Raw genomic sequence first — 72,089 nt, forward strand, 5'->3', positions numbered from 1 at the left:
GCGGGGAGGCACAGGGGTGCGGGAACAGTTCTTTGCAGGGGCAAGGGCTCCCGCCATAGAGTTAACAGAGTAGAATCTCATTGATATGATCCCGTTATGTACAATTTCCCGGCGCCAACGTTCGCAATCGGGAGCACAAAAAAATTACCCAAGTGAGCTACGCTTATTCTTTACCTGTTCATACATGCCAGGAACATTCGGCACCATTCGGCACCAACATTCAGTACATCTTGAAAATGCGATCTTATGATACGTTTTCCGGACGTTAGATCCCATATAAACATGAAAATGCACAAGGCGCGCGTTCGAGAACACCAGCCACCCACAGCAGCAGCTTCACCACAATACTTGCCCACCCGTCCCACAAGAAAACACCCGCGCACACTCCGTTTCTTATTCCGGTACCAGGAAATCTACTCACGGGTCGTCGCATGCCGCGTTCACAGCTATCGCCACCACCGCTATTGTGATAAGCATCTTCACTTATCTGTTTTACAGCACGTGGAGTGTAGTGCTGTCAGAAGCGTACTGCACGCTTTCAGTAGGCGATAACCCAAGCATGCCGCCATTCCCCTCTGCACGATATGAGCGTCACGTTTTGCTCCTGCGGCATCCGGTGTAGCCCACCCGCTCAATTTTATTTAGGTTTCCTGTGGCCATCTTAAGGCATATAAATAGGAAAACGACAAAACGCGCGCCTCAGGCCGCCATCGCCCCAACAGCTTGATGCGCGTTGGCGTCTCATGTCTCATGCAGGAATGATTTGCGCGACGCTTTGCATTACGTAGATGTCAATAACTCTTGAGTCTGTCAAATGTTTTCGTTACTTCGGATCGTATGTTTTCCCATTTAGTGAGTTTTTTTCTCAAATTTTTTCCCCCAATACGTGTGAATAAGGTTATATACTGTATAATGAACTCAAAAGAAAAATCTCCCCAAAGCACCCATGCATTGAAATTGGTAACCGCAAGAGCACTGCAGTGTAATATGCTGTGAAGGTTGCCAGCTTCTGAGACGCTTGTTAGACTTGGCGATAATATTGAGATTTAACCTGACAACTTAGGGCAGCTTGTAATATGGCTTGTAGCGTGCACTGTGTGGAGCTTTGTTTGTGAAGTGAAGCACATGCAGCTGGCAGCTATGCAACCGTAGATCATGTAAATATTTCCGACCATATGTGGCTTGCAGCGGTCGTAGCTTCTATGTTGGCGGTCCCAAGTGTCACACGATGGAGTTATTAGCTCAAAGCCAAGAGCATTGGCCTTGGTGGCAGTGTCTCAATTCACGAGGTCGAGATCTCTTAAGGGCAATTGCCCCTCGAGTGCCTCGATCGGGCAGTCGCGCGACAATTTTGCATGTATTTGCAGAGTTCTTTCACGCTCGGAAAAAACACTTTTACGTATCACGTATTGAGCAATACAAAGCTGCATTGGGAGTATTTCGTGTTGGTCTACTATTTTTCCCATTTGACACTTTGATAATTAGCGCAGTATTTCTCGAATTATATAATTAATTTTAATTGCCTAATAAATATCAGTAACAAAATTATTACTGGCAGCTGTACTGGAAACAATATGTGCTAGGTCATCGTCCAGTAAAGCAATTGCGCCTTTTTAAAGTCTTGGTGCACGATAGTTTGGACACACTGTATACCGGGTGTTTCAGCAAACACTTTCAAGACTTTTTAAAGGTTGCTAGTGGCAGATAGCACAATTCTAGTTCATGAGTTGGTCTACTCGTAGAGGCGGACATTCCTTACAGAAGAAATTGAATTGCATAATCGAATAATTAACAAAAGTTTGCTAATTAAGTTTTGAACTAATTATCAATAAAGCACGTGTCGCGAGAGAGCAGAGCCGGCGAAAGGAAACGCCTGCTGCCCCGCTAGCGCGCCAGGTGTTGTGTCAGGAGAGAGGGCATCACCACGACGCAAAGGCACCCTCACTCTTGGAAACCCATGTTACCGCACGTTCCTTGTCCGCGCGAGCTCTCGCCTGCATTCTAACTTCGCCTCAGTAACCGCTATAAGGAAATATATTTTAAAAAAGAGAATTCAAATGCAAAAACATTGGCAGTAGCGAGTTTTGAACAAATGATCTTGTGCTCAGAAACCGAGTGTCTTATCCATTGGGCTAAACCAGTGCCTGCTGGATTGCAGGACAGTGCACTCTGCTTCATGACATCATGCTACTTGGACCAAAATTTCCATTGCCAAGCCTCGTGTGACGAAAACACTAATGTCTAAATCACCACGGCTTTCTCGGAAGTGTCCCCATTAGAATGGGCATGTGGCAGTTGGGCAGAGTAGCAGGACGTCACGGATAGAAGGGCGCCGGCCTTTTATTATCTAGGAGGTGTTGGCAAAGTGTCTCAACGCGCCCGCTTGCCCGCGAGGACTGGACCGCTCAGCGGCGTTCAATTGGACCTTAATGCTTTCGCATTCACAACTCATAATAAGTGCTTAGGTGTCCTCGGATTTTCTATGCCTACCCAACAGCTAAATGGGTCCGACCGTCCGTCAAGTAAGACGATCGCTTTCAAGATAGGGCCCGTACGTCTCCATTCGATGTGAACCAAGCGGCAAGAACACAGCGCGCACGAAGCTATCAGCACTCCCCACACTCTGTCCCTACCGAAGATCACTTTGAAGTTTGGTCCGCGTGCTGCGCCATACGCAGCAGCCGCCGGAGTATGGTTGATCACGGTTTATAATGGTTCGACGCGGATGGATAAGGCGCTAAAGAGCGATAATGGCTTTATTAATCGGAACGTCTTCAACGTACCTGGCACTGCCGCCTGCAGCTGTTTTCTTGCGTCATCAATTAACCTTGCGCCTTTGTCCGCAGCAGTTCGTGTCGCAGCAGCGCTGTTGTTTATACTGGTAAGGTCAAGTTTCATAACATTGATAATGACACCGGGCTGCATGGAGATCAGCACGTGGCACAATGCTTACGCATACTTAGACAACTCCCAGAAGGGTTTCTTCGTGTTTTTTCTTTTATGTACTGCTTCATAAATTACTCCGTAGCCGCAAGTGGCGCTATGCCTTGGGTTGTCGTTTCCCACGCCACCAAGAGACAGCCTGCCCAGAGACTTTGACGTCACGAATATTGATCCTACCTCCACCGCTTCAAGGTGTCCTGAACCACCACTCGGGCTTGGTGAAAAAACGCAGTCCGCAGGTAGCATACGTTGCCATGAACATCTCTGCCAAATTTTTCTGTCGTGCGCAGCGCATATTGAGCTCGCAAGCGGAGCGAGAAGTCACTTTTTTCTCAAACACCATCTTTTTAACAGAATCCTCCCTCCTCAGTCATTTCGGCCACTATATTTCGTCACATAGCATATTCCCATACGCGGCTGCCATCAATCTGCAAGAAGGATGCTTGGGTCAATGCATTTCCTCATACTGTTACTGTGTATTTTTACTGACGCAGTTTAATAAACAGGCTGAAGTAAACAAAAATCTGCTATCGAATTTCGACGAGAATTACGTGCCTCCGGAAGTTCCTTACGTGCTCAGCCCCGGCCGCACGCGTAAGGACGAAACTTTGGCCAGATTGCTAATTATTGTCGTAGCTGTTGTGTCTCACTAATTTTGATTAGTTATGAACATTCAACTAACATGGAACTACGCGCAACTTCAGGTCAGACCGCACGCTATCTCTCCTGTGCGCGCTCACTCCTGACCGCTCCTGGTTGGTTGCCTTGGCAAACTTAGGCTTCGTATTCAGCTATTGACAGCGCTTCAAAATTCACAACTTGGCGAGGAATACTATCTGGCAGTCAAGCTGGTGCCGGAAAAAGCCGGTCCGCACCACGTAGCATGGCCAGACAGGAGCATATGAGCACGAGCGCATTCTCAAGCCATATGTCGTGTACAAACCAAATGCTGCGCATGCGCACTACAGTTGCGTGTAAATTGCAGTCTGCTTTGTAGCGTTGATACCGCAGGCACCACGAGGTGCCGTGATGAGTCGGCTTGCTGATCACACATCAGCTCGTTGAGGATAGCCGCATTTCGCGCCTTGCAGACGCCAAAATGAGAAATAGTGATGCTTAGGTGAGCATCCAAAATCTAATTACAACTGCACACGACGGGGAAGTTCAATAGGCGGAGTGTTGTGATCTTGCCCCCCTGCACCGTAACCATCGCAGTGCAAGACATTGAAGGTGGGGATCATAGGCGACCTTTGATTGCAAGTAACTGCGCTTCTGCTGAATGCATTGAAGTCGTTTTTATGGCAACGTATTTCAGAAATAGTGCATTTTAACTTCAAATAATTTCTCGATTTCGATAAAAAGGGCTTCAGGGCTCATCTAAACATAATTTTTCGAAAAAAGAATTAAGCAAGTACTAATCATTTGCAGTATTTAAGGGCACATTGTTATCCGCTCTGTCCAGTAGAACACACGCATGCAACGTCATTATCGCTCAAGGGAAGGATATTGATGATTGATTTTTATTCTTGTCTTCATTTATAGACAAAACTTGCAAATCACTGATCGAACATGTAGCCCTAGGCTAGCTAGGGTCCAAGAATTGAAATTATAAGTAGGCATGCATTAGAAAACCATTCAAAATGTAGCATCAAAACCTGTGTATACTACAAGCTCCATTTTTCATTGCATGTCACATTTGCGGCTCATAGTACATGCAAAACGAAAATATATTCAGCGCAAATCTTCAGTTCCATTTTTTTTATAAACGATGTCATCATATGTTATCCCAAGGAGAGCGGACGTTAACGATATCACGTCATTTGCAGCGCGCTTACTTTGCAGGAAAGCGCAGATGGACGATGCTCTTGCTCTTGGATAAAGTGTTTGTGGTGCCAGCAGACCGGAGCATCGATGCGGTTTCCATCAGTGCTTTTCGGTGTTAACTGAACGACTGCTGCGTGAATCTGCCACCGAACTCTTCGTCATCAGCAGAAGCACGACGTCCCAGTTACAACCGCTTGAGGTCTGTATAAACCAGCCATTCGAGGACGGCGTCAAGCGCTGCAACATACACTGGATGAGATCAGCAGAGGCTCAAGTGCCTACCGCCGGACAGCCTTAGCGGGCATCTCCAGCCACGCTCCATAAATGTATTGAGGACTTTTGAGCCAGCATTCCTGAAGAGCTCATCGCTCGCGGGTTCAAGAAGTGCAGTATTTCAAACGCTATCGAAGGCACCGAAGACGAGTTTCTCTGGGAGGAGATTTCTAGACAAGGTATCGACTCTCTTCCTACATTGCAAGCGGCTAGGACTACTAAGGTGCGAGTCATCATCAAATAAAATGTTTTCACCAAATGTTTTCTGGCACTTCTTGTGACGTCACCTTTCTTGTGTTTCGTCTTTCATTTGAGGTGTAGTTTTTTTGTGTAGCATCATTAATTCCTCAGTTCGTCATTTTATGACGATGATTGGTCAAATTAGCGTGACGAATATACCTCCCAGGTTCCTTCAAGCGAAGTTGTGAACTGCACGGGCGGAACCTACCGAACCAGGTGGTGCCCGGAAAGTCAGGGCTCTCGACCATGAGCACCGCCTTCATCATCATCATCAGCCTATATTTTATGTCCACTGCAGGACAAAGGCCTCTCCCTGCGATCTCCAATTACCCCCTGTCTTGCACTAGCATATTGCGCCTGCAAATTTCCTAACTTCATCACCCCATCTGGTTTGCTGCCGACCTCGACTGCGCTTCCCTTCTCTTGGTATCCATTCTGCAACCCTAATGGTCCACCGGTTATCCATCCTACGCATTACATGGGCTGCCAAGCTCCATTTCTTCTGCTTAATGTCCACTAGAATATCGGCTATCCCCGTTTCTTCTCTGATCCACAAACGGGGATAGCCGATATTCTAGCTGACATTCTAGTTGTTCTTTGAGCACCGCCTTACGGAAACTTAAAATGAATGTACAGCGTCCGATTTTCTGGTTCTTGTGCGTCATAAGCTGATAAATGCTGGGAGTTCTTAATGAATGCGCACTGATGCACGCTATAGAGTAATTCTCGCTCTGCTGAAAAACGTTTGCGAAAACAACTGTCAGCACCTCCACTGGGGTGGAGATGAAAGACCAGTGAAGCTGTACTATGGTGGGAATTATGTATTTCCAATTATGACTATTAAGATGTGATGGTGTAATTGGTTATTCGAACTAATAAAGAATCAGAAATATATATCATCCGGTGGTTTTCATTTACTTAGTGACCACGGGGACCGAGGCCTTATGGTCGCCACGGTACACCGCTATAGGGTGTACCTCAAAGGTTGGCACGTTCTTCATAAACATGTCACCAATGCTGCGCGCGTGAGATGCGAACGCGGGCAAAATGCCGCCGCCGCCATCGACAACATTTCTGCGCGTTGCTGGTGCTGCTGCATGTCCAAGTTTATATAACTCCTCAGAATTTTGAGAATGACAGCCCATAAACAAATGTCATGAAACAAAACACCGGCAGCGCATGTCTTTTATGCTAAATCTTCTCACACTGAAATATTAAAAGTGCGAAACAAAATACGCTCGAGCCAATGAAAGTTTTTTTCTACACGCGGACACGACCATCGGAGACTGAGCCCTTAACAGCTTCACTGTAAAAAAAAGTATTTCGGACTGCATTCTTTAAAATCTTAGTAAAAGCGACGGGGAAAACAGACGTGCAGCAGCGCGAAGAGGAGGCAAAATGCATAGGCAATGTAAGAATGGCAACGCTGGATACATGCACTTGTTAAATGCCATGTTCATTTCTGTGCTGCTACATAGACATGCGTCTTGCAAAATAATGCCTATATAATTGTTACACTTTGCCCAAGCAAGCAATACATCTTATATTTCTTTTCGAGGATCGCTAGCCAACGAGTTGCAGCAGCCAGACATATTCCACATGGGAGAAGGCGTATTTGGTATCGGGCAGAAGCCGTCGGGCGATACGCAGCACATTGCTTGGCCTTCCTGTATGTTTATAACAAAGTTCTATCGATGGCATTGCCACAGTGCCAGTGGTAGACGAAAATATAATGTTAATCAACCAGGCAACTATCAAAAGCAAGAACCCAACAACAGCAGAGGAGGTAGCTATCGCTCTAGCGGCGACCCATCGCGCTTCACAATTCATCCTAACAGACTCCCAAACCCCGTTCAGGAATTACATCAAGGCTATAATCGTGCAATAAGTGCCTAAGATTCTCGAAAGCTCGAAAGCACAAGCCGACATCAAGCATGTTATTTGGGTACCAGGGTATCAAGGTATAGTGGGGAATCAGGGTGCACACACTGCTGCCCCACTTTTCGTCCCCGGGATCTTCCCTCCCCCTCCAACACCCCAGTGTCATGGCCATAACATACGTGGAACTCCTTCAGCATCACAGACTGGAGCGACAATTGACTGCCCCCCCCCCCCCCACCTCGGCAAAGGAATCTGATCAAGTCGCAAGAAATACAACTTGGGAAGTTACAGATGTTCTCTTATAGCAACCAGCGCAAATTACACACATTGGATCCAGTATCTTTAAACAAGGAATGTAGGTTTTGTGGGGAGAATTGGGCAGACCTAGTATGGACCTGCCAAGAAAATCGGACGCTAGATACCATAAATCAGTCAACAACTGAGGAGTGGGCGGCAGCTCTGCCCAGCACAGACCTCGAGAGCAAACAAGAGCTCACCGAGCAAGAGAGCACGGGCATCAGCCTTCGCCAACAGAGTCCCGGACTAAGGGGTTCCGACCGAGTCAACTCTTTAATTGCGATAGCAATTATATAGATACTCCAAGCGGATTTCTGCTGTCGTCGTCGCCGCGAGGTTCCGCATAAAGTTCAAGGGCAATAATATCGTCGCCGCGCACCGTATGCTGTATGTGCAATGGACGCACACATACAGCGTGCGAGGGATGCGCGCTTTCATGGAGAGCAAATGCACGGCCCTCGCGCGAAAGGCCGTGGGCGGATGGAAGCCGTGGGCGGATGGGTATCCCTTTGCGCTCCGCAACCAACTGTGCATTTAGTGACCGCGCGCAAGGACCCCAACTATGCTCTATATTGCGCATGCGCCCAAAAATAAAAAAAGAAACTAACATAGGGACTTCTGTTCCTTAAAGATTCGCCTGGGTCTAGGTACTACGGAGGAGTTGTCGAAGTTTTCCACTGCAAGTACAACTTCGTTATATTGAGGTTTGACTGTAATTTCAACTACCTGGAGCTCTTAACGCACACCCAAAGCTCGGCACATAAAGGTTGCCAAGTTGTCGCAAGTTACCCTGGCCATCAGAATGAAACTAACATTCTGCCGGATGAAGCTGTGAACAGAAAGTTTGGTAAAACAAAAGGCCATGGTTGAACTCACCCTTGCAAGCTGCTCTTGCTCCTTTTGCAAGCTATTGGCTTCATTCTGTGCAGTGATACGGCCAAAGAACTTGTCTCCCCAACAGTTGAAGACCTCCTGCTTGCTGCCACGGTAGTTTTTTAAGTGGGAGTGCATTTCCTGCTCAAGCTGAGGAGAAAACATATCACAAGCTCAAATCACACAAATGATGTGCAACGAACTGACAAAACATGCTGCACAGGAGCATCGAAATGCTTTTAGAGCTATGCTGCAGCTTAAACAAAACTTAAAAATGGAAAAGGCGCAAAGACCTCTTGCATGTCATGTTGAGTGCGCCATAGCTCTTATTTATTGCAAAAGTAGTAGTTTCACTGCTATTTTTCTGGAACACGCCAAAAATCAGATTCCGAAGCTTTATCTCTAAAAACTCGAAAGAGTTAGTATGATAACTCAGTAGTACGGGGTGTGCGAAAGTAAATTTTGAGACCAAATTGAACACGAATCGTACCAGAAGCGAATGCAATTTTGAATAGTTTTTGAATAATGAACTTTCGTTCTCACCACCCATGTTTATGTCCTCCTATAATCACAAAATATCAAGTTTGTCATTACACTGCTTGTTATGAAATGTACTTTAAAAGCACTAACAGAGCATTAGGAGCAAACAAGCAATTTATTTGCATACACTGGACTCGTCAGCGAGCTCGAATGATGACAGTTGAAATGAAAATCTTGCTCCCTGAGCCAACATATAGCATGTTCCACTACGCAACCACTCTTGTTTCAAGTCTACTTAGCCGCCGGTATGAAACATTTTGTAGAGTTGCCAGCTTGAAGAAATCTAAGCTTAAAAATATTTGCATTTATGAATAGCAAATTCTCGATTCGAAGACCAAATATTCGCACAGATTTTGCAAGACTGCTGCTGAAGCTTAGTTTGTGTAATGCTAGCATGTTCACATAATATGTTTCCTGGCTAGTAGGTGTTATTCCAACAATCCTACGTCAGCATCAATCCAGTGGCATTGTTATTTGCATCTATCTCTGCTCTGCTGGGATGCCAAGAAGCTTGAAGTGACCTCCCAGACTGAGTACTTCAAACTAAGCCGCATCAAAATGCACTGAAAATGTAGCAATTCCTGTCAAAGGTCAGTGATTTGTTTGAATTGTCCAGAAATTTGTGCTAAGCAACTTTGAATCCACACGAGGCCAGTGTGTTGCTTTCTGTAGTCCTCATCACATTACTCAAGAGCTGCAGACAGAACTCGGGCTTGTTGAAGGCCTTGTGCTAACACAGGCATATAGTGAAGACATACATACTTTGGGCAGTTCTGCTTGCAGTCTGCTGCGTTCCTTTGCTGCATTCCTGTTGTTAAAGCGAGACGGGTCATTTGATTTTTTTTAAGCTCCAGGAACTTGGCCCACAGAGCTTCACGGCGATCAACCTTGGTGAAGATGGTTCTATTTTCAGCATTGAGATGTTTGATAACCTTCACTTCATCTTCCATTTTCTCTAGATGCTCTTCTGAGACATCTGGAAAAACGATAAGACAGCGAAGGTTTGTATCCATGAACCATGATATACACTACCAGGCGTGCTGCTGTTGCAATCTGGAATTATCTGCTTTTACTCTGGAGCTCAAATAATTTTTTTGCACGTTTTGGCATGAAGCCACATGACTTGTATGAAAAATTTGGAGGACACTTAAGCTTCGCCTTTAAGAGTGGAACGCGATAGCATTCAAAGATTCCTGACTGCTTCTCACGCTTCCCGGCAACTGCAGCTTATGTAACCATAATGTTTACCGGGAAACGCTGGTTGCTAGCTTTCTGGTAGAAATGCGGCCTCTTGCGTTGGCCAATCCCGGAGGTAATGGTGCACAGCCGCGCCAAAAAAATTACATATTTTCAGATTTCTGTTATTATTTGCACATTTAATATTTCAATCTGAGAAGATTTAACATAAAAGGCATGCACTGTCAGCATTTTGGTTCATGACATTTCTTTGTGGGCCGAAGCTTGTGCTTTCCATTTCATGCTTTGCGCCCCAACGGCAGCAGTGTGGCGTCGTGGATTTTATCATGTTTGTACTCCAGGCCGCCTCGACTGATGCAGCAGCGGACTGTCACTGCGAGTGCTCCTCGACGATGGCGCGACACAGGGATGGCACACACAGCGCCCGAATGTGGCAATTCGCAGAACGGCACCGCGTCGGCCAGGGACACTTCTGTCAGAACAGGGTTCACCAGAGACCGATCGAAATGATAAGGCACCGCGGACAGAGGGAACGTCAACAAAATCAGCGCTTATTTTGTAAAGTGCGAAAGCATGAGAGTTCCGGATCAAATTTGACCAACTAGAGTTCTTTAATGTGCACCCTAAGCAGGGTGGACAACCACCTTTGCATTACACCCCTACCGGAATGTGGCCGCCAAAGCCGTGAACTGAACCTCCACTCTCACCATAGCCGCTGAATGAACACAGTGGCTAAAAGTGCAAACAGGTTCACAACAGGTTCAACATCATGTCGCAAAAGATGTGTGGGCCAAGGGCATACAGTGTGTGCGAGTGGAACTTACTGTGTCAATTACTTCCGCAGCGAGGCCAGTGGGATGCCTGAGCTGTTGTTCTTCGGGCACGTCAAGCCGATCCCAGAAAATGTTAAGCTCTTTCATAAGGGCAGTAATCTCTTCACGGCGTGCATTCGCCAGCTCCTTCAACTGTGAACACAGTTGAAAAGACAGAAACAGTGAGGCTGCTTAAAAACAGGGGACTGGTTATTGCAACTAGAAACAAATGTCACCTCTGACCATAGGAAGCAAGATTATCCAATTATGAGGGCTGCTCAGAAACCGTTAAGTGACGTGCTTACCATTCAAATTTAAATTCTTTTTTTATTATGTCCATTGCTTTCGTACAATACACGGGCATCACTGTCTCGATTCTTAGCCAAAGGCTAGTATGGTTCCATGCACTAATAGCACAACCCTTTTGAGGACAGATGTTTACATACTGAACATTACCGAAAATATTACAAGCATACAAATGACATACAAAATTGAGAAACCGAAGTAATACCATATTATAACAAATTACACAAGTACACACAATGCAGTCCATTCGTGAAATACAATGTATTACATACAACACATTTCATTATGTTCCTTGTAAATCATTTACGATAGAAAACGCAAACATTTTCTTTGCTACACTTGGCTAATTTATAAAGAATTTTAACAAATTATATGCCGTGTAGAACAGAGCTATGGAAAGTTAGAGAACAAATGCGATTGAGAAACACTGCTGAATAGATTGCCAGGACTGAAACAGTTTAAAAGACAAATATACACAAATAGAAAACTCAATATTCTGGGTACTGTACCTTGTTTGCAATTATTTATTGTTACTAACTCAGCACACTTAAATGCGTTGTATTTTTCTGGCAACTTGCCAGGCAAAATTTCTTATACCAATAAATGAATAATTGAGGAAGAAAGGAAGAGTAAAGATTAAGAGGCACTGACATCGTTCCAAAGCCAACCAGGGCTGCGATCGTGTAGCGATCGCCTTGCACTCACTTCGATGCCACTGTTATCATCCACTCTTCTCAGCCAGCTCATTTTATTGATAACACAGGGTGAGCATTCGAACTTCGAGGAGTTATTTCCATGGGTACTGCGTCGACCTCAGGTTCCCAAATTGCCACGTGGTTGCATCGTATACAGGGGCAGTCGCACAACATTGGCGGCGGAATGGTGCGACGTCATGGGTGGGATTTTGCGAAAGTTACAATGATTGTGACTGGCCGAGACAATGTCGTCAGATTCTCTGATCTGGTCGAAGGAAGGCGACTGTTCTATAAGCGGACACCTTCGGTGCAGTGTTCCTGATGTGTCCCAACATGTGCTTATGTGAGCTCAGACATTCAAAGCGTTCTTACATGGAGTGGACTTCCATATCGGGAGCCAGTGTGAATAATGTAAAACAAACATTTTTTCTCTCGCTCCTACTCCAGGACGTACTCATCCATATGGCTGGGGGATTCCTGGCCTAAACGTTACCCGAGCCACAACAACGCTAACTATTGCTACCGCTTAAAAGGACGTGCAGAAGGCTTATTTGGCGCATACTTGATATAATAATTAAACGGAAAAAAAAGGTGGGCAGCTCGCACTAGTGGTGCAAGGCTGCAGCTTCTTCCAGCTTTTACTAGGCATGGCCAAGTTCTGCTAGGAAATGCTAAGTGCTGCTAGGCACGGTATTCCGAATCGGCTCGCCGCAGACACGCAGGTTCTCGGTTGGTCGCGCGACGTGCATCAAGATGAGCGGCTTCTTCGTCGGCTCCTGGACCTTCTTTGTTTGTCCCATGTCAAGGCTACATGTACTCGCCACAGAGTCAACGAGAGTTCTACCGCCGTCGCGGCGGCTCCGAGCTTTATTTTGCCGGTGATGTCACGGCCAAGCTGCGCCTCCACACTTGTAACACTGCGTTGTGGGAGCGTTTTTTATTTGCAATAGAAGGCTGGAAAGGAGGGTGAGGGTGGTCGCACAGAAAGCCAAGGGGGATGCTTCGAAAGATTTTGTCTAGCATTCACAGTATCAGCGTACTACTAAATGAACTGTTGGGCTTCTCTAGCCGCCAACAGGCTCCAGCGTGGCGACGGCGCCACCCGGACCTCCCCTCCCTCCTCCCCTCACCCGTTCCCCAACCCTAGAACCGAGCTCCCTAGAACAGAGCGAACATAGGTTTTGTTCGGTGCGAATCGTCACGTCGGGGCTCGGGGAAGCGCCGCCGTGGCCACAGTTAAGTGGGCTCTCCTTCTTCGACTGGCTTGCCGAAACAATGCTTTAAAAAGTTTATTCTCTCTGTCTCTGTATGTAGCGAGAGTGCGCACAGTTTATCGTGTACGCTTGTGTGCTACGCTGACCTAGGGACCTTTGTTGACAGACCTTTGTCTAGACAGGGGGAACAGTATTGCAAAAGGGATGGGGGGGCCGCCGCTGCAGTTCCACAAGATGGATGCCAACGGCATAGAGCCGCGGTTACGTGAAGAATCGAGAAAAACTTCGGAGAAACTATAGTCAGTCTATAAAGACAGAATTAAAGACAGAATTGTGGAAGGCGCGTTGCTTCTAAATGTACCGTACTTGGAATCAGCCAAGCCATTTAAAAAATACGGCTTTATTGTTGAATTCGAGGCTCTCACTAATGTTTGAACGGGGGCTGGTTGGTTCTTCGGCGTATTTTGACAAAAAACAGCACGTAGACGAATAAGCATTCTATTTTCGGAAAAATCCAATTCCTTTCCCATTCTATTCCTGGCAAAAGGTGCTTAATTTCATTCCCATTCCATTCTTCGAACCATTGCCATTCCATTCCGGTGTCGCGAAAATGTGGAATGATTCAATTCCGGAGTTGTAAGTTCGCAACACTAGTTGGTATGCAACGCAGGTGACGTCATCGCTCAGCAGGGTTTTGTTTGTGACACACGGACTGACGGTCGGCTTAAACAGCCCAGCTGTTAAAAACACAGCACGAAAGAAAAGTACTTGTCCCATGTGTCCCCTTTACTTTCATGTCAAGTGATCCACTGCTATTGTCTTGCTTTGGGAACTTCGTTGTATCACTGTATTTTACCTCATTGTAAAATTACGCACCATTACGTTGCATTGTATACAGTGTGTGGATAGATGTGGCTTTGTAAAGCTGCCATTTCCAACGGCTTTTACTGCTTGTCGCCAGCTTCATGTGCACAGTTATGCGATGCAATCAACATTGTTACATATCCACTGCTTCACAAAAACAAGAGCACCAGAGGCCACGAAATCTAATGATGCATTTCATTTTCTATTTTTTCCACCTTTTTGTCATTGACGTAGACGCTGCCATGCCACCATTGTTACTGGCGTGATTTGGTATGGCACATGAATAATTGAAAATGAAATGGAAGTGCCACCTTCATTTCAGTCAGAAAGTAACGACAGCAAAGGGAGAGAGCCCCTAAGTATCTGTGCATCTAAACCGGTAAATGAACTCACCTTCTGAAGATAGGCGGCAGCATTTTCAAGGTTTTGCAAGGACAACATGAAGGTCTCCAATTTCTCGCTCGAACTGCATATCAGGCACAGCTCCAACCAAGTGTAGCTGAGCAACTACCTCCCTTTGAAGGGCCTGAAATTTGCAAGTTCTCAGAGCCTGGAACAAACGGCCACAGGTCAGCATGAAAAAGATGGGTGTCTCTCAGAGCATACTGGCTGCTGCGAACATGCTGCAGCTTTTTGCTGCATTGGTGATATTTAGCCAATCTTCTGGTAAGAGAAAAAGTGCACACGTTTAGAGAAATTTGCTGAATGATCTGGAGCATACTCATGTGAAGCCGAATGCTGCCATAGCAACAGATAATTAGGTGTGCGCGAGTACCTAAGATTTGAATGTAAATAGAAAAGCTTATTAAATGCCTATACAATTCAATCATTCGATAGCAAAATTTGAAGTATTTATCGGAGCAGCTCACAGAAATTCACCAGCCTGTTCAAAGTGCTCAGCCACTCTGCAGCCATGACACCGAAGAAGCTATGGTTCAGGAAGAATTATTGCGCGATATCTTGGAGTACTAAGGATGCTTTCTTCTAAGGCTGCCTGTGAATTCTCCACCTCAATTTAAGTGACATGCTGCTTTGTTTTATTGGCCTTTGTGTGGAAGAAGGCAGGGACGCTATTCAGGGCAAAGGAAGAGAGCTCTGGTAGTGAAGTTCACCCTCCCGGCCAGCAATGCAATTCAAAATTCCAATTTCTCCCACAAACATGAACCAATTCGAAACCTTCTGGCATGAGCTTAACTTGCAGTGTAGAAGCAAAATTTCCGACAGGGCCTGATGAAGAGCCCTTTAACTTTAGCAATCATTCCATTCCTGCAGTAACCCAATGTTCATTTCTCCGAGTTACATTGTATTCCAACTTTAAGTACAAGGGCCACACTGCTTTTCTAAGACAGAAGTCTGTCTGTGGCATAAGAATATCAGTCGAATCTCCGCATTACTTCTCCGAGTCAACATTGATGAAATTATATTTTGCTTTCATTCACAGTCATTTCAATTATTGCATCTTGACTGAGGAAACAAATATCCAACTCACCTAATGCCACTACGACACATTCCAAATCAAGCTATTCGAACACTTACCCTCAGTCCTTACTGTGACAATGCGCCACAACTTTTCACTCGCAACTTACTATCAATGCAAAAACTGGTAAATCTAGTGGTTTATTTCTTTGTAACTGTAAATAATCTAATTCCATCTAACATCGTAGGGAAAACTTCTCCGGTAAAGAAAACTCCAACTAGATTCTCTTGTATTAACAATGTCTGGTGCGTAAATGCGTAAACAAAACCACTTTCACGGTGTGCGGACACGTTTATATAGTACCCGTCAGTAAGGAAAAAAAATTAACGTCCATTTTAATTTTATAGCTGTAGACTGATGTGAAAGCTGTACATTGGGCTATGTGTTATATATATAACATTGACGGTGCGAGACGCGAGCCTTGTCCTAACTGCAGGTAGAAAACGCGCTTAGATGTTCTGGTTACTGAGCTGTCTTTTCGCCGATCTTTACCCCTTTTTATTGAATTGGAAGGATAAAGAACGCCCATACATATCATTCAGTAGTCCCAACAGATTGCTTATGAGCGTTACGTAATTTGTTGCGTAATTCGGGCCCACTGTCACGGGAAACACAGTACGTCGCAATCGTACCCACCGTCCTGTGTCATAGTGGCAGCGAGAGGGCTCATCGCAGCAACCAGTGGTGCATAGGCGGAAAATTTTCATTTTTCCAAGGGGGGGGGGGCTGACCAGCTTTCCGAACCCCACCCATGTATGCATATATATATATCATACCTTTAAGAACAGTTACACTGGGAACCCTGTGTGACCTCAAAAGATTGTTCACTGAAGTGACGAGCTTACATGAGTATTTGCAAGACCTCAGAGTAGGAGACAATTCAGTTTTACAGCCCGAGTCCCCTCGCACCACCAAGAGACTGGCGTCTCTTGGTGAAGCCATGCGACAAGCGGATTCCGTTACACACGTTACGGATATACATGTGCCTTGTGCGGATTAAGTCGTACAAGTATCAAGTCACACAAGAGCACCCCCCCCCCCGGAAGATTCCGGAGGGGGCTCGAGCCCCAGAGCCCCCCCCCCCCCCCCCCGTAGTCGGCGCCTATGCTGTGGTGGCTGCAGTAGATTTGCAACGCAGCACGCTGCTTCTATCTTAAAGGCCCCACTTGGCAGATGCCGCCACGAGCAACTGTCGCACGTAGAATGGCTATGCAAAGAACAAAAGTTAGCCACAGACATATATACTTCTCGTTTCATCATCATCAGCCTATTAATGCCCACAGCAGGACGAAGGCCTCTCCCTGTGATCTCCACTTACCCCTGTCTTGCGCTAGATGATACCAACTAGCGCCTGCAAATTTCCTAACTTCATCACCCCACCTAGTTTTCCGTCGTCCTCGACTGGGTTTCCCTTCTCTTCGTATCCATTCTGTGAGTCTAATCGTCCATCGGTTGGTTGTCCATCCTACACATTACATGGCCTGCCCAGCTCTATTTCTTCCGCTTAATGTCATCTAGAATATCGGCTATCCTCGTTTGTTCTCTCATCCACACCGCTCTCTTCCTGTCTCTTGACGTTAGGCCTAACATTTTCCATTCCATCGCTCTTTGTGCGGTCCTTAACTTGTTCTAGAGCTTCTTTGTTAACCTTCAAGTTTCAGCCCCATATGTTAGCACCGGTAGAATGCAATGATTGTAGACTTTCCTTTTCAATGACAGTCGTAAGCTCCCATTCATGATTTGGCCATGCCTGCCGTATGCACTCCAACCAAATTTTATTCTCCTGTAAATCTCTGTAAACGTCAGTCAGCCTCTAGAGTCTGCATAGGAGTACGTTTATCTAGGTCAATTACTCACAGGGGACCCTGATCACGAGAAAGAAATTTACAGAAGAATAAAATTGGGTTGGAGTGCATACGGCAGGCATTGCCAAATCCTGACTGGGAGCTTACCACTGTCACTGAAAAAAAATGTGTACAATCATTGCATTCTACCTGTGCTAACATATGGGGCAGAAACTTGGAGGTTAACAAAGAAGCTTGAGAACAAGTTAAGGACCGCATAAACAGCGATGGAACGAAAAATGTTAGGCGTAACGTTAAGAGACAGGAAGAGAGCGGTGTGGATCAGAGAACAAACGGGGATAGCTGATATTCTAGTTGACTTAAGCGGGAGAAATGGAGCTGGGCAGGCCATGTAATGCGTAGGATGGATAACCGGTGGACCATTAGGGTTACAGAATGGATACCAAGAGAAGGGAAGCGCAGTCGAGGTCGGCTGAAAACCAGATGGGTTGACGAAGTTAGGAAATTTGCAGGCGCAAGTTGGAATACGCTAGCGCAAGACAGGGGTAATTGGAGATCGCAGGGAGAGACCTTCGTCCTGCAGTGGACATAAAATATAGGCTGATGATGATGAAATTTCTTTCTCGTGATCAGGGTCCCCTGCGAGTAATTGACCTAGATAAACGTACTCCTTTACAGACTCTAGAGTCTGACTGGCAATCCTGAATTATTGTTCCCTTGCGAGGCTTTCGAACATTATTTTTGTCTTCTGCATATTAATCTTCAACCCCACTCTTACACTTTCTTGGTTAAGGTCCTCAATCATTTGCTGTAATTCGTCCCCATTATTGCCGACTAGGACAATGTCATCTGCAAATCGGAGGCTGCTGAGGTATTCGCCATTGATCCTCACTCCTAAGCCTTCCCAGTCTAAGAGCTTGAATACTTCTTCTAAGCATGCAGTGAATAGCATTGGAGAGATTGTGTCTCCTTCCCTGACCTCTTTCTTGATAGGCATCTTTCTACTTATCTTGTAGAGAACCAAAGTTGCTGTGCAATCCTTGTAGATATTTGCCAAAATATTCACGTATGCCTCCTGTACTCCTTGATTACGCAATGCCTCGATGACTGCTGGTATCTCTACTGAATGAAATTCTTTTTCATAATCCATGAAAGCCATATAGAAAAGTTGGTTGCACTCCGCAGATTTCTCTATTACCTGATTTATGACATGGATATGATCCATTGTAGAAATATCCCCTCCTGAAGCCAGCCTGTTTTCTTAGTTGGCTGAAATGTTGCCCTGATTCCATTGGAAATTATCTTGGTGAATATTTTATACAATACCGAAAGCAAGCTAACGCGCCTTTATTCTTCAATTCTTTAATGTCTCCCTTCTTATAAATGAGTATAATGTTAGCGTTCTGTCAGCTTTCTGGTCCAATTGAAGGCGTGAGGCATTGCGTATAAAAGACCGCAAGCATTTCAAGCATGATATCTTCTCCATCTTTTATTAAATCGACTGTTATTCCATCTTCTCCAGCAACTTTTCCCCTGGTCATGTCTTGCAAGGCCCTTCTAACTTCATCGCTAGTTATAGAAGGAGCCTCTGTATCCTGTTCATCACTACTTCGGATGAAAATAGCTTGGCTGCTCTGGGTACTGTATAGGTCAATAAAGAATTCTTCTGCTGTTTAGTTTACTCAAAATAAACAATAGTAGCATTACCCCCCCCCCCCTTTAACCCCATGCACTTAGGAGTACAATCACCTTGACCAGTCTCTTCATGCACATCTTCACACTTCATCGACCCTAAACACACACTTCAGGCAAGCATCAACAAAGCATTTGTTGCTTTGCATGACAGTTTCAATCATTGTTGTGGAATGGGCACCCCCATTCCATTCCAATTCCATTATGGGGAATTAAAATTTGCCATAATTCCGTTCCTTTCAATTGGTCGGAATGAAAAAACTTGACCCATTCCCACTCCGGGAATGGACGGGCAGTTTAATTCCATTCCTGTTTTCCTCAACGTACGAAAGCATCTTGATAGTAGTTTTATCGAGTTACCGATGAACGTGCCGTAAAGCTTATTTCATCAGACCGTGCTAAGAACAGCAAAAATACGCAAAACATATTACCAAGGTCGAGGGATAGTAGCTCGGCAACGCATTTCTTGCAATACAACCATTACTAATTCCAATAGAGGCAGTTCTCCCGCTACCTATAGTATGCATGGTCAGCATGTTTTAACGGCTTGTGATGTTTCAGTATTGTTTAAGCTTAAATGTGTTTATGCTAAAATGACGACATAGCGTATTTTTATGCTGGCAAAAGTGGTTTTCCAGAAGACCTTATATTCACTAAGCAGTTTTGTCACGTGTCTGCAGCAATCGCGAATATGGAGAAAACTAAGATTTGGCCTAATAAGGGGAACACACCCCTCAAGATCTGCTGGCAATAGTTGGAACAGTGCACCCCTCGGGCACCTCGTCGTTCTTTTGCATCGGATACGGAACACTGGACCGCACTGCTCGTCACCACTCACGCATGTCAAGCAAGTACGATGTGAGACGATGCGCAAGCTGGTACGCGAAAGCTTGCAGTGAACACAAGGATCGAACCAGCATCAATACGCATCACAACTTAGAGAAGCGCTTTTTCAATTATGTGTAAAACTGCAACACAGAACGTGGGAAAGCCAGCTTACAAAGACTAAGCTTACACAGATCGGCTTCTTTTTAAACACAAATGCATTGCTGGGAAGTCATTTTTCCAGGGGCAATATAAGTTGTGTTATATTAAAATGTGAAGGCCCTAGAAGCTTTTTTTATTATTTTATTATTTGTTTGCTATTGCCCCAACGCACCCGCGTGTCCAAAACGCAAAAGCAGGCGAAATCCCAATTTGACTTGCCGAGGATGCAAGTGCCATCTGGATGGCATTTTTGCAAGCACCCTACCCGAGCGCGCCGATGTTGGTATGGTAGAAATGCTGGTAAGGGGGTTTGTGTTTGAGTTTCCTCGTAACAGAATTATGTTGTTTCTCGTACATTCAAATTACAATCTGATGCCACCAGGTGTGTAGGTTGTGGCAAAGACGTACTTTACCATTTTTCTGATGAATTTCACTCTGAGAAGTTCAATTTTTGTTCACCAAAACCTTGCACGACGTGGAGGGCCTGCTTTGGTAAAGCAAAAGGCCATGGTTGACCCCATCCTTTCCTGCCACTCTTGCTCCTTTTGCAAGCTATAGGCTTCATTCTGTGCAGTGATATGGCCCAAGAACTTGTCGCCCCACCTGTTGAAGACCTCCTGCTCGCTGCTACGGTAATTTCTAATGTCGGAGCGTATTTCCTGCTCCAGCTGAGGACCAAACATATCACTAGCTCAAATCACACAGACGGTGTGCAACAAACAGACAAAACATGCAGCACAGGAGCATCGAAATGCTTTAGGAGCTATGCTGCAGCTTACACTAAACCTAAAAATGGAAAAGGCGCAAATACCTCTTGCATGTTGAGTGCGCCACAGCTCTTATTTATTGAAAAAGTAGTAGTTTCACTGCTATTTTTCTGGAACACGCCAAAAATCAGATTCCGAAGCTTTATCTCTAAAAACTAGAAAGAATCAGTATGATAAATCAGTAGTACAGGGTGTGCGAAAGTAAATTTTGAGACCAAATTGAACACGAATCGTACCAGAAGCGAATCCAATTTCAAATAGTTTTTGAATAATGAACTTTCGTTCTCACCACCCATGTTTATGTCCTCGTATAATCACAAAATATCAAGTTTATCATTACACTGCTTGTTATGAAATGTACTTTAAAAGCACTAACAGAGCATTAGGAGCAAACAAGCAATTTATTTGCATACTCTGGACTCGTCAGCGAGCTCGAATGATGACAGTTGAAATAAAAATGTCTTGCTCCCTGAGCCAACATATAGCATGTTCCACTACGCAACCACTCTTCTTTCAAGTCTACTTAGCCGCCGGTATGAAACATTTTGTAGAGTTGCCAGCTTGAAGAAATCTAAGCTAAAAAATATTTGCATTTATTAATAGCAACTTCTCGATTCGAAGACCGAATATTCGCACAGATTTTGCAAGACTGCTGCTGAAGCTTAGTTTGTGTAATGCTAGCATGTTCACATGTTTCCTGGCTAGTAGGTGTTATTCCAACAATCCTACGTCAGCATCAATCCAGTGGCATTGTTATTTGCATCTATCTCTGCTCTGCTGGGATGCCAAGAAGCTTGAAGTGACCTCCTAGACTGAGTACTTCAACCTAATCCGCATCGAAATGCACTGAAAATGTAGCAATTCCTGTCAAAGTTCAGTGATTTTTTTGAATTGTCCAGAAATTTGTGCTAAGCAACTTTGAATCCACACGAGGCCAGTGTGTTGCTTTTTGTAGTCCTCATCACATTACTCAAGAGCTGCAGACTCTGGCTTGTTGAAGGCCTTGTGCTAACACAGGCATATAGTGAAGACATACATACTTTGGGCAGTTCTGCTTGCAGTCTGCTGCATTCCTGTTGTTAAAGCGAGACAGGTCATTTGATTTTTTTAAGCTCCAGGAACTTGGCCCACAGAGCTTCACGGCGATCAACCTTGGTGAAGATGGTTCTATTTTCAGCATTGAGATGTCTGATAATCTTCACTTCATCTTCCATTTTCTCTAGATGCTCTTCCGAGACATCTGGAAAAACGATAAGACAGCGAAGGTTTGTATCCATGAACCATGATATACACTACCAGGCGTGCTGCTGTTGCAATCTGGAATTATCTGCTTTTACTCTGGAGCTCAAATAATTTTTTTTGCACGTTTTGGAATGAAGCCACATGACTTGTATGAAAAATTTGGAGGACACTTAAGGTTCGCCTTTAAGAGTGAAACGCGATAGGAATCAAAGATTCCTGACTGCTTCTCACACTTCCCGGCAACTGCAGCTTATATAACCATAATGTTTACCGGGAAACGCTGGTTGCTAGCTTTCTGGTAGAAATGCGGCCTCTTGCGTGGGCCGATCCCGGAGGTAGTGGTGCACGGCCGCGCCAAGAAATTTACAAATTTTCAGATTTCTGTTATTATTTGCACATGTAATATTTCAGTCTGAGAAGATTTAACATAAAAGGCATGCACTGTCAGCATTTTGGTTCATGACATTTCTTTGTGGGCCGTCATTCTCAAAATTCCGAAGAATAACTTAGTCAAGAATATAAGACAATGTATGAGCAACAGTACGATAGAATAGTGTGGTAATATAACCAGTGTATACCACATTTCATATAGCAAGGAGTGGCTTATACATATACAGAAATTTTTGCACACAGAAACTCTGTTGACGCCGGATTTCCCGCAACACATGGCCCCTAACACTATCGCATTAAAAATTACACTCGAGGTTGTCGAGTGTAAAGCAACAAAAAAGTTACTTTTCCAAACATTTAATGATGGGCTGGGTAGAGTTTATACGCGGGCACAACATGATGCACATCCGGTAAGGCACACCTACCCGAATGTAAATCATGCCCACCAATAAAAATTCAGTTTAAACTTTGCACTTCTGCGTCTCTTCACATGTTGTCGTCCCCTAGTTTGCGTGTAAAAGTACTCAGTCATGAGTTATCGTGAGTGCAGTAAGCCATAAAGCCTTAGGATCCTTGAAACCTTGAAATCCACTTTTTACTGTTGTATCCGCTTTCTGGTCCGTTGAACTTCGTCTGTTATCTCCCCTACTGTAATGCCACACCGGCACTGTGGGTCTTAGTAAATGAATTACTTTGCAATTCAGAGGACTCAATCGTGTAATTCTCAAAAGCTTTTCCTGCTCGAGGACAGTAGTGATGAGTACAAAGACGATAAAATCCACGACGCCACACTGCCGCCGTTGGGGCGCAAAACATGAAATGGAGAGAACAAGCTTCGGTTCCCACACTGGTAGAAAAACATTATCCAAGAAATGATAACAGTTACAACGATTTACTCAACTAAACAGATTTACCATACATTTGTACTGTCCTTTTAAAAGGATACTTTGAAATTCAAGAGACACTCATTCATAGGCTATCACGTACAGTACAGTCTTGCTGTTTCGTATTGAATTGAATGACTATTTGGTAAAAATGAGCTCCTGATCCACTGACTAATATTTCCGCATGTTTAAACAAAACAAAAAATACGCTACAAAGGTTGCAAGGAGTCCATTCAATAAAGAACAAAAAGAAGCATTATTTACATTATTTAATGTATGCAATGCCATTGACCACTAAAACTGAAACAACCAGAGACGAGAGTATTTGGCCCACCATGACAGTGATGAAACACAGAGAAATTGTCTAAATAATAAATTGCTTTACCTAAATTAGAAATTGAACATGTAGACTGACCACTAGGTGTGGCTACCTCATTTAACAACTGGAAATCAGAAGAACTTAGTCACTGAATGTGTTCGCTCAGCAAGTGGTGCCTCTCTCCATCACGACTCTATAGTGCCTACTTCCCACTCCAAAAAATAAAAATAAAATGAAATAACGAATTCTGGGCTTCATGTCATATCACGACGACAATAGACGGCAGAATGCTAACGGGCATCTCTCAAGCATCTCTGGGAGGCAACACTTCGGAGGCCATTTAAGAAGCTCGTCCTGCGTGCGTTCCACGAACTGTTGCAGCTTCTGCCTCTTCAGGTCCTTTAACCTTGTCATTTACTCCTTAAGCTGGCAGGACAGAAGTAAATGAGCAGCGAGAGGAGCAAATTAACTGAATTGATCACGGCACAAGCTCAGCAACAAACATCAGCAGCAGCAACATCTCACATGCAGGATATGCCAGACACCATAAAGATTCCTGCATTAGAGGTAAATATGGTGCCACTGCCTATGAAAATTTTTTAACGAGCACCACTGCATTACAGGAATGTGGCTTGTGCGTATGCTTGGCTTGTCGCAAAAGTGACTTATTCTAAAACACTACCACATCTGCACAATAGAAGCTTTCTTACAGTGAAATCCCTGTAAAAAGCTTTTGGTTTACCCGTACTGGATCCTTGAATCTAGTTCAGTCACATATACTGCAAAATTAACCGAAGAAAACAAAAACACGCAGTTAAAACCGATGCTCGGCATCAGCTTTAACCTTCAGTGTACTGCAGTTACTGTTCAAGATAGATTATTAAAAACTAATTTATTAAGTCGTAATACAGAAAAACATACACTTCAAACAATATAGGAGAGACTTGTCCACTATGATGAATGAAACAGTTTGCCAGGTGCATTTTCAAGGTGTGCTGCATCTCCAATGCAAAGTCAACACTTCCTGGCAATGCCTCGCACACACCAGCATTGCCTATCCCTCTGGGTCATTATAGTACTACGCCAAACATAACAAACCAGGCGACTTGCATCGCACTTAGTATTTAAAATCACATGTGATACTAGGCTACTGTTACATGTTACTGTTTCGAATATGCCTCTGGTTTGCACCTCGTACAAACAGTGCAGAACATTCACTGAAATATGCATAAAAAATTTTATTCTCACATAATTATGGTCGCCGCTTTTCTCCATTAAGCCATTACAGTCACCGAACTTCCAACTACTGCTGTTGCATTATTACACTGAATGTTCAAAAAACCGCTGTCTTACCAACTCCATCCCGGGATTTTGCGGATACAGCCATGCGGATACAACCCTTGCTAAAGATAGCTGTACTCATTTTTGCATTTTCAATGTGCTAGTACAAGCAGAAAAGAGGCATTATGTTCAAATAGCTTTTTTTCGCAAACAACACGAGAGTGGAAGTCAATATCTGGCACTGTTCATTCTTTGCCATTAGACGTTTTTAGTCGCTATCTGCAAGTAGTTTCGCATACGCAATTCACTTTATCTGTATCGCATTTGTCTTTGCTTGCGTTGATTTGTTTTTGGGACAATTGCTAAATTATTTGTAGGGATGTGCGAATATCGAGTATGAGCAAACCGAAAAGTGAGCATTCGAATAATCTGATGCACAAATCGAATATAACCTATACTATTTTTCATATATCAATATATTCGGTGTAGAGACCCGTGCAGTACCACATGTTGTGCGTGCCGCGGTGTCCTCATGTCCGATGCGATGCTAGTGAGCGTTTCACTTCATTTTTAAAGCTATAGAAAACTCAATGCTCTGGGTACTGTACCTTGTTTGCAATTATTTATTGTTACTAATTCAGCACACTTAAATGCGTTGTATTTTTCTGGCAACTTCCCAGGCAAAATTTCTTGTACCAATAAATGAAGGATTGAGGAAGAAAGGGAGAGTAAAGATTAAGAGGCACTGACATCGTTCCAAAGTCAACCAGGGCGGCGATTGTGTAGCGATCGCCTTGCACTCACTTCTATGCCACTGTTATCATCCACTCTTCTCAGCCAGCTCATTTTATTGATAACGCAGGCTGAGCATTCGAACTTCGAGGAGTTATTTCCATGGGTACTGCGTCGACCTCAGGTTCCCAAATTGCCACGTGGTTGCATCGTATACAGGGGCAGTCGCGCAACATTGGCGGCGGAATGGTGCGACGTCATGGGTGGGATTTTGCGAAAGTTACAATGATTGTGACTGGCCGAGACAATGTCGTCAGATTCTCTGATCTGGTCGAGGGAAGCCGACTGTTCTATAAGCGGACGCCTTCGGTGCAGTGTGTTTGGTGCAGTGTTCCTGATGTGTCCCAACATGTGCTTATGTGAGCTCAGACATTCAAAGCGTTCTTACATGGAGTAGACTTCCATATCTGGAGCTAGCGTCAATAATATAAGACAAACCTTTTTTCTCTCGCTCCCACTCCAGGACGTACTCATCCATATGGCTGGGGGATTCCTGGCCTAAACGTTACCCGAGCCACAACAACGCTAACTATTGCTACCGCTTAAAAGGACGTGCATAGGGCTTATTTGGCGCATACTTGATATAATAATTAAACGGAAAAAAAGGTGGGCAGCTCGAACTAGTGGTGCAAGGCTGGAGCTTCATCCAGCTTTTACTAGGCATGGCCAAGTTCTGCTAGGAAATGCTAAGTGCTGCTAGGCACGGTATTCCGAATCGGCTCGCCGCCGACACGCAGGTTCTCGCTTGGCCGCGCGACGTGCATCAAGATGAGCGGCTTCTTCGTCGGCTGCCTGGACCTTCTTTGTTTGTCCCATGTCAAGGCTACATGAACTCGCCACAGAGTCAACGAGAGTTCTACCGCCGTCGCGGCAGCTCCGAGCTTTATTTCCCCAGTGATGTCACGGCCAAGCTGCGCCTCCACACTTGTCACACTGCGTTGTGGAAGCGTTTTTTATTTGCAATAGAAGGCTGGAAAGGAGGGTGAGGGTGGTCGCACAGAAAGCCAAGGGGGATGCTTCGAAAGATTTTGTCTAGCATTCACAGTATCAGGGAACTACTAAATGAACTGTTGGGCTTCTCTAGCCGCCAACAGGCTCCAGCGTGGCGACGGCGCCACCCAGACCTCCCCTCCCTCCTCCCCTCACCCGTTCCCCCACCCTAGAACCGAGCGAACATGGGTTTTGTTCGGTGCGAATCGTCACGTCGGGGCTCGGGGAAGCGCCGCCGTGGCCACAGTTAAGTGGGCTCTCCTGCTTCGACTGGCTTGCCGAAACAATGCTTTCAAAAGTTTATTCTCTCTCTCTCTCTGTATGGAGGGAGAGTGCGCACAGTTTATCGTGTACGCTTGTGTGCTACGCTGACCTAGGGACCTTTGTCTAGACAGGGGGAACAGTATTGCAAAAGCGATGAGGGGGCCGCCGCTGTAGTTCCACAAGATGGATGCCAACGGCATAGAGCCGCGGTTACGTGAAGAATCGAGAAAAACTTCGGAGAAACTATAGTCAGTCTATAAAGAAAGAATTAAAGACAGAATTGTGGCAGGCGCGTTGCTTCTAAATGTACCGTACTTGGAATCAGCCAAGCCATTTTAAAAATACGGCTTTATTGTTGAATTCGAGTCTCTCACTAATGTTTGAACGGAGGCTGGTTGGTTCTTCAGTGTATTTTGACAAAAAAACAGCGCGTAGACAAATAAGCATTCTATTTTCGGAAAAATCCAATTCCTTTCCCATTCCATTCGTGGCAAAAGGTGCTTAATTTCATTCCCATTCCATTCCTCCAAGCGTTGTTGCCATTCCATTCCGGTGTCACGAAAATGTGAAATGATTCCGGAGTCATTCCAATTCCGGAGTTGTAAGTTCGCAACACTGGTTGGTATACAACGCAGGTGACGTCATCGCTCAGCATGGTTTTGTTTGTGACACACGGACTGACGGTCGGCTTAAACAGTCCCGCTGTTAAAAACACAGCACGAAATAAAAGTACTTGCCCTATGTGTCCCCTTTACTTTCATGTCAAGTGATCCACTGCTATTGTCTTGCTTTGGGAACTTCGTTGTATCACTGTATTTTACCTCATTGTAAAATTACGCACCATTATGTTGCATTGTATACAGTGTATGGATGGATGTGGCTTTGTAAAGCTGCCATTTCCAACGGCGTTTACTGCTTGTCTCCAGCTTCACGTGCACAGTTATGCGATGCAATCAACATTGTTACATATCTGCTGCTTCACAAAAACATGAGCACCAGAGGCCACGAAATCTAATGATGCATTTCATTTTCTATTTTTTCCACCTTTTTGTCATTGACGTAGACGCTGCCATGCCACCATTGTAACAATTACTGGCGTGATTTGGTATGGCACATGAAGAATTGAAAATGAAATGGAAGTGCCACCTTCATTTCAGTCAGAAAGTAAGGACAGCAAAGGGAGAGAGCCCCTTAGTATCTGCGCATCTAAACCGGTAAATGAACTCACCTTCTGAAGATAGGCGGCAGCATTTTCAAGGTTTTGCAAGGACAACATGAAGGTCTCCAATTTCTCGCTCGAACTGCATATCAGGCTCAGTTCCAACCAAGTGTAGCTGAGCAACTACCTCCTTTTGAAGGGCCTGAAATTCGCAAGTTCTCAGAGCCTGGAACTAATAGGGCCACAGGTCAGCATGAAAGAGATGGGTGTCTCCCAGAGCAGACTGGCTGCTGCGAACATGCTGCAGTTTTTGCTGCATTTGTGATATTTAGCCAATCTTCTGGTAAGAGAAAAAGTGCACACGTTTAGAGAAATTTGCTGAATGATCTGGAGCATACTCATGTGAAGCAGAATGCTGCCATAGCAACAGATAATTAGGTGTGCAAGAGTACCTAAGATTTGAATGTAAATAGAAAAGCTTATTAAATGTCTATACAATTCAATCATTCGATAGCAAAATTTGAAGTTTTTATCGGAGCAGTCCACAGAAATTCATCAGCCTGTTCAAAGTGCTCAGCCACTCTGCAGCCATGACACCGAAGAAGCTGTGGTTCAGGAAGAATTATTGCGCGATATCTTGGAGTACTAAGGATGCTTTCTTCTAAGGCTGCCTGTGAATTCTCCACCTCAATTTAAGTGACATACTGCTTTGTTTTATTGGCCTTTGTGTGGGAGAAGGCAGGGACGCTATTCAGGGCAAAGGAAGAGAGCTCTGGTAGTGAAGTTCACCTTCCTGGCCAGCAATGCAATTCAAAATTCCAATTTCTCCCACAAACGTGAACCAATTCGAAACCTTCTGGCATGAGCTTAACTTGCAGTGTCGAAGCAAAATTTCCGAGAGGGCCTGATGAAGAACCCTTTAACTTTAGCAATCATTCCATTCCTGCAGTAACCCAATGTTCATTTCTCCGAGTTACATTACATTCGAACTTTAAGTACAAGGGCCACACTGCTTTTCTAAGACAGAAGTCTGTCTGTGGCATAATGCGGAGATTCGAGTCGAATCTCCGCATTATTTCACCGAGTCAACATTGATGAAATTATATTTTGCTTTCATTCACAGTCATTTCAATTATCGCATCTTGACTGGGGAAACACCTATCCAACTCACCTGATGCCACTACGACACATTCCAAATCAAGCTATTCGAACACTTACTTACCCTCAGTCCTTAATGTGGCAATGCGTCACACCTTCTCACTCACAACTTACTATCAATGCAAAAACTGGTAAATCTAGTGGCTTATTTCTTTGTAACTGTAAATGATCTAATTCTATTTAACATCTTAGGGAAAACTCTTTCAGTAAAGAAAACTCCAACTAGATTCTCTTGTAATAACAATTTCTGGTTGCTAGAAACACAACTACTTATGAAAGGCAGACACCTTTACTGTTGTTAATTTCGAATAACCTACAACCACACATAAAAAATTATGTATTTATTACCACAGTTGAAAAAAAGACAATCTTTTCTTATCAACATATAATACTCTGCACTGCACCATGCATTTGATGATCTGCTTTATATTTTATTTTCCGTTATGTTTTTTCAGTTAATTGCTCTGATAATTATTAGAAATGTATTGTATTTTTTTCCTGTTGGAATCTTTTATTTCACATCTTTTTAAATAACTGCATGACAGGAGCTCCCAATACAGCCCTGTGCTCTGGGATATCCTTCTGCAACATCAAATATATTTTCATGTCTGAAAAAATAAATAAACTTGAAGCTAGTCAACCTTTCAATATGTGCTTATTCATAAAAAATGGAGAAACCTGTGCTGCGAGCAACCTACCAGACTACAGAATATTAGTTGGTGTTAAAATTTGGTATATATTCTGCTGGCTGAACTAAAATATGCACAAAACTTCACCTCACGAATACAATAAATGTTTTCCAACTAAAATTAGGGAAACAAAGACACTTTGTAGCTTATAAAAACAATTCTAGCCGGATATAATATCTACATTTTCTTAATTTTTGTTTTAATCCTGCAATTTACAGCTCTAACATGTATTTCATTCAGTTAGGCACCTAGGACTTGAAAATGCAGGTGGCATGAACCGTCTGCTTACCCGATGTGGCCCCAACTAGGTCAGTGTGACGACTATTGATAGACACAACCTGGCAAAAAGCACTGCCGTGTACGATGCAATTTTCGACATGCCGCATTCTGTTGACAATGGTAAAAGAATCGTTTTTCCTTTCTCATATCTTGCAGCCGATAACTAACTCATTCATGTACATTGAGCCAGTCATTCAATGCTTATTTATGAAGACACGACATGAAAGTCGGCGCAGTATCTCGATATTGAATTACTACGCAATTATGGAGACCCAATTATGGAGAATTATGGAGCAAATAAAGTATTCTCCAAGCACTTTTCTTTCAATCGAATCTCCAGCACCTAAAATAAAATTAAGTCACCTTTCATTAATTTATCAGGACCGTGATTTGCGACTGAGGGGAATAATTATATGAACTGAAATACGTGGACAAAAAGGCGAAACGAGAACTAGTACTGGATGCAGACCTTTTTCTGTTTGAGAGTGTGCAGACGTTCCCGCAGCTCGTGCAGCTCCTCTTGTGATGGTACGAAGCTCCGGTGCCTCAGTAGGATGCCTCGATGCCTGCGCTGTCTCTGTGTGCCAAATGAGACCTCTGAACTTCATGTGCACCCTGCATGCGCAAAAATATAACCAAAATGCGCCTTGCTGCATCTAGGGATTTTTGTTCGCCTGTGCATAGGTGCTTCGGGAGAGAACGTGTTTGTTCTGTTCGTACCTAGTTGGGGAACTCAGAAGTGCGGAAACAAAGTCACGCGTGAGCCGAGCGTTTGCATTTTTTCACAACTGTAGCATATCAAAACATGATAGTCGCAATCATCGCTCGTGTGTCCCCCCTTCACTGTGTCCGTGTCGATTGTGTGCGCAAAAGGATTTCACTATGAATTCGTACCAACTCGCACAACTATCAGTTCTGCTGCAAGGGGATGAGTCTGTCTGGCTTAGACTACTTTATTGCCTAAACATACGTCCTGCTGCTGTACTAGAGATCAATTTAGCTGAGCAGATTACGTAAACAAAACCATCTTAACGGTGTGCAGACACGTTTATATAGTACCCGTCAGTAAGTAAAAAAAAAAGAAAAAAAAATCAACGTCCATTTTAATTTTATAGCCGTAGACTGATGTGAAAGCTGTACATTGAGCTACGTGTTATACAGTAGCCGACGGACTTTTCGGACTCTAAAGATTCAGACTTGTTGGATATTCCGGACTTCATATATGTACCGGCAGGATCCCCATAGAGTTAATGCATTTTCGCGACCGATTTTTTCGGAAGAATCTAGGTGCCAATGTTCGATTTTCCGGACTAAATCACTCGCTCCGGGCCACGCTACCCGATCTTGGAGGCCGCCGTATTGTATTTTCCGCTAGCTTGGCCGGGCTTGGCTTCCATGCCCCCTTGTATAGCCTTCAAGATTAGTAGACGCACGCTATCCTCTCGTCTCCAAGGCCATGCCCGCTTTTCCTTCGCCGACAAAACGTTCCAAAGAGCGGCACTTGCCTTTTTTTTTGGTCAGATCGGCACTATCGCGGAAACTGTTTTTTTTTTCAAGTTTCGGTTGCACCGTACGCTGTGTGCGGGATGAAAGCTTGCGAGGGTCAGCCGGCAACCGCAATTTAATCTCATGCACGCGAGAGAGGAAGCCGGCCGGAGGCGCGCGCGGACTTTGTTAGCTCGCGGAGCACGGGGAGAAGGCGGCGGAGACGGTGGGGAGTTGGAATTAGCTTTTGTGGCTGATGCTGACGGAGCTGCCGTGCAGGCACCGTATGTTGAAAGCGATCTGCTATGTGGCTGAAGTGTGCGCCAGCGATCTGCGATGGGTACAAAGGGCGTGCGCCGAGCGCCAGTAGCTTCGTATGCACCGGTTTTTTTTCTACGTTCGCGTTGAAGCGAGAGAATAGACCGCGCGAAGGTCACATCTTTACAACTTTATACGAACGATAAAAGCCACATCCTTACTTCGTATCGCTGTCGATTAATTTGCTATCGCAATCAATGCTACGCCTTTTGCGCGAAACTGCGACATTTGTCTTAAGCCGCTCTAAGCCTCAATTTTTTTTTCTCTTCGGGGGGGGGGGGGGGGGGTTTCGGACTGGTCGATTTTTTTACAATTTTTCAGTCCTCGCGAAGTCCGGAAAATCGGTCGGCTGCTGTACAGTCATGCAGATACAACACTTGCTAAAAATAGCTGTACTCCTTTTTGCACTTTCAATGTGTTAGTACAAGCAGAAAAGAGGCATTGTGTTCAAATAGCTTTTTTTGGCAAACGATACGACAGTGGAAGTCAATATCTGGCACTGTTCATTCTTTGCCAACAGACATTTTTAATCGCTATCAGCAAGTAGTTTTGCATACGTAATTCACTTTATCTGTATCGCGTTTGTCTTTGGTTGCGTTCACTTGTTTATGTGACAATTCCTTCAATTATTTGTAGGGATGTGCGAATATCGAGTATGAGCAAACCAAAAAGTGAACGTTCGAATAGTTTGGTGCACAAATCGAATATATAATATTCCATTTTTGATATATTCTCGATATATTCGGTGTAGAGACGGGTGCAGTACCACATGTCGTGCGTGCCGCGGTGCCCTCGTGTTCGATGCCACGCTAGTGAGCGTTTCACTTCGTTTTCGGAGCTATAGCATTGGTGCTCCCTGGACGGGCCCGCCTCGGCTGACGTAGCAGCGGACTGTCACTGCGAGTGCTCCTCAATTTTGGCACAATTCAGGGATGGCACACACAGCACCCGAATGCGGCAATTCGCAGAACGGCACCGCATCGGCCAGGGACACTTCTGTCAGAACAGGGTTCACCAGAGACCGATCGAAATGATAAGGCACCGCGGACAGAGGGAACGTCAACAAAATCAGCACTTATTTTGTAAAGTGCGAAAGCATGAGAGTTCCGGATCAAATTTGACCACCTCGAGTTCTTTAATGGTGCACAACCACCTTTGCATTACACCTCTACTGAAATGTGGCCGCCACAGCCGTGAACTGAACCTCCACTCTCACCATAGCCGCTGAATGAACACTGTGGTCGAAGTGCAAACAGGTTCACAACAGGTTGAACATCATGTCACAAATGATGTGTGGGCCAAGGGCATGCAGTGTGTGCGAGTGGAACTTACCGTGTCAATTACTTCTGCAGCGAGGCCAGTGGGATGCCCGAGCTGTTGTTCTTCGGGCACGTCAAGCCGATCCCAGAAAATGTTAAGCTCTTTCATAAGGGCAGTAATCTCTTCACGGCGTGCATTCGCCAGCTCCTTCAACTGTGAACACAGGTGCAAAGACAGAAACAGTGAGGCTGCTTAAAAACAGGGGACTGGTTATTGCAACTGCAAACAAATGTCACCTCTGACCATAGGAAGCAACATTATCCCTTATGAGTGCTGCTCAGAAACAGTAAAGTGATGTGCTTACGATTCAAATTTAAATTCTTTTTTTATTATGTCCATTTCTTTCGTACAATACACGGGCATCACTGTCTGGATTCTTAGCCAAAGGCTAGTATGGTTCCATGCACTAATAGCACAACCTTTTTGAGGACAGATGTTTACATACTGAACATTACCGCAAATATTAGAAGCATACAAATGACATACAAAATTGAGACAACGAAGTAATACCATATTGTAACAAATTACACAAGTACACACAATGCAGTCCATTCGTGAAATACAATGTATTACATACAACACATTTCATTATGTTCTTTGTAACTCATTGACGATAGAAAACGCAAACATTTTCTTTGCTACAACACTTGGCTAATTTATAAAGAATTGTTAAAAATTATATGCCGTGTAGAACAGAGCTATGGAAAGTTAGAGAACAAATGCGATTGAGAAACACTGCTGAATAGATTGCCAGGACTGAAACAGTTTAAAAGACAAATATACACAAATAGAAAACTCAATACTCTGGGTACTGTACCTTGTTTGCAATTATTTATTGTTACTAATTCAGCACACTTAAATGCGTTGTATTTTTCTGGCAACTTCCCAGGCAAAATTTGTTGTACCAATAAATGAAGGATTGAGGAAGAAAGGGAGAGTAAAGATTAAGAGGCACTGACATCGTTCCAAAGTCATCCAGGGCGGCGATTGTGTAGCGATCGCCTTGCACTCACTTCTATGCCACTGTTATCATCCACTCTTCTCAGCCAGCTCATTTTATTGATAACGCAGGCTGAGCATTCGAACTTCGAGGAGTTATTTCCATGGGTACTGCGTCGACCTCAGGTTCCCAAATTGCCACGTGGTTGCATCGTATACAGGGGCAGTCGCGCAACATTGGCGGCGGAATGGTGCGACGTCATGGGTGGGATTTTGCGAAAGTTACAATGATTGTGACTGGCCGAGACAATGTCGTCAGATTCTCTGATCTGGTCGAGGGAAGGCGACTGTTCTATAAGCGGACGCCTTCGGTGCAGTGTGTTTGGTGCAGTGTTCCTGATGTGTCCCAACATGTGCTTATGTGAGCTCAGACATTCAAAGCGTTCTTACATGGAGTAGACTTCTATATCTGGAGCTAGCGTCAATAATATAAGACAAACCTTTTTTCTCTCGCTCCCACTCCAGGACGTACTCATCCATATGGCTGGGGGATTCCTGGCCTAAACTTTACCCGAGCCACAACAACGCTAACTATTGCTACCGCTTAAAAGGACGCGCATACTTGATATAATAATTAAACGGAAAAAAAGGTGGGCAGCTCGAACTAGTGGTGCAAGGCTGGAGCTTCTTCCAGCTTTTACTAGGCATGGCCAAGTTCTGCTAGGAAATGCTAAGTGCTGCTAGGCACGGTATTCCGAATCGGCTCGCCGCCGACACGCAGGTTCTCGCTTGGCCGCGCGACGTGCATCAAGATGAGCGGCTTCTTCGTCGGCTGCCTGGATCTTCTTTGTTTGTCCCATGTCAAGGCTACATGAACTCGCCACAGAGTCAACGAGAGTTCTACCGCCGTCGCGGCAGCTCCGAGCTTTATTTCCCCAGTGATGTCACGGCCAAGCTGCGCCTCCACACTTGTCACACTGCGTTGTGGAAGCGTTTTTTATTTGCAATAGAAGGCTGGAAAGGAGGGTGGGGGTGGTCGCACAGAAAGCCAAGGGGGATGCTTCGAAAGATTTTGTCTAGCATTCACAGTATCAGGGAACTACTAAATGAACTGTTGGGCTTCTCTAGCCGCCAACAGGCTCCAGCGTGGCGACGGCGCCACCCAGACCTCCCCTCCCTCCTCCCCTCACCCGTTCCCCCACCCTAGAACCGAGCGAACATGGGTTTTGTTCGGTGCGAATCGTCACGTCGGGGCTCGGGGAAGCGCCGCCGTGGCCACAGTTAAGTGGGCTCTCCTGCTTCAACTGGCTTGCCGAAACAATGCTTTCAAAAGTTTATTCTCTCTCTCTCTGTATGGAGGGAGAGTGCGCACAGTTTATCGTGTACGCTTGTGTGCTACGCTGACCTAGGGACCTTTGTCTAGACAGAGGGAACAGTATTGCAAAAGCGATGGCGGGGCCGCCGCTGTAGTTCCACAAGATGGATGCCAACGGCATAGAGCCGCGGTTACGTGAAGAATCGAGAAAAACTTCGGAGAAACTATAGTCAGTCTATAAAGAAAGAATTAAAGACAGAATTGTGGCAGGCGCGTTGCTTCTAAATGTACCGTACTTGGAATCAGCCAAGCCATTTTAAAAATACGGCTTTATTGTTGAATTCGAGTCTCTCACTAATGTTTGAACGGGGGCTGGTTGGTTCTTCAGTGTATTTTGACAAAAAACAGCGCGTAGACAAATAAGCATTCTATTTTCGGAAAAATCCAATTCCTTTCCCATTCCATTCCTGGCAAAAGGTGCTTAATTTCATTCCCATTCCATTCCTCCAAGCGTTGTTGCCATTCCATTCCGGTGTTGCGAAAATGTGGAATGATTCCGGAGTCATTCCAATACCGGAGTTGTAAGTTCGCAACACTGGTTGGTATACAACACAGGTGACGTCATCGCTCAGCATGGTTTTGTTTGTGACACACGGACTGACGGTCGGCTTAAACAGCCCCGCTGTTAAAAACACAGCACGAAATAAAAGTACTTGTCCTATGTGTCCCCTTTACTTTCATGTCAAGAGATCCACTGCTATTGTCTTGCTTTGGGAACTTCGTTGTATCACTGTATTTTACCTCATTGTAAAATTACGCACCATTATGTTGCATTGTATACAGTGTATGGATGGATGTGGCTTTGTAAAGCTGCCATTTCCAACGGCTTTTACTGCTTGTCGCCAGCTTCACGTGCGCAGTTATGCGATGCAATCAACATTGTTACATATCTGCTGCTTCACAAAAACACGAGCACCAGAGACCACGAAATCTAATAATGCATTTCATTTTCTATTTTTTCCACCTTTTTGTCATTGACGTAGACGCTGCCATGCCACCATTGTAACAATTACTGGCGTGATTTGGTATGGCACATGAAGAATTGAAAATGAAATGGAAGTGCCACCTTCATTTCAATCAGAAAGTAAGGACAGCAAAGGGAGAGAGCCCCTTAGTATCTGCGCGCCTAAACCGGTAAATGAACTCACCTTCTGAAGATAGGCGGCAGCATTTTCAAGGTTTTGCAAGGACAACATGAAGGTCTCCAATTTCTCGCTCGAACTGCATATCAGGCTCAGTTCCAACCAAGTGTAGCTGAGCAACTACCTCCTTTTGAAGGGCCTGAAATTCGCAAGTTCTCAGAGCCTGGAACTAATAGGGCCACAGGTCAGCATGAAAGAGATGGGTGTCTCCCAGAGCAGACTGGCTGCTGCGAACATGCTGCAGCTTTTTGCTGCATTTGTGATATTTAGCCAATCTTCTGGTAAGAGAAAAAGTGCACACGTTTAGAGAAATTTGCTGAATGATCTGGAGCATACTCATGTGAAGCAGAATGCTGCCATAGCAACAGATAATTAGGTGTGCAAGAGTACCTAAGATTTGAATGTAAATAGAAAAGCTTATTAAATGTCTATACAATTCAATCATTCGATAGCAAAATTTGAAGTTTTTATCGGAGCAGTCCACAGAAATTCATCAGCCTGTTCAAAGTGCTCAGCCACTCTGCAGCCATGACACCGAAGAAGCTATGGTTCAGGAAGAATTATTGCGCGATATCTTGGAGTACTAAGGATGCTTTCTTCTAAGGCTGCCTGTGAATTCTCCACCTCAATTTAAGTGACATACTGCTTTGTTTTATTGGCCTTTGTGTGGAAGAAGGCAGGGACGCTATTCACGGCAAAGGAAGAGAGCTCTGGTAGTGAAGTTCACCTTCCTGGCCAGCAATGCAATTCAAAATTTCAATTTCTCCCACAAACGTGAACCAATTCGAAACCTTCTGGCATGAGCTTAACTTGCAGTGTTGAAGCAAAATTTCCGACAGTGCTTGATGAAGAACCCTTTAACTTTAGCAATCATTCCATTCCTGCAGTAACCCAATGTTCATTTCTCCGAGTTACATTACATTCGAACTTTAAGTACAAGGGCCACACTGCTTTTCTAAGACAGAAGTCTGTCTGTGGCATAATGCGGAGATTCGAGTCGAATCTCCGCATTATTTCACCGAGTCAACATTGATGAAATTATATTTTGCTTTCATTCACAGTCATTTCAATTATCGCATCTTGACTGGGGAAACACCTATCCAACTCACCTGATGCCACTACGACACATTCCAAATCAAGCTATTCGAACACTTACCCTCAGTCCTTAATGTGGCAATGCGTCACACCTTCTCACTCACAACTTACTATCAATGCAAAAACTGGTAAATCTAGTGGCTTATTTCTTTGTAACTGTGAATGATCTAATTCGATTTAACATCTTAGGGAAAACTCTTTCAGTAAAGAAAACTCCAACTAGATTCTCTTGTAATAACAATTTCTGGTTGCCAGAAACACAACTACTTATGAAAGGCAGACACCTTTACTGTTGTTAATTTCGAATAACCTACAACCACACATAAAAAAAACATGTATTCATTACCACAGTTGAAAAAAAAAACAATCTTTTCTTATCAACATATAATACTCTGCACTGCACCTTGCATTTGATGATCTGCTTTATATTTTATTTTCCGTTATGTTTCTTCAGTTAATTGCTCTGATAATTATTAGAAATGTATTGTATTTTTTTCCTGTTGGAATCTTTTATTTCACATCTTTTTAAATAACTGCATGACAGGAGCTCCCAATACAGCCCTGTGCTCTGGGATATCCTTCTGCAACATCAAATATATTTTCATGTCTGAAAAAATAAATAAACTTGAAGCTAGTCAACCTTTCAATATGTGCTTATTCATAAAAAATGGAGAAACCTGTGCTGCGAGCAACCTACCAGACTACAGAATATTAGTTGGTGTTAAAATTTGGTATATATTCTGCTGGCTTAACTAAAATATGCACAAAACTTCACCTCACGAATACAATAAATGTTTTCCAACTAAAATTAGGGAAACAAAGACACTTTGTAGCTTATAAACACAATTCTAGCCGGATATAATATCTACATTTTCTTAATTTTTGTTTTAATCCTGCAATTTACAGCTCTGACATGTATTTCATTCAGTTAGGCACCTAGGACTTGAAAATGCAGGTGGCATGAACCGTCTGCTTACCCGATGTGGCCCCAACTCGGTCCAGTGTGCCGACTATTGATAGACACAACCTGGCAAAAAGCACTGCCGTGTACGATGCAATTTTCGACATGCCGCATTCTGTTGACAATGGTAAAAGAATCGTTTTTCCTTTCTCATATCTTGCAGCCGATAACTAACTCATTCATGTACTTTGAGCCAGTCATTCAATGCTTATTTATGAAGACACGACATGAAAGTCTGCGCAGTATCTCGATATTGAATTACTACGCAATTATGGAGACCCAATTATGGAGAATTATGGAGCAAATAAAGTATTCTCCAAGCACTTTTCTTTCAATCGAATCTCCAGCACCTAAAATAAAATTAAGTCACCTTTGATTAATTTATCAGGACCGTGATTTGCGACTGAGGGGAATAATTATATGAACTGAAATACGTGGACAAAAAGGCGAAACGAGAACTAGTACTGGATGCAGACCTTTTTCTGTTTGAGAGTGTGCAGACATTCCCGCAGCTCGTGCAGCTCCTCCTGTGATGGTACGAAGCTCCGGTGCCTCAGTAGGATGCCTCGATGCCTGCGCTGTCTCTGTGTGCCAAATGAGACCTCTGAACTTCATGTGCGCCCTGCATGCGCAAAAATATAACCAAAATGCGCCTTGCTGCATCTAGGGATTTTTGTTCGCCTGTGCATAGGTGCTTCGGGAGAGAACGTGTTTGTTCTGTTCGTACCTAGTTGGGGAACTCAGAAGTGCGGAAACAAAGTCACGTGTGAGCCGAGCGTTTGCATTTTTTCACAACTGTAGCATATCAAAACATGATAGTCGCAATCATCGCTCGTGTGTCCCCCCTTCACTGTGTCCGTGTCGATTGTGTGCGCAAAAGGATTTCACTATGAATTCGTACCAACTCGCACAACTATCAGTTCTGCTGCAAGGGGATGAGTCTGTCTGACTTAGACTACTTTATTGCCTAAGCATACGTCCTGCTGCTGTACTAGATATCAATTTAGCTGAGCAGAATACGTAAACAAAACCATCTTAACGGTGTGCAGACAGGTTTATATAGTACCCGTCAGTAAGTAAAAAAAAATTTTAAAAAATCAACGTCCATTTTAATTTTATAGCCGTAGACTGATGTGAAAGCTGTACATTGAGCTACGTGTTATACAGTAGCCGACGGACTTTTCGGACTCCAAAAATTCAGACTTGTTGGATATTCCGGACTTCGGGCTTGGCTTCCATGCCCCCCTGTATAGCCTTCAAGATTAGTAGACGCGCGCTATCCTCTCGTCTCCAAGGCCATGCCCGCTTTTCCTTCGCCGACAAAACGTTCCAAAGAGCGGCACTTGCCTTTTTTTTTTGGTCAGATCGGCACTATCGCGGAAACTGTTTTTTTTTAAGTTTCGGTTGCACCGTACGCTGTGTGCGGGTGAAAGCTTGCGAGGGTCAGCCGGCAACCGCAATTTAATCTCATGCACGCGAGAGAGGAAGCCGGCCGGAGGCGCGTGCGGACTTTGTTAGCTCGCGGAGCACGGGGAGAAGGCGGCGGAGACGGTGGGGAGTTGGAATTAGCTTTTGTGGCTGATGCTGACGGAGCTGCCGTGCAGGCACCGTATGTTGAAAGCGATCTGCTATGTGGCTGAAGTGTGCGCCAGCGATCTGCGATGGGTACAAAGGGCGTACGCTGAGCGCCAGTAGCTTCGTATGCGCCGGTTTTTTTTCTACGTTCGCGTTGAAGCGAGAGAATAGACCGCGCCAAGGTCACATCTTTACAACTTTATACGGACGATAAAACCCACATCCTTACTTCGTATCGCTGTCGATTAATTTGCTATCGCAATCAATGCTACGCCTTTTGACCTCAATTTTTTTTTCTCTTCGGGGGGGGGGGGGGGGGTTCGGACTGCTCGATTTTGTTGCAATTTTTCAGTCCTCGCGAAGTCCGGAAAATCGGTCGGCTGCTGTACAGTCATGCAGATACAACACTTGCTAAAAATAGCTGTACTCATTTTTGCACTTTCAATGTGTTAGTCCAAGCAGAAAAGAGGCATTGTGTTCAAATAGCTTTTTTTGGCAAACGATACGACAGTGGAAGTCAATATCTGGCACTGTTCATTCTTTGCCAATAGACATTTTTAATCGCTATCAGCAAGTAGTTTTGCATACGTAATTCACATTATCTGTATCGCGTTTGTCTTTGGTTGCGTTCACTTGTTTATGTGACAATTCCTTCAATTATTTGTAGGGATGTGCGAATATCGAGTATGAGCAAACCAAAAAGTGAACGTTCGAATAGTTTGGTGCACAAATAGAATATATAATATTCCATTTTTGATATATTCTCGATATATTCGGTGTAGAGACGGGTGCAGTACCACATGTCGTGCGTGCCGCGGTGCCCTCGTGTTCGATGCCACGCTAGTGAGCGTTTCACTTCGTTTTCGGAGCTATAGCATTGGTGCTCCCTGGACGGGCCCGCCCCGGCTGACGTAGCAGCGGACTGTCACTGCGAGTGCTCCTCAATTTTGGCGCAATTCAGGGATGGCACACACAGCACCCGAATGCGGCAATTCGCAGAACGGCACCGCATCGGCCAGGGACACTTCTGTCAGAACAGGGTTCACCAGAGACCGATCGAAATGATAAGGCACCGCGGACAGAGGGAACGTCAACAAAATCAGCACTTATTTTGTAAAGTGCGAAAGCATGAGAGTTCCGGATCAAATTTGACCACCTCGAGTTCTTTAATGTGCACCCTAAGCAGGGTGCACAACCACCTTTGCATTACACCTCTACTGAAATGTGGCCGCCAGAGCCGTGAACTGAACCTCCACTCTCACCATAGCCGCTGAATGAACACCGTGGTCGAAGTGCAAACAGGTTCACAACAGGTTGAACATCATGTCACAAATGATGTGTGGGCCAAGGGCATGCAGTGTGTGCGAGTGGAACTTACCGTGTCAATTACTTCTGCAGCGAGGCCAGTGGGATGCCCGAGCTGTTGTTCTTCGGGCACGTCAAGCCGATCCCAGAAAATGTTAAGCTCTTTCATAAGGGCAGTAATCTCTTCACGGCGTGCATTCGCCAGCTCCTTCAACTGTGAACACAGGTGCAAAGACAGAAACAGTGAGGCTGCTTAAAAACAGGGGACTGGCTATTGCAACTGCAAACAAATGTCACCTCTGACCATAGGAAGCAACATTATCCCTTATGAGTGCTGCTCAGAAACAGTAAAGTGATGTGCTTACAATTCAAATTTAAATTCTTTTTTTATTATGTCCATTTCTTTCGTACAATACACGGGCATCACTGTCTGGATTCTTAGCCAAAGGCTAGTATGGTTCCATGCACTAATAGCACAACCTTTTTGAGGACAGATGTTTACATACTGAACATTACCGAAAATATTAGAAGCATACAAATGACATACAAAATTGAGACAACGAAGTAATACCATATTGTAACAAATTACACAAGTACACACAATGCAGTCCATTCGTGAAATACAATGTATTACATACAACACATTTCATTATGTTCCTTGTAAATCATTTACGATAGAAAACGCAAACATTTTCTTTGCTACAACACTTGGCTAATTTATAAAGAATTGTAACAAATTATATGCCGTGTAGAACAGAGCTATGGAAAGTTAGAGAACAAATGCGATTGAGAAACACTGCTGAATAGATTCTCAGGACTGAAACAGTTTAAAGGATAAATATACACAAATAGAACACTCAATATTCTTGGTACTGTACCTTGTTTGCAATTATTTACTTATTTCTAATTCAGCACACTTATATGCGTCGCATTTTTCTGGCAACTTCCCAGACAAAATCCTTTTATTACTAATTATTGAAGGATTGAGGCAGAAAGGGACAGTAATGCTTAAAAGGCACTGACATCATTCCAAAGACAACCAGGGCTACACGATCGCCTTGCACTCCAGTGCATGCCACTGTTATCATCCACCCTTCCCAGCCAGCTCATTTTATTGATAACGCAGGCCTAGCATTCGAACTTCGAGGACTTATTTCCATGAGAACTGCATCGACCTCACCTTCCCAAATGCAGGGGCATTCGTATGCAGGGGCAGTCGCGCAACATTGGCGGCGGAGGCCAGCGGGATTTTGCGAAAGGTTAGATGATTGTGACTGGCTGAGACACAGGCATCAGATTCATTGGTCTAGTCATCTAGCGAAGACAGCTGTTGTATAAGCGGACACCTTTGGTGCTGCGTGTTTGGTGCAGTGCTCCTGATGTGTCCCAACATGTGCTTACGTGATCTCAAATATTCAAAGCGTTCTTACATGGAGTGGACTTCCATATCTGGAGCCAGGGTAAATAATGTAAAACAAACCTTTTTTCTCTCGTTCCTACTCCAGGATGTACTGACTCATACGACTGGAGGATTCCTGGCCTAAACATTACCCGAGCCGCAACAACGCTAACTATTGCTACCGCTTAAAAGGACCTGCAGAGGGCTTAGTTGGCGCATAGTTGACATAATAATTATACGAAAAAAAAAGCTGCGCAGCTCACACTAGTGGTGCAAGGCTGGAGCTTCTTCCAGGTTTTACTAGGCTTGGCCAAGTTTTGCTAGGAAATGCTAAGTGCTGCTAGGCACGGTATTCCAAATCGGCTCGCCGCCGACACGCAAATACTCGCTTGGCCGCATGACGTGCATCAAGATAAGCGGCTTCTTTGTCGGCTGACCGGACCTTCTTTGTTTGTCCCATGTCAAGGCTACATGTACTCGTCACAGAGTAAACGAGAGTTCTACCGCCGTCGCGGCGGCTCCGAGCTTTATCTCTCCGGTGATGTCACGGTCAAGCTGCGCCTCCACACTTGTCGGGGCGTGGCTGGTCGAAACCTGCCGAACTGCCATCAGAGGCGCCTGCTGCAGTCACGGACACTGCGCGCATTCGGAGTGAATGCAGGGAAACGCGGACGGCGTCGGCAACCGCTCTGCGCGTTACCTCGTTGGTGCTGCTAGAATTTCTCGCTCTCATTTTATCTCTCCTGAGCATAGCGTGCCGCGCGCATGCTCTCCTTCCCTCTCCTTAGTGCCCAGTCAATGCAACATGTGCACGGCACAGAGAGCAGGCGAAGTATACGCCGTTCCGCGATGTGGTTGGTATCAGTGTTGCGGAATGGGCGCCCCCATTCCATTCCAAATCCATTCCGGGGAATTAGAACTTGCCGCCATTCAATTCCTTTCAATTCTTCGGAATGAAAAAACAACCCATTCCCACTCCGAGAATGGCTACAGGCAATTCAATTCCATTCCTGTAATTCCTCAACGTAGGAAAGACATCTTGGTAGTTTCATCGAGTTACCGATGAACGCACCATAAACCTGATGGCAGAAGCGTTGCGAACTGCAAAAATATGCTAAACACGTTACCAAGGTAGAGGGAAAGTAGCTAGGTGACATACCTGGTACAGTACAACCACCCTACTAATTCCCATAGGGGCAGTTCTCCCGCTACATATAGTATATGCATGATCAGCATGTCTGAACAGCTTGTGATGTTTTAATATTGTTTAGGCTTAAAAGTGTTAATGCTAAAATGACGACAAAGCGTATTTTTATGATGAGAAAAGTAGTTTTCATGGAGACCTTATATTATGGCGGCATCAAAAACAGCCTTTCGATGAACAAGCACAGATCTGCACCCAGCGATGAAGGCCAACATTATCTCCGGCTGGCTTGCCAGCCCTTTCTCTTGTTGCGTGTACTCACGTTCGTGCTTTCTTTTTAGGTGCCTAATCAAATTAGATGAAACTCCGACTACAGCATGTATAGTTTCGGAGCAAACCCTGCATCGTGCAGCTTGTTTGTTTTCTTCAGGGGTAATTTCAAAAGATTGTTTCTAATGTGCCATGTTAGCGGCCGCACTGCGCGCGTGAGCAGGCGGGAGAAAGCAGGCGGCCAGGGCGAAGGCGCCGCCGAGGTAAAGAATGACAAGGCGTAAGGGGGGAGGGGGCAGTATGCCGCCACTGTAGTTCCGCAAGTCGGATGCCAACAGCATAGAGCCGCGGTTACGTGAAGAATCGAGACAAACTTCGGAGAAATTGAGTCTATAAGGACAGAATTGTTGCAGACGCGTTGCTTCCAAATGTACCGTACTTGCAATCAGCCAAGCCATTTTAAAAATACTGCTTTATAGTTAAATTCAAGGCTCTCACTAGTGTTTGAACAGGGGCTGGTAGGTTCTTCGGCGTATTTTGATAAAAAACAGCACGTAGACGAATAAGTATTCTATTTTCGGAAAAGTCCGTAATTTCATTCCCATTCTATTCCTCCAAGCGTTGTTGCCATTCCATTCCGGTGTCGCAAAAATGCGAATGATTCCGGAGTCATTCCAATTCCAGAGTTGTAAGTCCGCAACACTGGTCGGTATGCAACGTAGGTGACGTCATCGCTCAGCAAGGTTTTGTTCGCGACACACGAACTGACGGTTGGCTTAAACAGCTCCGCTGTTAAAAACGCAGTACTTGTCCCAAGTGTCCCCCCTTTACTTTCATGCACTACTAGTGTCTTGCTTTTGGAACTTCTTTGTATCCCTGTATTTTACCTTACTGTAAAAAGACACACAGTTATGTTTCTGTTGCATGCCATTCAGCGTATGGAGGATTATAGTCAAGAGTTCGAAGAAAGTTCGTCTGGTCAGGTAACATGATGATGAGGAAATTGCGGTCACTGACCAACTCAAAGGTGAAAATACAGTAAAACCTCGATAATTCGAACTCGGGTAATTTGAAATTTCGGTTAATTCGAAGAATTTGAGCGGTCCCGTCATTCTCAATGCACATTCAACCGGATAGCTGGAATGGCCCGCGTGGCTGTATTCGGATAATTCGAAGTTTCCGGCTGGTAGCAATGTGCGGCGGTTAGGTTAGGACGTTCCGTACAGTCGCCAACTGATTTTCCGAGCTTGTGGGGACTGAAAAATAGTCTGAAAACTCGTTAGGCCGAAAAAAAGAAAATTATTAGTGCGGCTTAAAAAAACTAATAATGCCCTGCCTCATACTATGCTTGGAGGGGATCGAGTTGCTTGGATTTGTGCAGCAGTGACGTCGTCTCCGTGTACAGTCGACACAAACGTCACCGCGTTGGCGATCTCCGCCAACGGAGTTCGCCATGGAGATCTAAGAAACGAGCTTCGCACCGCTTAGCTCTCATGAAGGCACAGGAGGTAGCGCCGATCACTGAGACATGGGTCTCCGAGACACCTGCTCAATGTACACGCCGCGTTCAAAATAGTAACCGAAACTTCAGTGATAAAAAAACTCGCTGAATTAACAAGCGTGGAGCCAGCGCGCACGAGCGCGGCCGCCGCAGCGAGCGAAGGTTCGTGCGGTCTATCGCTTCAACGGTAACTGAGCGGCGAAAGCGCAGCGCATACAATGGTCAGGGCCTTCTGGAGATTGCTTTCAAGATACGGTGCACGAGAGAACCCGCTTCGGCGCTAATTACGCAGTTGTTAGAAGAGTAGAAGTTACGCACAGTTATGTTGCTGTTGCATTCCATTCAGCGTATGGAGGATTGTGGCTTTGTAAAGCAGCCATTTCCAACAGCTTTTACTGCTTGTCGCCAGCTTCATGTGCACAGTTAGAAGATGCAATCAGCATTGTTACATATCCGCTGCTTCACAAAAATACGAGCACCAGAGGCCACGAAATCTAATGATGCATTTTATTTTCTATTTTTTCCACCTTTTTGTCATTGATGTAGACGCTGCCATGCCACCATTGTTACTGGCGTGATTTGGTATGGCACATGAATAATTAAAAATGAAATGGAAGTGCCACCTTCATTCCACTAAGAAAGTAAGGACAGCGAAGGGAGAGAGCCCCTATAGATGCTTTGCATCTAAACCGGTAAATGTAACTCACCTTCTGAAGATAGGCGGCAGCTTTTTCTAGGTTCCGCAAGGAGATGATGAAAGTCTCTGGGCTGTCAACAATTTCTCGCTCAAACTGTGTGTCCGGCACAGCTCCAACCAAGTGTAGCTGAGCAACTCGCTCCCTTTGAAGGGCCCGAAATTTGTAAGTTCGCAGGGCCTGGAACAAACAGGGCCACAGATCAGCATGGAAGAGATGAGTGTATGCCAGAGCAGACTGGCAGCAAAAAGCTGCAGCATGTTCGCTGCAGCGTTTGTGCAATTTAGCCAATCTTCTAGTAAAAGTTTTTAAAAAGTGTACACGTTTAGAGAAATTTGCTGAATGCACTGGAGCATGCTCATGTGAGGCAGAATCCTGCCATAGCAACAGATAATTAAGTGTGCGTGAGTACCTAGGATTTGAATGTGAACAGAAAAGCTTTTTGAATGCCTATACAATTCAATCATTTGATAGCAACATTTGGAGTATTTATCAGAACAGTACAGAGAACTTCATAAGGCTACCATGCGTATGTGTTCAATGTGCTCAGCCACTCTACAGCCATCACACCGAAGAAGCTATGCTTCAGGAAGAATTATTGCAGAATAGCCTGGAGTATTAAGGATGCTTTCTTCTAAGGCTGCCTGCGAATTCTCCTCCTAAATTTAAGTGACATACTGCTTTGTTTTATTGGCCTTTGTGTGGAAGAAGGCAGAGAAGGAATGTAGGGATGCTATTCAGGGCAAAGGAAGAGATCTCTGGTAGTGAAGTTCACCCTCCTGGGAGCAATGCAATTTAAAATTCCAATTTCTCCCACAATTATGAACCAATTTGAAACATTCTTGCAGATCTCTCATGAGCAATGCAATTAAAATTCCCATTTCTCCCACAATAATGAACCAATTTGAAACCTTCTTGCAGATCCCTCATGAGCAATGCAATTCAAAATTTCAATTTCTCCAACAATAATGAACCGATTCGAAACCTTCTTGCAGATCCCTCATGAGCTTAACTAGCAGTGTAGAAGCAAAATTTCCGACAGGGCTTGATGAAGGACCCAAATTTAGCAATCCTTCCATTCCTGCAGTAACCCAATGCTAATTTCTCGGAGTAAGATTGCATTCCAATTTGAAGTACGAGGGCCACACTGCTTTTCTAAGACAGAAGTCCGTCTGTTGGATAAGTATATTTCACAAATCTCGGCATTATTTCTTTGACGAAATTATACCTTGCTTTATATCACAGTCATTTTAATTATTGCATCTCGACATGGGGAAACACCTATCCAACCCATTTAAAGCCACTACTATGCACTCAAATCCGAGCTATTTGAATACTTACCTTCAGTCGTTACTGAGGCAATGCGTCACACCTTCTCACTCACCAACTTACTATCAATGCAAGAACTGGTAAATCTAGTGGTTTATTTCTTTGTAACTGAAAAATGATCTTATTCCATCTAACATCTTAGGGAAAACTCCTCAGGTAAAGAAAATTCCAACTAGATTCTCTTGTAATAACAATTTCTTGTTGCCAGAAATACACACAAATTATGGAAGGCAGACAGCTGCTTTTAATGCTGTTAACTTGAATAATCTACAATCACATAAAACATGTATTTATTACTGCAGTTGAAAAAAGAACAATCTTTTCTTATGAACATACAATACTCTGCACTGCACCATGCATTTGATGATCTGCTTTATATTTTATTTTCTGTTATGTTTCTTCTGTTCATTGCTCTTATAATTATTAGAAATGTATTCTATTGTTTGCTGTTGAAATGCTCTTATTTAACTTATATTTTTATATAACTATATGACAGGAGCTCTCTATAGAGCCCCGCGCTCTGGGACATCCTTCTGTAACATCAAATATACTTTCATGTATGCACAAATAAATAAACTTGAGCCTAATCAACCTTTCAATATGTGCTTATTCACATAAGATGATGAAACCTGTGCTGGAGCAACCTACCAGACTACAGAATATTAGTTAGTGCTAAAATTTGGTAGATATTCTGCAGGCTGAACTGAAATATGCACAAAACTTCATCTCAAGAATATAATAAATATTTTGTAACTATAATTAGGAACATAAACTTGCTTTGTAGCTTATAAAAAGAATTGTAGCCTGATATAATGCCTACATTTTCTTAATCTTTATTTTAATTCTGCAATTTAAAGCTCTAACATTTATTTCATTTATTCAGACACCTATGACTTGAAGATGCAGGTGACATGAACCCTCTGCTGACCCTATGTGGCCCCAACTCGGTCCAGTGTGCCAACTATTGATAGGCACAACCTGGCAAAAAGCACTGCCCTGTATGACACAATGTTCGACGTGCCGCAATCTGTTGGCAATGGTAGAAGAATTGTTTTTCCTTTCTCATATCTTGCAGCCGATAACTAACTCGTGCACGTGCTTTGAGCCAAATTCTTATTTAGGAAAAGACATGACATAAAAGTTGGCACTACACAATTATGGAGATCCACTAGCAAATAAAGCATTCCCCTGGCACCTTAACTTTCTTTCAGTGGAATCTCCAGCACTTTAAGATAAAATTAGGTCACCTTTCATTCATTTACCATGACCGTAATTCACTACTGAAGGGAACAATGAATTAAATGAACTGAAATGCGTAAACACCAAGGAGAAACAAGAACTAGTACTGGATGCAGACCTTTTCATGTTTGAGAGCGTGTAGACGTTCCCGCAGCTCATTCAGCTCCTCTTGTGATGGTAAAGAGCCCTCGTTGCCAAAAGCAAATTCAGGCTCTTCCAATGTGTGGCACAAGTCTGCCTCCTCACTTCTCAACCTGCGAAGCTCTCGCTTGCGGGAAGATCTCATTTCCCGCAGCCTCTGCATTAGCGCTCGCATCTCATCTTCTTGCTGCGCCACAGTACGGCCTTCGGGCTGTGTTGGGAAGAGGACCAAAGACGACATCATGACCAGCAGGCTCGCGGCAAAACGATAGAGGTCCAGCTGCAGACATGCTCTCGGGGCACAACTTGCAAGCAAGTTTACCCAACTTCTACTTCAGAGCACACTTGTCTGACGTGGAGGTTTTAAATGTTTGATGCCAGTCAATAACAGCTTGAGTCATCTTTCCGAAAATATTTAAGTTCAACGCGGCCAGTTCTATACAGAATTGTTGCCATCAAGCTCTATTCAGGAATTCTCCTTCTTCGTAATGCACGCAGTCAATAATGAAGTTGTGCGTGGGCTTCAAGCCTCTGATTGAATTTTTTGTATGCAAAACAAAGCAGTACTGACTGCACAAGAAACACATATTTAGTACTTTCTAATTTTCATGGATCATCAGAAAATACAGAAAGCACTGTGCTACCACGTCGTTCTTATATATATATATATATATATGCTACCTGAAGCATCAATGATACCAGATTCGAGCCCTCGTTATGTAATGGACAAGAAGAAATTAAGGGAATCGAGGGGCCTGATTTTTATTATTCATATTAAAAGAAGCCAACAAACAATGACACCAAGAAAAACATAAGGGAAAATAATTGTACTTACTAATTGAATTAAAGAAATTAGAAATTGATGGAAATAAACGGATGAAAAAACTGTCCGCAGGTGGGGAACGAACCCACGTCTTCACATTACGCCTGTAATGTTCCCACCATTTAGCTAACGTGGAGCCGTTTTCCCATCCGCTTTCTGGGGTATTTATGTTTTATATATATATATATATATATATATATATATATAGAGAGAGAGAGAGAGATTGAGCTTTATTACGATGCGTCTGAAAATTCAAGAATAGGTGTATTGCTTATTCTTCTCTAAAGACCAATGCTCATCATTGCACATTGCTAGACATAGGCCTTTTGGGGCCACAGACTGCAGTTTGACAAACAATGACCTATAGCGCAAGGTCTACGATAAGCTGCTAGCACAAACAGTGCGCACAATTAGCAACCAGCGGCTGCTAGTTTTGGCACACACTGCTTGCACAAACTTCACAGCATGAAAAACTGTACTATATGTTACAGAAGAGGAGTCTATGCATTCCCCGCAATCAAAACAAAAAATGTGCATTGTCACTTCCTTTCCCTATCACACACAGCAGCTGCTTTCCTTGTCATACTACAATGACCAAGCATCAGCAGCAGCCTGTTAATCCGGTAGCATCCTATCAGTCTCCAGTATACAAATAAAGGGGCTGTATGACAGATTTATTTTGCAGGCTTTTCACTTTCAAAGTGCACCGATTAGATAATAGGATGCCAGACAAGTAGTGGCATTCACCTGTGTCTTTTATATAATGACAGGACCTTCATCACTTCAGCAGGGTACCGCATCAAATGGTACCTTGTGTGAAAAGGCAAGCACCTTCAAAGAGACTAATTGAGACTGTGGCAGTAAGATTGCAGCCTTTCTTTTTGTGCTCCCATGAAGGGGTTGCATACTTTTTTCTGTCTTTGGAACATACAGAGAAGCCTGTGTCTTCCTGGTACAGCGAGTGTACAAAATAAGTGACAGATTTCAATAGACTTTTAATGCATTACCATCGACAGCCATGAGACAGGTTCTTCCCTAATTTTTAAAAGGTCAACTACAAAATTTTAGGGCGAGTAAAAATCCCAACTCCTGATTAGTGCGAATACAAAGCAGCCTTTGTGCAAAATATTGCTTTAGAAAGAGTAGTGGACGACTCATCACAAATATCGAGCAAGAAATAGAAAAATGCCACCACTACTGTTCACCGGAAGTCACATGCAAACTAGAATGTAATGAAGCAGTGCAGAGCCTCACCATGACCCCAGAGATCAGCCACGGTTTACAAAGTTTACAAAGTTTTTAAGGTCAGACTGGGATTTCTGTCGCATCTTACCACCAGGTGTGCATGTTGCCTACTTCGGTGCTACGTAAAGGCTGTTTCTAACAGAAGCAGTATTTAAAAGTACTGTAGTTTGGACTAGATTAGCTAAATTGGTAACAAATGAGTAGCATACACTATTGAAGCAAAGTGAGGTTTGGTTGCAGTTGGCCTTTGAGACTGAATACAGAAACAAGCAAAAAAGCAAACAAAACATCTGTATTTTGGCACCGCAGACCTTCCATTCAATAGCCATAGTAACAATTGACGTGGTGAAACCAGTAAAAACGGTCAATTCTCTTTAGTCAATTTACCATGATCCCATTATGTACAGAAAAAATACAAGATTCAGGAGGAGAGGTTGAGGGGGCGATGCTTTAAAGTCGATGTTTCACAATGTAGAACCGATTTGAGACTCACCAAGGTGACAGGTATGGCGAGCTCAGAGGCCAGATGCTCTACTTCACTCGTGTAAGAGCTGATATGCCCCAGTATTCACCCCTTCATCTCCTCCAGATCATCTCTCATGGCCGTGGACAGGTTCACAACATGCCTCTTAGTTCTTCCAACGTGATTTCGCATCGCCTCCCCGTCAATTCCAAGGTCATGCCACAGTTCCACCAGCGCACGTACATGCTCCCCAACGACGTCGCAGATCTCGCTCGTTGTGGCTGTGCTGCGTTTGGAAACCAACAGCAGAGGTCTCAGCATGCTTTGCTTTCCATGCTTCCCCACACTTCAAAAGCAAAATACAAAGCTCATTACTGCATGAAAGACACTATGGCCAAGTGAGTTCAAAGTAATTTAATGTCACGAGCAGATTGACTGCACTATGACGATTGCAAAACTGAGCATGTAGGTATAAAACACAATGCAGGATCTCCGAAATCGCCATAAGCTTGACAGTGGAGCTCCCTCTCTTATGTTGCATCAGTCTTTCAGAAGCCCTGAACCTACTGGTGCAACAATGGGCAGATAACATAACCGGAGCATTAAACCAATGTTGTGCAAGAAAAAATGTGCAGCGACACACATGGGTTGTACTAAATCCTTAGAGTAGAGTACTTCGCCTACTTTCTGGTGGCTTACTGCCTATCTATGTCCCTACCCATTTTCCCACCATTATTTCTGTTCAAATGATCACTCTATTATTGCGAGATTATTGAAAGAGTTTGGAAAGAATAATCTATATGTCAAAAGTGATGACACTTTTGGAATTTTAGATCAGTCAGTCTCACAGTGGCTGTGGAGGCCTGGCGTGCCAGAAAAGCTTTCTTTGGAAGATTCGTGAGATCTTTACCGACACCTTTGATATTGCAGAAGTATAAGCTTAAACAACTTACTATTCTTTAGTATTCCTGTCAGAACAACACCAGAATGAAACTGCTTGCATTATTAAAATGCACGGAAGACTTTGGAGGGGGCTCAGGCCCCGCAGCTTTTATACACACACACACACACACACACACACACACACACACAAACACACATTTTGTCCTGTGTATATATCTAAATATATTGTGTCTGCGAGGTGTTGGAAATTTAAAAAATATATCCTGCAGTGAAAAAATACCAATGAGCTAGCCGCTGCTGCTTCAAATACGCTTGTCCTCTTGTTAGGATTTGCACAAATAAAGCGAAACTATGGAATTAAAAGCCATGCACGTCCACGCCAACAATCATTGTTGGCGTGGACGTGCATGATCCCCCCCCCCCCCGCAGTCGGCACCCGTATGCGGCCCTCTCCTGTAATTGAACGCGAAACCTAACAGTCAAACAGCATGCATTCAAGCCGTGAAATCCCGCTGTTAAGAAACACGAAAGTTCGGCATGACTTCTGCAGACACTTCAGTAACATTGTATCAAAATTTCCCCTTTGCATTGTTTGTAAGTACAGAACAAGGCTATCAGGTTGGTACAACCCCCCCCCCCCCCCATTAAAACGCCGTACTCACATTTCTTCAATTGCGTAATCCTCTGGTACTGCCATGATTATTCACGTCGAATTGAAGGGACGGAAGGTTGCACCCTGTTTATGAATGGACGGGTGGCCACAGCGGCGGCACCTGGGAACCAATCAGGCCTTTGATATTTGCACCAATAGGATGCCTCGATGCCTTCGCTGTCTCTGTGAGCCAAGTGACAGCTCTGAACTTCACGTGCACCCTGCATGCGCAAAAAAATAACCAAAATGCACCTTGCTGCATCTAGGGATTGTTGTTCGCCTGTGCATAGGTGCTTTGGGGGAGAGCATTTTTGTTCTGTGTGTCGCTAGTTGGGTCTGAGCTGGCTCGGAACTTGGATGTGCGGAAACAGTCACGCGCAAGGCGAGCGTTTGCATTTTTCACAATTGTAGCATATCAAAACATGATAGTCGCAAGGGGATGAGTCTGTCTGACTTGGGCTACTTTATTGCCTAAGCATTCGTCCTACCGATGTATTAGATATCAATTTAGCTGAGCAAAATGCATAAACAAAACCACTTTCACCGTGTGCGGACACGTTTATATAGTACCCGTCAGTAGGTAAAAAAAAGAAAAAAGTTAACGTCCATTTTAATTTTATAGTCGAAGACTGATGTGAAGGCTGCACATTCAGCTATGTGTTACATATATAACAGTGACGGTGCGAGACGCGAGCCCTGTCCTAATTGCGGGTAAAAAACGCACCTTAGACGTTCTGGTTACTGAGCTGTCTTTTCGCCGATCTTTACCCTTTTTTTAATGGGAAGGATAAAGTACGCCCGTACATATCATTCAGTAGTCCCAACAGATTGCTTACAAGTGTTACGTAATTCGTTGCATAATTCGGGGCCACTGTCAAGGGAAATAGAGTATGTCGCAATCGCACCCACCGTCCTGTGTCCCAGCGGCAGTGAGAGGGCTTGTCACAGCAACCTGTGGTAGCTGAAGTAGATTTGGTACGCAGGAGCTGCTTCTATCTTGCAGGCCACACTAAGCATATCAATCCACGAGCAAATGTCACGTGCGCAATGGCTGTGCAAAGAAAAAAAAGTTAGCCAGAGACACGTATACTTCTCGTTTAGTTCACTCAAAATAAACAATAGTAGCATTACACCGCTCCTTTTACCCTATGCACTTAGCAGTACAATCACCTTTACCAGCCTCTTCATGCACATCTTCACACTTCATCGAACCTAAGACACACCTTAGGCAAGCATCAACAAAGCAATAGGTGTTTTGCATGAGAGTTTAAATACAATCACAGTGTTTCCTCACAGCAACATGGCATGCTGCAGGCTAACACATGAGTAACGAACTCTTACTAATATATCGAAACTGGTACTTGGTGCAGTAAATTTTGTGATGGCCATTCTTTATGCGTTCTCATGGCACGTCTAATGTGAATTTCCATGGCAAGGAAAAAAAAGTTGTATAGTTGAATTCAACGTGCATAAATTTAAACGCTAGCAAGTACTAGCTGCATTCAGCAAGAATCCTTTCCCTTCAACTAAGGTCTTGCCATTCGGTGCACTCTATAGTGCAGTGGTATAAAATGTGATCACAAAGGACACCATAGGAGAGGAAGAATACCTACCAAATATGGCACATGGTCGTGCTGTGCAAATTCAATCGGAATATTTTTGGCAGTGCGTGAGCTTTTCTTTCCATGTGCCCTCCGCAATCCCACAGGGGAACTTGTTAAGAGTGGCAAGGCAGAGCCATCTAGCCAGCCAGATGCTCAGTGTACAGTCGCGCTCAGTATGAGCTATAATGCGAAAGCACTTGGCAAAGTGGTCATGCGTTGTAGCTCATACAAAGCGCAGTAGTATGTACTCCCTTTATATATGCTGTTGCCAGTAAAGCATGTGAGCGTAACCTTTATAGTTTACTTGCAGATAAGTAAAAGTTGGGTTCACAAAGTTGTACAACATCTGAACTTTTGGGACGTATTTGCTAGCTCAAAGACAATCAAGTAAAATATTGAAATTGCTTTGTCAAGCGAGATAAACAAGTGTAAGGAAGTTCAAAAGATTGGCCATATTATATTGCTGCCTGGCAAAAACCTACAGCTGCTATGCATACCTGTCCACTAAAGTACACCAAAATAAATTGAAAACTTTTCAAAACATTTATTTTGTGCTTCAAGCATCCAGTTCTTAGCATTTACAATATGCTGTCCTTGGCGTCTTTTTTGGGTGGCTTCTTATGATATGACTAATAAAAATTGTTCATTACATTACGAGGTCTCGAATCCGGCAGCATTGATGCCTTCAGGTAGCATGTGTGGGTTTATTAACCAACTGCCTTCACCCAAAAAGATCACGTACAAGTGACTCCTGCGGCAAAAAATATGTTCCACATCCGCCGTCAAGGCCGTGAGTTGTGGCATTGGCTAACACACCCAGGTTTATTTCTAGTAGATAAACATAAATACCCCAGGAAGTGGATGGGAAAACGGCGCCGCGGCAGCTCAACTTGGAAAGCACCGCACATGTAATGCAAATACATGGGTTCGTGCCCCACCTGCAGCCAGTTGTTTTTTCATCCACTTTCATTTCCATTAATTTATCATTTATTTAATTAATAAGTACGAGTACAAGTAATTTCCCCTATGCTGTCCTTGGCGTCTTTGTTGGTTTCTTATAAGCATCCAGCCAACAATTTAAGAGTCCACTTTGCACTTACAAGCCACATGCAACGAAATTTCACTTTGGCTACATTGACATTGACTATAAATAAGTGGCATATACTATTAAAGTACCTTGGCAAAGCTGCAGGGCTGGTAATTGTCAGAACTGCTTATCAGCAGCCTCATTAGCAGCTGGTGTTTAGCGGATATGTAAATACCAGCACATCTCCTCCGAGATATTGCGGTGCACCATGGGTGGTGCTTAATCTCGGAGGTCATGTCATGGAGCCGCACTTTCTGCATCATGCATTGCTGATTCTGGCTAGTGGTCAGGCAGTGTTTTAGTTTTTGGTATCAAAAATGTATTTTGCGAGTTTCTTGCGACTCAACCATTTGCGTTTCAAACATAAAATTTTGCACATTGGCTGCTATACACACACTATCTGAGGCTAGGCTGTTTATGCTGGTCAATCTTTCGTTCCAGTGAGGCTTTAAGTGTAGGGCCTATTCAGTGTACCTAGGCCGAGTACTGAGGTTGCAAAAGACAAGCTTTCTGTTCCTGAATAATAAGACCTTCTTTGGGCAATTGCACTTATGTGTTATGATTACCACTACAGTGCTGTACGAGCAGCTAATGTCCAACCAGATCAAGTGAAACCTTGAAGGGTGTTCCACATGTCAACCATCATTGTCGTCGACTCTGTGATGCATGTGACGATGCCTTGATAAATTATGAATAGTACAGCAGTTGTGTACAAAGATCACTCGCAAAGTAATACAATTATTTTAAATTATGTAAAAGGGTTATTTCGTGCCAAACACGCAAGCCGTTAAGTTGACCCTCTTCAATGTATATTTTAAAGGTTGTGGCTTAGTGCTAGACTGATCCCCTCCCTACCACGCTACTACCCTGGATTCTGACCAAGAATGACCAAATCAGTTTCAACAAACTCTGTTGCCGAGATTTTATTTTCTTAGAAAGAATAAATTCGCTTCTGCTTGCGCAGTCCCCTACATTTTGCGCTGTCATCTACCAAAACAATGACTAAGCACTAACAGAAAACAATGCTCGTCTATAGCATTGCTAGAAATGAGAAAGCACCGACGACGAGCTCAGCTTGTCCTTGGTAGTTTATACCAGAAATGCGGGGAGGAGGAGGATACGAAAGCTTGTGCTTCTCCTTGCGTCTGTGTCGCACCAATGAGGACGAACCCAGCTCATCCAAGGCACGGAAGGGGTTAATGAATGGCATTCCAACATATTTCTTTCCGAGCATCATTCAATCACAAGAAGCTAAGCATAGTGTACTATATATACATATATGGACATATATATAAAATGCTTAATTTCATGTGTGCCCCCTATTATAGGCCTTCATTTTATTTTAGATGTATTTAGATTTGAACACCTCTGCAATGCAATTACCTCTATAACACAGGAATTCATATGTCCCTGTCGAATTCCCATCTTTCATTTCTACTGTGGACACCTCTACAGTGAAGACTACTACAACAAATTTGCCTGTACAACGAACAAATATAGGCATCCCAGGGCTGATTTGTTTGATTACGATGAGCACACGTAGCGGCATCACCATTGCCCTCTGTAGCCATCACAGAGCAGCGGTGTGCATTGGAAGTGCTGGTCGACCCTGCAACAAAGACTGTGCAAGAGGGCCTGGACATTGTAGCAGTTATGTATACCCCAACTCTCCTACTTTAAACCGACGTGATGATCTGCCCAGAACTGCCATCGTCTAGGCCATCAAGAATGGGGGAAAGCGAAGGTAGTACTGACGAAGAAAGAGCCCGCAGACTAATCAAGAATTGTTACAAGGTAGGCAATAGTGGCATTCAATGCTCTGCAGCTATACCTTGCTTTACTTCTGGCTGCAGTCACACATGCTGCTGGATGAAGTGTGCAGAAGAAAATGAGCGACTTTATTCACAGAGTAACTCTTGAGTAAATAAATGTTTTTATTTGCCGAATGTGCACTGCTTTGCCTGCTCTATTGCAAGCGGCATGGTGCATGACTTTTACAGCAAAGTGACCTGTATGACAAAGGATTTTGAAGGACCCAAGCACTTCATTAGAAAGCTGTTTTATTGCATTGTTGAATCAAGGAGCACAACTTGGGTCAGGTCTTGAGTTCATAGAACTTATTGCTATGGTCAGTGTCATTTCACTATATTGGCAGTCATATATGAATAGTTGGATAAAAGTGCTTTGTTATGCAACAAATAGTAGGAGGGAATAAAATGGTCCTGAATTCGAAAACAGGGCACTTCTGCTGTGTATTCCACTGTAAAAGGCATATTGTTGAGCTCCATCTAAAAATTCCAATGATAGTTCATTGGACAGTGGGACAGTAATAACTTGATTATGGGAGTTTAATGAAAGTACTTTTTATGCAAGAAAAAGGTAAAGTTCGATCTCCGCTCCACCCACAACTCCACAGCAAAGCACGCCTACAGAGTAGCTTTCATTGCTATGCTACATAGTTTCTATATTGCATTATCCAACTGATGGTACATTCGACTGGTTCCTACTGTGCTCCAACTCGATTGGAAGCGATGCGGAGCCCACTCAACACTGGAAGCAAATAAAGCCTGCCCGAGCCGAATGTGCTAAGTGCTCCCATAGCAATCAGATCTCGGTCGCGCGTTGAGTCTGAAAGTGAAGAGTGCCTCCGAAGGCTCTGAATGAAGCAGGAGAATGTGTTCGGAGCGCTCGATTTCAACCACCCAAATGTAAAACACACCGCAAGAGTGGTTTAGAGTGCTCGAAGTCAACCAGTTGAATGTGTCATTAAGTGCCATGCACTTGGACTATCATAACAAACCAACAAACTATGACACCATGGACAACATAGGGGAAATTACTTGTACTTACTAATTGAATTAAAGAAATGATAAATTAATCGAATTGAAAATGGATGAAAAAACAACTGGCCGCAGGTGGGGAACGATGCCACGTCTTCGCAACACGTGTGCGATGCTCTTACCTTTGAGCTACCGCGGCGCCGTTTTTCCATCCACTTTCTGGGGCATCTATGTTTTCACAACTAGAAATAAACTCTGGGAATGTTAGCTAGCGTCACCACTCACAAAGCTAACGGCAGACGTGGAACATCGTTTCTTCCGCAGACGTCACGAGGACGTGATCTTTTTGGGTGAAGGCAACTGGTCAATAAACCCACATATGCTACCTGAAGGCATCAATGTTACCGGATTCGAGCCCCCGTTATGTAATGAACGAGAAGAAAGGGAACTGAGAGGCCTGATTTATTATTCATATCATAAGAAACCAATAAACATTGTTTGTTCGTTTCTTATATGATTATTAAATTGGGCCTCTTGGTTCCCTGTCTTCTCGTTGACGAAGTTAGACTAGAAATTTATGCTTTATGTGAGAGTTTCTTAAAAAGTATGGACCTTTTTCAACTGCACAGCAAAAGTTGTCTTCACCACATCCGATCTGGTTATGCCACATAGGAACCTCATGTTATCATACTTTGCAGGTTAACCGAGCTACATGAATTTGCAACACGGGAATCAGTTATTTTCCCGTACTCATTAAAATAAAAATTCCCCGACAATTACTTGACTTTTCCAGGTGCTTAGAATTTTACTGACATTTCCAGGTTGCTAAACAACCTGGTACCTGACTTAATCCTTGTCTCACTTAGTGCTGTTTCGTCTATTCACCAACTAGCCGAAGTTTCCCCATTACAGCATTACCACCTTATGTGCAAAGCTGTTTTGCCAGTTTAGGCGAAGCAACCATGTCTTAAACCCAGCTGTAGCATGATTGTGAAGATAATGCTTGATGAGTGTTGAATAAGCTAGAGCTAGTTACTTTGACCAGAACACCAAAAACAGGAGGATGACGAAACAAAACGAAGCACATATTTCCACCATTCACTGCTTCAAGCTGCTTACTGTTTGCACTGTTCTATTAAAGTATGACTTACAAGCACACCAGTTAGTACATAGAATCAAACGGAGTCAGCATTCATGTGCTTATCAAGCATCACTGCAGATCCATTCTCCCATCAAGCCTGCAATGGTAGGTTACATGCCAGCCAATCATGGTCAGTCTTCTTTCTCTCTCCAAAAGGGTGTACACTTATCTTTCAAATACATCACCTTGTTACCCTCATCAGTGTTTCTTCTTGTACAAAGAGGTACTGCATGACAGCACTTTCCCTCATATATGCAATTTTTTAGGTATTATTTTGCTACAGAGAGAGAGACAGGTAAGACACAGTGCAGGCATCTTTGAGGAAGGAGCTTGTGCTGTATTCTGGGCTGTTACCACTTATTTTGTTGAATGAAAGGGATGCTAAGAAACAATAAGTCCTTTGCTGGTACTATCAGTTTTATGCATACACATTTGTTTGCATGTGCCATTGTTGCAAGATTACAGGGAGCCAAAATTATTTTGATGGTTAGGTACCAGAGCACCAAGTCAGTAGGGTAAAATGTGATCATTTAAAGAGAGTTAAGTGTTCTGCGTAAAGCATGTAATTTATTATTGGGGTGGGTGAATATTAGGGACTTTCGAATAACAATTCGAGTACTTCCCTATTCGGTTTGATCCTTGAGTCAAATGTCACTTTTCGATTACGTAATCGTATTAAATAGCCACCACTCAAAACTCCAAATAGTTTTCAAATACTCGAATAATTTTCTAGAAAGCTCACTAGACACATTTAGTTGATACAATCTAGAAACCTACAGGCAGTTAGATTTACTAGCGTTCACACACTAGTAACAATGATGCCGCTTCAGACATTTACTGCACACCAATCTACTGTCATGTAATATGTCGGCAGCTGCTTTCTGAAACTGTGTAGCCAGCGATCTTACAAGAGGTGAATACAGGCAAATACAATTTTTAGCCTGCAAACCGGAACTGGATAAAGGCACGTGACCGTGCCTTTATCCCGCAGGCGTGGAAGAGGGCGCGTCAGCGGCCGCTGCGGCGCCTTGCGCAATGTGGCGTGAACTCGAGCAGCAAGGCGACATACACTAGCATGGAAGGTTAGGTCAATATAGGCAAAAAAAGAAAAAAAAAAACAGAGCAGGTCTTTGTTCTTTCAAAGTGTAGGGGGAACACACTGTGCTCCTTTGATGCTGGATTGAATCGTGCGGATGGAAGACATGTGCAGTAGTTGGCTGCTAAAATAGCAACTGGCATGTTAAGGAAAATAAGAAATATTTGGGGCCAAGTTCGCGGACCGCTGCTGCAACTGTCCCGTACATGTTTTCGGCACTTCGAGATGTACGGCTTTCCTCGAGGATATGCAAATTTGCTCATCCGCCAGCGTTGTTTTGCTAACCATAAAAAAATGCTTCAGCCCTGGTACTTCGGGAAGAGTGAATACCGCTTGATAAACAATTATAACAGGAGTAGCGCCGCTTCCTGTCGTAGTAGGTTTCGCGGACAGTATCTACACACATCTACCCGAACCGGCACAAAAACTTGCGCCCACTCTTTCGCCAACATGTCAAGAATAAGTGATTGGGCCCACACTTAAAAATATGCGCACTATATACGCACAATAAGTGACGGCACTGCACCGATAGTGCACGAATGGTCGAAGCTGAATGTTTCGTGATGGTCCACAAGAGTTAGTAGCGATAATACGTATTTGCTACAAGGTATTACAATGTGCAGAACAGCTACGTTTCAAGACTTGTGCACAGCAAGGATAAATCTGACGGAATTGAGCACAGTCATAAGCGATTAGGCAGAAAATGATCAGATAGTCACCACACCGAGGAACCTTACTGTGTCAGAAACGTGACAAGTCGCTGCTTCAAAATATTTGCATAATAAACAACGAAGGCGAAAACACCATAATCCTGATTGAATTCATGAGCGGAAAGTTTGGATTGCTTCGAATGCTTATTTAGCCCCGCTTTTAGAGCAAGCACCATATACGCTGCTCGCGCCGTTTGGACATGGCTTAATCAGCTCCGAATGCGCTTTCACACGTTCCCTGAAACTGCAGCCAAAGCTTTGTGGCACCCACCCAATCACCGTCTACGATATCTGCAGAAACAGAGGTTTGCTAAGCCACACCGGCGTCATACACATCCATTGTAAACACGGAGTACAAAGAACTACAAAGAAGCCATGTTCTTTAAAAAATTATGGGGTTTTACGTGCCAAAACCAGTTCTGATTATGAGGCACGCCGTAGTGGGGGACTCCGGAAATTTGGACCACCTGGGGTTCTTTAACGTGCACCTAAATCTAAGTACACGGGTGTTTTTCGCATTTCGCCCCCATCGAAATGCGGCCGCCGTGGCCGGGATTCGATCCCGCGACCTCGTGCTCAGCAGCCCAACACGCCATGTTCTTTAATGAATGTCTTCAGAAAGAGTGTTGCTGCGTGTAGCTTAAAAATGAATGTTTTTTTTACCCCAGTAGGCACCTCCATATTTTTCACCCGTTTAAGGACATCCTGTCCTGGTCCTCCACTGTATACCGCTCTGTACAATGGCACTGGAAATACAATGTCGCATACATCTTTATATGTCTTTCTTTTCACGCCACATGGATTATCGAAAGAAAAACGCACAGAAAGAAAGCGCACACTATCGACAACTTCTTTAAGATAGCCGCGAAGCGTCCCCGGCATACTATTGGTACTAACAATAAGTGCCGACAAAGCACCTCTTCACCTGAGCTGGCATTTGACCTCCCGACGCTTCAAGTCCCTACCACCATTCCCGCGATTCCGGAGGAAAACCGGACACTTCGCCACAGCCGCCGCTTGCAAGGACTACCTCCTGAATACGGCCCATTGAGCCCAGTAAGAATGTCAACCACAGGGGCAAGTACGAGTCAGACGCAAGAGAGCGACACAGTCCAATCCACTTCTATCCCGAGTGTCGTGTATCCAGCGCACGTTCCGAAGTCACTTCATGGTGACGTGTTCGAGGACGTGGAGGATTGGCTTGAGCACTTCGATCGAGTCGCTGCAGTCAATGAATGGGACGACTCTAAGAAACTGCGCTACGTTTACTTTGCCCTTGTAGACTACGCTCGCACATGGTTCGAGAATCATGGGGACTCCATCACTAGCTGGCAAGATTTCCGACGACAGCTTCGCGAGACGTACAGCAGCCCCGAAAGGAAAGAAAAGGCCGAACAGAGGTGCTATGCAGGATGCGCCGAGTTTCTCGTTCGCACGAGTTTCACTCGAGTTTGCTCGATGGCAGTCAGTGAACGGAGATAGCAAGGAACGTGCAAGAACAGCAGGCAAAAATAAATGTCGAGATAAAGCCGCGTATGACAACATGAGCGCACCCTGCGTGGCACAGTGATTCCGTGCTTCAAGCACAAAAGACTGCGCAGCAAAACGCGCCAGCGCCGCGTATTGTTATCAACGTATTATCACTATTTAGCAATACCGTGACTGTACCGCTATCTATCTGCACACTTGCCGTGAGCCACTTGCCACGCCTTTCTAGGGCGCGTAAAGGGCGTGCCTCCTCTTTCGAGCATTATCTTTCTATCCTCCGTCGAATGCGAACAGGGCACATGCGGTGCATTGTTGCGCCTACACTTTCCCTCAATCGATTACGTTCAAATACAACCAATAAAATAAGAAACACTTTATTTCTTGAAGTATCTGTTTTTCGTTTGGAATGCCATAAATGTTTGATGACAAACAGAGATCGAGCGAATTATTAAATTTTGCACTTTTTTGCCGCGTGTGGCGACAGTGAGGCGAAGCTTACAAGCGGATACATTTTAGAGGGTCGCACGCACGAGGGAGTTCATACGGTGAGCAGTCGCCAGGGGCACTGCAGTGCTATCCTTGATAGGGTGCCTTGATGCCCGCGCGCTTCGAGGCACTCTAATCCTTGATAAAGTCAGTCATGACAATGATTTTTCCATTTCCTGACTATTAGGGGAATGGAAACGCAGCGCTACGGCATGGTTGTTCACCGCAGGTGCTTCACTTAGGCGGCTATTAAGGCCGCCGCTTTACCAACTGAAACGACGGGAGCAACGGTTGTCACTGCAAAATGGCTGTGTGGTATTGTAGGGTCCGTAGTGACGCAGCACAGTGAAAATGCGCCCGTTTATCTGCGAGCGGGAAGCCTCCGCGATGCATTGCAAAGAGCGCGCTGCCCAGTGACACAATTCATCGCTTGTCATCGCTTGCCCAGTGAAGGTGCCTCCGTTCGCATGTATACGCAGAGTTTGAGTGTGTTGTTCTCTCCAATGTGCTTGCCGATTGCCTCTGCTGCTGAGCTAACAGCGATTGCAGATAGATATAGTAACGACAGCGCAGCAATCGCATTTTGGCGGGTGATGGCTCCTGTGTGCAGTTAGAAAATTAAACTTCCCACGCAGGAAGGGGTTGCAACTATTTAGTGTGCCGTGCTTGTGATGAAGAAATGCCATCACACTGGGTATTAAAAAGCGAGCGTTTCTCGGCGCTGACCGTGTTTGCGACACTGCAGATCCGATACACCACCGATGACAGAGCAGCCATCTCAAACAACAGCTGCGATACCTTTACGTTGCAAAACACTACGCACTGCTCAGCATCGTCATCCACCACGGCGCATCGACGCCTTGCAAGCAGCTACAGTGTCGTTCCGATAATTATTTGTTGTGCGCTACGTCGCTACAATGCAGACAATGAACCATGTTGTGGGGCCATCACAGCCTAAGAAGATAGATGCATGAGCCAGCGAAAGTCGCCGCTTTGTTTTTGATAGTGGTTCTCAGTTACAGTGCATCACCGATGACAGTGTGCTGTGCGTATTTTCTGTCGGCGGTCAAGATTGTTGATGCCTCTCAGTTCCGCACCACGTCGCTGTTGCCGGAAAATATGTTGGGCGTGGCCCAACCGTGGCGGGCGCGCGCACAAGAGTTACATGCCTCGCGCGGGGCGTGAGGTGTGGTTTTGATTGACACGCGAACTCGGGCCAAACTCGTACATCGCGAAACCCCCCTCGAGTTGAAGTCGGGAACATGATGGCGGCAGCAGCAGCCTGTGTAATCGCATCCAGCGGCAGCAAGCGTCAATATGACCGTCTGGACCCGTTCACCTACATGTCCCACGTAGAGTTTCAGCGTCATTTTTGCCTTTCCAAAACGTGAGTGCGCTGGCTGTGTGACGAGTTAGGCGAAGGCCGTCGTCTGCGGAGATAGGGTGGCGGGCAAATGATGCTTTCCCAGCGCAGACTGGTGTGACTAGGCTGCGGAGGAATAGTTCGTGCGATGGCTTCGGATCTCTGCTGTTTCAAGCAAGCTCGTCCACGGCGCCCCAGCCCCAGGCCAGGTCCGGCGTCGTTATCGGAGTACTGGAGCACCTGCGAGCACCTGGGGTTCAACCCGGACCAACCAACCTGCGCAAGCGAAGCAGTCACATTATATTGGAAGATTCAGAATGGACGCCGGGCTGCCTTCCGGTGCAACAGGTGCCGAAATCAGTTTTCGCAGGTACACGGTACCGCTGCACTGCACGGGCAGAGAGGCGAAGGAAGTTACTGCGCTAACACGGACCGCCTCGGCCATCCGAACGACCACCTCTCCAGGTGGCAAATGATTTGGCTCACGTACTGCGTGAGCAAAAGCATAGATATATGGCGGTTGAAGGAGATGACCGGTGACTTGTTTCCCTCTATTGGAGCACGCCATCGCCGACTGGAGGAACTATCCCCGTGAGGTCGCGACGGACGAACTGCTGGCTCGACCTCCACTCGGTGGCCCCGGGAAGATAGCGCAAATGGAGGAGTGCCTTCTTGGCGGCGAGAAAAAGTTCAATCGAGGCCGCCTAATGACAGGTGACAACCTACCGCCGAGCCGTCAAAATTACGGCGGTGTTAAAGATGGTGGCCCATGGTTCTTCAGCATGGTCTGCGCGACCAAAGGGGTGCTGCGACTTTTCAAGGTCGACCGACGAAAGGCGGCGACGCTAGGCGCCGTTATTGCAGCCAATGTTCAACCGGGGACCCTCATTCATTATGACGAATTGGCCGCATACACCTGTATCCCAAATTTAGTGGATGCTAACGGGGCTATGCCTCAATCTGCATTGGGAGACAGTTAACCACAGCGTGCAATTTGTGGAAACCAACACGGGCGTTCACACGCAAAAAATAGAAAGTTATTGTCAAAAAGTGAAGCGCCACCTCGTCAGCAGTGGGTACAGAGTAACTGCACTGATGCTGGAGTCCCACCTGGGATAAATGTGGTGGCACTCAACGGCCACGTGCGCTGCAAAGACCCTTTCTTGCGTTTGTTAGAACCCACGGATCGCTCGGGCTACCCAGTATAAAGACTCTTTTCTGCGGTTGTTAGAAGCCATCGCTCGGCGCTAGCCAGTATGAAGGTGCGTCACAATGTAAAAGAAAATAAAACGTAGTTTTTTTATCCTTGCATGAGTGTTTTCCGACATTCCCGAGTGCTTACACGGTAAGCGCGCGGCAAACCACCTCTGCGCTAGCCGACGCTCCCTTCGTCTCGCAGCCTTACTTTAGCGCGAGCAACGAGCGATCTGTTGAAAGCCCAGTGTAAAAATCAGGCGCACACCAATCTGTGCTCGGAAATGGGAGCGCAAGCACGTAGCGAGCCGCACCAATTCAATCCAGAGGTAAGAGAAAGAGCAACGAGCGATCTGTTCAAAGCCCAGTGCGAAAACCAAGCGCACACCAATCTGTGCTCGGAAATGCTAGCGCAAGCACGTAGCGAGCCGCGCCAGTCCAATCCAGAGGAAGAAAGAGGAGGGCGAGCGTGCCCTCGTGGTATAACGCGAAACGATTAAACTACAAATTAGTCTAGTACACATTCAGTGTGCAACTTGTAAACTTTAAAATACCTATACCCTACGGTAATGTGACTAATATCATTGTACTAAATGCATTTATTTGATAACTTGCTTGTGCCTCTAATGCACTCGGTGGAACGACAAACAAGGGAAAGAATGCACGACCATGCACCGACCGTATGATCACGTGAGCCCCAGTTTGTCGACCGCCCATATGGAAACGTCTAAGGGATGATGGCCACCCAGAGTGAATCTAGATAAACCAATGAAACTGGAGGTGTGCCGACGGACAAACTTTGTCTTGTTACCATTAGTTCTTTGATCTTGGGGCGTCGCCAGAGCTCGTGAAGATCCCGAGTTTCGCCAAACTCGGGGCATCCTGCATAGCACCCCTGGCGAGTATCTGCTTGGTAAGTATTCATAATGTGCACCCCTAACTTGGGCAGAGCACTTTGGTTGGTAACAACTTTATTTATAGTCACAGGAATATTGATGTCACAGGAATGGCGAGTTTTCATAACACACACATAATTTATTTATACAAATTGCAGTGCCCCTAGGCTATCACAGGGCTGCGTTTGTACAGTGGAAAATACATTAAAGAATTTGTATACACATGAAGTACCCCTCCATACGGGAGGTCAATGTTTCCAAATCGAAACATCCGACAGATTATGATAATTTAAACGCAAACGAAGTAAAGTTATACAAAGAATCCTTTAAAAAGAATGCCACAGCCAAGGACTCAGAAACAATAGTATCCTCTTCAGTGTGCGAGAGTCTACAAGGCTGCCACTTATTTACAGTAGTACTCGAGAAGCAGTCTTGAGGCAATGCGTCATGTCCCTTTATCTGTGAAGAACTGCTTTTGCTGCTGCTCCCAAGCTAGCATTGTTCTCTGCAATATACACATCACAAAATGCTTCTTTCTTCGTGACACATTAGAAATACGATGCTACAACAGCTTGTATGTGTTGCGTGCCTCCTATGATATGCCACTTGCTGTGCATGTTGATACAGCAGTTGTTACTTTCTACACAGGTCAATACACCGAACAACTGTTTGTTTTGCCATAGTTTGTGGTTGCAGTAATGAGGAATTGGCACAAAGTACTTCTTTCCTAGTGCAACATAAAACATCGTAGCAACGTGAAAGTGCAGCCTTTTCTTTAAATATCACATGAAATATGAAATGGAAACGTGCCTTGACCCATCATAGTTATGACTGACTTGATGGAAGCAGTACATACGATCGGCACTCTGTGCTCACCATTAGGAAAAGGTTTGCATAATTTTCATAAAACACACCTGAATGATCGCAACCGCCTCATCCTGTGCTTCACGAGAAGAACACGACACAGTCACGAATATTTGCTCGCACCAATTTTCACTAGAACAAACGCCTACAAGTACGGTTTTCCCCCCGAATGGTGAGCGAGTGGGATTCACTTCCCATTGCTGTATTTGAGTCAGAGAGAGAGAGAGAGAGAAACGTGGTGGGAAAGGCAGGGAGGTTAACCGGAAAAGATTCTGGTTTTCTACCCTGCACTGGGGGAAGGGGAAGGGGAAATGAAAGGCGGAAAGAATAGGGAAGAGGAAAAGTGTTCACGAAAAAAAATTTCAAGGAATTAAAAAAAAAACAGATAAGAAAAGGGGGAGGTTGGAAACGTCTGTGAGAACTATAGTCTGTCAGATAGTCCACTCGATCGCAAAAACTTCAAGAGTGCCTTGACTGACTTGTTATGCGACGACTGTATAGGCGGGCTTTCCAGGTCTGTCTGCTCCGAAAGCGGCCGGTCGTCAAGACGTGCCAGCGCGGTCGCGAATGCCTGCCTTTGTGCGCTGTACTGGGGACAATGACAAAGTACGTGCTCGCTTGTTTCCTCGTCGCCGTAGTGGTCACACGCAGCACTATCCTCCCATCCAATACGCAAAGCAAACTACTTTGCAAATGCGACACCAAGCCACAATCGGCAAAGTACTGTTGTTTCGGGTCGGGATAGTCCAGGTGGAGGTCGAAGTCGAAGACAGGGGTCCAGTCGATGCAGACGTGTGTATTGCAAACTAGGTGTGTTCCACATAAATTGTGTTGCATCGTTTGCAAACACTCGAAGTTTCGCTGCTGAATCTGTTCTTGACAGCGGGATTGGTTCCTGTGCGCCGTCTTCATGAGCAGATCGAGCAGCTTCATCAGCATATTCGTTGCCCATTACGCCACAGTGGCTAGGGAGCCACTGAAAGGTGACGTCGTGTCCTTGCTCGACGAGGCAATGAAGGAGCTCTCGGATTTCGAGGACTAGTTGTTCGTAGGGTCCACGGTGTAAGGCGGAAAGCAAGCAATGTAGCGCTGCCTTGGAGTCACTGAAAACACTCCATTTGTTAGGTGGTTCCTCACGAATTATGCGAAGTGCGCTACGAAGAGCAGCAAGCTCCGCGGCTGTCGATGTCGTCTGGTGTGATGTCTTGAATTTCAAGGTGGAGACTTTCGCAGGAAAAAACACTGATCCTGCAGAACCGTCCATGGTGGTTGAACCATCAGTGTATAGATGGGTATGATCACTGTATTTTTCGTAGAGCATGATCAGCGAAAGTTGCTTGAGAGCTGGTGATGAGAGTTCGGCTTTCGTTCGAATTCCAGGCACTGTCAGTCGAATTTGTGGCTGAGCCAAGCACCAAGGAGGAAAGAAAGCTCTCGTTGCGGCTGTGTAACCGGATGGAAGGTATATACGATAAGGCAGTATTGTCTGGCAAAAAGAGGCACGTAGTCGGTCTTCTGGCAGTGAGGCTAGATAGTGGGAAGGGGCGCGAGCAAGGTGCCTGACGTGTGCTCTGAGCGCTTCCATAATAATGTGAATCTTGGCTGGGTAGTCATGTGAAATTGCAATGGTTTCTGATGTTGATGTACATCGTGGCAACCCTAGACAGACCCTAAGTGCCTGTGCTTGAGCACTTTCGATGGTACGAATGTTAGTTCTACAGGTATTGGTCAGCACTGCCAAGCTGTACCTCCGATACCCGAGAAACAGCGTCCTGTAGAGTTGCATCATCGCGTGCACTGAAGTACCCCAGGATTTTCCTCCAAGAAACTTGAAGAGATGAGAGATGGCTGTCAGGCGCTTACTTAGGTTGGTGACATGGGGACTCCAACAAAGGTCACGATCAATGATTACCCCTAAGCACCTGTGTGTTCTGACGTAAGGGATATTTTGTCCATCGATGGTTATGGTGTGTGGTGTCATTCGTTTCCGGCTAAATGCGATCAATGCGCATTTTTCTGAGGAAATCTTGAGGCCTTGTTCATTAAGGTACGTTGCTATCAACGCCGCAGATTTCTGGAGCCTTGCACGTACTTGAGGACGCGTCACGCCAGATGCCCAGACGCATATGTCATCCGAATATATTGACAACTTCACCGTATTTGGTAGGCATTCTACGAGGTCAATGAGCACAAGATTGAAGTCAGATGATTTCATGGCTGCATTGGAAAAGCATTTTTGTGAATTTTAGTGATGTCGTAGTGTGATCCCCGCTTCTTTTTATGCATAATGTTCATTTTATGCAACGTTATTTACACCTACCTGTCTGTATTTTCGTTTTGCTTGCTGTAATGCAACATTATTTACGCCGGTCTGTATTTTCTTTTTGCTTGCTGTAATGCGCCTCCTGCTTGGGCCAAAGTATTGGCCGGCAGTATTACTAAATAAAAAAAAATTCGGGCGCTCGGTGTACATTGGTAGGAACAAGGCAATATGCTTGCTAGCCACCTCTTGTGCTAGGTGTATGAAAACTTCCGTGCAAGCATGAATGCGCAGACGAGGCAAGCAAGTAAAGCGTAATGAATGCGGATTCAAACACAAAAAAAATCTAACGCTGAGTGTTGTAACATTACACTCGTCACATCATGTCCAAATGGGTAGACGTAAATTAACGTAAAATGCATCTGAGGGAATGACGGAGAATTGCGCATGCGCAACTCTCCCTCATTCTTCTCTCCTACGCAGGTGTGCGCTCTCCTCCTCCCCTCTCCCCCTCTCCACTACAGGTGTGGCGCAGCAAATCATTGCATATGACTCTCTCTTTCACTGTCTCCCTCTTTCTCTAAGGGTACGCCGGTAGGCGGCGCAAGTGTCGCGGCGCAGTATAAAGCGCGCGTTCGCTGTACTTCCGTCATTATCTCTCTGTGCAACGATAGGCGAAACGCCATGAACAACGTCAACGTCGGCGCTAGTTGCAGCGGCAGCGCCACCGCTACGGAGCAGAGGAAGGCTCGGGAAGCCGAACGTAAACGTCAGCGTCGGCAAGCGGACCCCGAACTTCGGGCCAGGGAAGCCGAACGTAAACATCAACGTCGGCAGGAAACTTCTACGGAAGCAACACGGGCTCGGCACGCCAAAGTGGAACGTCAGCGTTATCAAGCCGACCCTGAACTCCGGGCTCGGAAAGTCGAAGTGCAACTGCAGCGTCGAACGGCAGCTTCCGATCCCGAAGCGACGAGGCAACGCGAGTCTGCGGCCAGAGCAGCAACCCGTTCGAGGCAATTACACGCCCGGGCTTCGACGGTGCTGACGCACGGTGCAAGCGCTTCTTCTTTCTGGGGTTTTACGTGCCAAAACCAGTCCTGATTATGAGGCACGCCGTAGTGGAGGGCTCCGGATTAATTTTGACCACCTGGGGTTCTTTAACGTGCACTACAACGCAAGCACACGGGCGTTTTTCCATTTCGCCTCCATCGAAATGCGGCCGCCGCGGCCGGGATTCGATCCGCGACCTCGTGCTCAGCAGCCCAACGCCTTAGCTGACTGAGCCACCCCGGCGGGTGCGGTTCAAGCGCGACTTCCTCGATCGGAGCTTCGGGCACAGCTGCAACGTGTGCGACCGGCTTTGGTTCGACAACAACCTGAGTAAGGTCGGGAGCGTCCAGAACGAACGTCAGCGTAACGCGGCCGTCGGCGTGCTTCGACGCCAGTTCAGCAACAACACCGGCGACTTCCTGCAGTTCGCGTTGTGCTCCCCCCCCCGCGATGCTTTCGCATCCCACCATGGTTGCCCGTAGGGTGAGATGATGTGATTTTTTTTTAATGTTGACAAGTTTGCAAGATATCAGTTTAATGTTGGAGATGTACGCGTTAGAAAGGCTTCATCAAGTTAAGCGACTTAGACCGACTTCACTGTAATGCGAAGCATT

General features: G+C 44.8%; 1 protein-coding gene across 1 annotated transcript; it reads right to left on the reverse strand.

Annotated features, from left to right (window-relative positions):
* Window positions 1-30,585: 30,585 nt before the first annotated feature.
* On the reverse strand, window positions 30,586-49,608 carry LOC119442686 (protein regulator of cytokinesis 1). Its single transcript, XM_037707656.1, has 6 exons — window positions 49,345-49,608; window positions 46,671-46,838; window positions 41,723-41,863; window positions 39,246-39,353; window positions 33,270-33,410; window positions 30,586-30,711 (listed from the first exon to the last, which is right to left on the reverse strand). Exons 1-6 carry the CDS (start codon window positions 49,606-49,608, stop codon window positions 30,586-30,588), a joined length of 948 nt encoding a protein of 315 aa, XP_037563584.1.
* Between the last annotated feature and the right edge of the window lie 22,481 nt (window positions 49,609-72,089).

This window comes from Dermacentor silvarum, chromosome 1 (genome assembly GCF_013339745.2).
Source record: "Dermacentor silvarum isolate Dsil-2018 chromosome 1, BIME_Dsil_1.4, whole genome shotgun sequence".
NCBI lineage: Eukaryota > Metazoa > Arthropoda > Arachnida > Ixodida > Ixodidae > Dermacentor > Dermacentor silvarum.

Excerpts from the sequence above, each read along its gene's own strand:
- LOC119442686 (XM_037707656.1), bottom strand. The coding sequence starts at position 49,608 with ATGTCGTCTTTGGTCCTCTTCCCAACACAGCCCGAAGGCCGTACTGTG. Across the intron at positions 39,354-41,722 it reads CTGCAGAAGTAATTGACACG|AGACAGCGCAGGCATCGAGG; the intron begins GTAAGTTCCACT and ends TTTGGCACACAG. Across the intron at positions 30,712-33,269 it reads CTGCAGAAGTAATTGACACG|AGACAGCGCAGGCATCGAGG; the intron begins GTAAGTTCCACT and ends TTTGGCACACAG.